A 72,089-nucleotide genomic window follows, 5' to 3' on the forward strand; every position below is an offset into this window, starting at 1 on the left:
TGCGCACCTTCACACCGAAGCAGCGCTGCTGTTTGATCTGGGGTGGATTTCTTTAAATAAAACATGAAAAGTTCATTTGAGGCTTTCAGCTTTATTTTATTCACTTTTTGTATTTAATTTCACTGTGAACAGTACCAGTATTCAGGTCTTGATGTAAAAAAAAAAAAAATACAGTGAATACATTAGAAGATTAAAAAGGAATCTATATATAAATACATATTTATTAAATCCATCCATCCATCCACCCATTCGCTTCCGCTTATCCTGTTCAGGGTCGCGAGGGGGCTGGAGCCTATCCCAGCTGTCATAGGGCGAGAGGCAGGGTACACCCTGAACAGGTCGCCAGCCTGTCACAGGGCCAACACAGAGACAAACAACCTTTCACACTCACATTCATGCTCTCACTCACACCTATGGGCAATTTAGAGTAGCCAATTAACCTAACCCCCGTAAGTGCATGTCTTTGGAATGTGGGAGATTTATTAAATTAATTTTTTTTCTATTTAATAATTTTTTTTAATTTATTAAATTAATAAAAAAAATATTAAATAGAAAAAACAACATAAACAAATAAGAAAAATAAATGTGGACTAAATAAGAGAGAAGTACAACAGCAATAAAAAAATAGAAACATTAAATAAATACGGAAATAAATACACTGGAAAATGACATAGGAATACAGGGGTGAGTTGTTCCACTGTTCTGCTGACACATGTGGCTGAGTGCACAGCTGTCATATTACTGTTACCGTCAGTTTACAGTCTGTTTTACAGCAGAGCTGCTGCAGAAGCTCCCACGGAGAAGACCGGTGTGTGTGTGTGTGTGTGTGTGTGTGTGCGCGCGTGTGTGTGCGTGTGTGTCCCAGACAGATACACTGACCGTCAGTGTGTGTGTGATGTAGGCCTCGGCTATTGGGAAATCACGCTTATTGATGTCGCAACAGTGTGAGAGAGGAGGAGGAGGAGGAGGAGGAGGAGCGTCGACCGGAATCTGCTTAACTTTTACTTCCTCCATGTAAACAGAACCGCCGCTCGCTGCGCCTTTTACGCGCTTTAAAAAGTGTTTGCAAACTGCAGTCCAGCTGTCAGCAGCTGTCCGACCGGCTCCGGCTCACGCTCTCCGTTCCAGCGGTTTTCATGAGTTAATCAGCACGTGACGTTAATTTTGGGCCGTTAATTACCCGGGGGCGCGCCGAGCGTCACTTTGGAGGAGTTCCCGGACCACCGGGGCCTCTTCGGGAGATTTACAGGCGAGATCGAGTCCTGACACACGGCCGTTAATCATCAGAGCCCCGCTGCTCCCGGAGGGCGTGTGTGTGAGAGAGTGAGTGAGTGAGTGAGTGAGTGTGTGTTAGAGTCAGCCGCAGGACTCTGTCGCCTCACACACAAGACGTGGACACTCCGATCCAGTCCTGGTTCTGGCCCCCCCACCGGAACATCCAGCTGGAAAACCCCGACTGATCCGTCCCCACCGGACACACACCTCTCAGACCCGCGAGACCTGCTGCCAATGTAAGTCACCGCCTGCTGGACGGAATTCTCACATTTAGTGGTTTTCTCAATGGACTCTGGCGCTGTGCTTTGTTGTGCTTTATTGTGCTTTATTGTGCTTTATTGTGGTTCTCGTACTGTCGGTTTTCTCAGTGCTCGGGTTATTCTGTGTGTTCATTCACTGAGAGTCGCTGTGAACCAGAGCGTCACCCCAAAGACTGATCGTCTGCAGCGGGCTGTCCGGACGCAGAGCCTCGCTTCTTCTCTTCAGGCGGCTGCGCGCCGAGTTTCATTTAAAAATCTCACAATTTATTGTTTGATCGGGTTTTCTCTGTCGGAACACACAAGCTGAGAGCTGCTGCACGTCAGCTGTTATCATGCTGATGTGTTCGGCGGACACGCACTGCCCCATCCTGCGCTCACTCAAAAACACGCACAACTTCAGTAAATCATTTCCCCATTGTTGTGGTGTCAAACTCAGATATATGTGCCGAATAGTTTTAATACCTTAAAAATGATGAAGAGTTCGTTTAAAGACTGTCCAGAGATGAAGGCAGTCTGAAGTGTACAGTTTTTTAAATGTGAGTCTGGGGTTTGGAGGACAGTCCTCATCGATCTGGTCCTGATAATCAGATTATAGTCAATCAGGTCAGAGTCTGCAGTGATCAGCAGAAACATAACTGCAGTCCACGTGGCTCTTCATCATCACCATTGCCATCATCATCAGATCTAAGCACTGAATTAATGAAGCAGTGCAGTTAAAAAAAAACTAAAATACACAAAAAAAATCTGCAACAAAGAGCAAAAATAATAATGTATGAATATTCACAGTGAACAGATGAGTAAACTGTAAATGAAGTGCAGAGATGAAGATAAAAAAAATGGCCAATCAAGAGCCCCGAATCCTCTGGGCCAAAGCTCCAGGGGCTCATATCTCTGTACCTGTGATGAAGCGCATCACATGCTCGAATAAACACACACACAAGAGCAGTGTTTTCCAGCTTTGGTTTAATTGAGGTGTGTGTGTGTGTGTGTGTGTGTGTGTGTGTGTGTGTGTGTGTGTGTGTGTGTGTGTGTGTGTGTGTGTGTGTGTGTGTGTGTGTGTGATGGATGGTGTTGTTGAGCAGCTCTGGTTCTGTATGTCCCTCCTGGGATCCACTAGTTCTGCCTGATCGTCCACTGTGACACTTTATATCTCTCCGTCTGTCTCTTGCAGCGCCTCTCCATCTTTCTTCCCCTTCTTACTCTCGCTTTCTGCTGTGGCTCATTTTACCATCTCTCACTGGCTGTTAATTCATTATTAAAATATTAAAAACTGTATTAAGAACTGTATAAATCAAACAAAAACAGCCAAAATCTGTGGCCTCCTGCATCTCAAATGTGAGAAATTAGATTAGATTAGATTAGATTAGATTAGATTAGATTAGATTAGATTAGATTAGATTAGATTAGCTAAAACTTTATTAATCCCTTTAGGAAGATTCCATCAGGGAAATTAAAGAAAATTTAATTAGTAAAATTTATTACTTAAATTTATCATCAGATGAACATTTGTGGGTTTTTTAGGTGTTGGTCGGACAGGAAGGGCCATTTCTGTAAGTTTTCTGACATTTTCTCAGAACACATGATTATTCAGATTAATGGGAACTGAAGTGAAAGTAATGGTTTCCTTGCTGGGAAGCTGGTTTGTGTTCATGAGGAGTACGAGGCAGATAAAAGGATAAATCATAACCGTTTGCATCACAGCTACGAGCTTAGTCAGAGACTTGAAGCAGTGGTTACGGTTGATTAGTTGCCCGGAGCTGTGATGCCAACACACACACACACACACACACACACACACACACACACACACACACACACACACACACACACACACGCGCGCGCGTAAGCATCCATACTCACGCTGGCCTCGCTGCAGTCGTTTCCTGAATGAAAGGTGTCACATCCCAGGAAAGAAAAAGTCAGAGAACAGGAATGGAAGAAGTTGAAACAGGATACACTCGTATGCAGCTGACCGTGTTGGCTGCCCCGCACACACCAGGTCAAAATTAGAGGACAAAAAGAAAAACAAGAAGAAATAAACGAAATAATAAAAATATCAATAAACAAACAGACTAATAAATATCTTCCACAAACTCTAAGTTGAGTTGAGCTTTTTGAGCAGCTCTGCTAACAAACAGAAGCAGTCAGAGTGACAGAGCTGCAGAATTCATTTCTTTTTAATTTCAGTTACAATTTTGGCCTTGAGTCACGAGCAGAACAAGATTATTCAGATAAAACTATTATCGCGCTGCATGTAAAGTGCATGCAAGTGTGAGGCTCTTTCAGCACCCCCCCCCCCCCTCCACGCCCCCCCCCAGCTGTGGTGTTTTATTCACAAACATCGGTTCAGGTTTTTCTGGATTACAGTTAAAAGTACAACAAAAATCTGTTTTTCAAAGGAAACTTTGAATCTGTCGTTTTTATTGAAAGTTATTGATAAGTCCTGTCAATATCCCAGTATTCCCCTAAAATATGGGTTATGGGATTTTTGCTGTGATCGAGCAGCCCTGTCACATGACCTCCATGTTGGAGGTTCATTTTTATCAATCAGGATTCCTGCTGTGATCCGGGGAAAAGTTCCATCTACAGTAATTCAGCGTCTGTTCTGGCTCGACTCCGATCAACAGCAGCAGCTCTGACACTGATTTATTGATTCACTGATTTATTTATTTATTTTAAATGGCATGAAAGGCAGGAGCCGGGAACGATATATGCTGCCCAGGCTCTTCAGACGGGATGAACTTCCATGGCAACAGAGAAAACTAAGCCTAGAAAAAAATGGAAATAATTGTATTTTAACCCAAAACTTGATCTTTGTTTAGAGTCATTTTTAGTGCATGAACCAATTTCACAAACTGCTGTGAAACTGTGTCACATTAATGCAACACAACGAGATCACGATCATGGCTGAAACGGACTTTTCAGACTTCCTGATTTAAGCTTATTATCTTCCACCTGCAGGATCAGCTGATTTCTGATGGATGCAGGAAAGACAAACAAGCTGCAAAGCTTCCAGTTTGGGTTACTAAATGAGCGTGCAGACAGTCGGTTACTCGGCGAGCAGACAGCGGCACATTAAGCGTTGCCGGCCTGCAGCTCCGGTTCTGGATGTTTAATTTTTCAGGGACATTGATCAGCATCTCTGTGAATGTGCTCAGGCAGGTGACGCACACTTCCTTTAAGAGGGAACTCTCAGGAGCTGCAGCCGCTGGCTTTTACTTTATCTGTTAGTGACGCGCTCGTTAGGGTGGATTCTGGTTTTAACAGATTATAGATCATAGCTATTTTTTAAAGTGTTTTTGTTATCCTGTGTATTTCCATTTTGTTCTTTAAGCACACAGCTCTTTTATTTAACTACAATAATCTTAGTAAGGAAACGCGATGACCTTTAACCCCCCTTTGCTGTCATGAAACGGGCAGGAGGAGGAGGAGGAGGTGGCACGTATTGATCTGTGAAAATGAATCATGAAAGGCTGCTGTAGAGCAAACACACACTGCCATAAAACAATGAAATGAGATGAAAATAAATAAAATTTCTCATTTCTGTCTGACATGCAAGGTGGTTTTTATTTGAAGTGTATTTGTTAGACTTGGAGGTGAGCAGGGAGCTAAAGAGACGGGAAGGTCATCATCATCCATCTCATCTCACATAATGACTAGATTAATCCCAGCTCCACTGAGTTCACTCTGCTGCTGCTGCACTTTCATGGAGATGAGGCGGAGAGAGGCCAGCCTCTCTGTAGTGTATGTAGTGACACAGCAGGTGTGTGTCAAAGGTTCCTCCTCCTTTCCCGTAACATTGCTGCAGCTGTTAATATTTGCTGGCAATCACGTTTAATTGACAAACAAAAACCACATTTTCAAATCATTCCAAAAATTCCATTAACCCTCTGGGGTCCACGGACGCACCAGTGCATCAAAATGAGATCGAGAGGATGTAGCATCGGGACTCTGCTGCACAGAGTCTCCATTTCAACATGAATCGAAAGTGCAGACTTCAAACAGTTTTTAAATTGTGTTGATAGGTCAAGTAAAACTAGAGTTATGCCTAATAATTTACACCGTACTTTTCCCTGTATATTGTCCTCCCATTCGATGCGTGTTTTTTGCAGGAAGAAATGGCAAAAACGGGAGTTTCATTAACAGGAAGTGCTTCCTAATAAAACAAAACAAACTAAATCCCGACAACCCCTCTCCTAATGGTGGAAAAATGCACCATATCAATCAGAAAATTATATGGTAACATGAAGCATTAGGTTGCATTTGGCTGCTCAGGAACACGTGAAAAAGTAGTAAGAGACAATATTGATGGCAAGTTTTGTCTGTGATGGGCCCCTCAGTGTTGTGGAGGACAGAAACTGTTTTTTGAGGTGGCATAAATAATTTGTGTTGCATCTTAATGTGAGTCCTGATTGCTCTGCAAATAGTTGTACTGAAAAACGTCTGAGGCCTTTCCTGCATTTTAATGTGAATAGTTGTATAAAACTTTATTATTTACTATATTTTTACATAAGTTTTTAAAATTTATAACTTATATTTGCATTTTAAGTTGTAAAAATAATTCGTTAAGCATGTTTGTGCTTTTTACAGTAAAAAAAATTTTTTTTTTCTACTCTGATTTTATGTTTTTATGTGATTTTAAGCCTAATATGTTAATACAGTATGTTAAAATGAAATACACAGTCACATACATGAGTTGGTACTGAAAAAAATTATACCAACCAAGGCAAGGTAAACAGTTTAAGGTCAACTATAACGATAAAAACAAAAGTAGTCAAAAACGGCCAAATATACCCAGGACCCCAGAGGGTTAAATTCACAAGAAGGCAAATGGATATGAGACACAAAGGCTCTCAGTGGTACATTTTGTGCTTTAAAACCTCTGAATAGCTACACATTACTAACATAAAAATATTTTAGGTTACATTTGTCATGTGTGAGTGGTGTGGCGAGCAGGGTGGACCCAAACGCAGAACTCCAGAGGCAAACTGAACTTAAAACGGTGACTTTATTGCAGATAAGTGAAAGTAAGCAGATGAATGGCACTGAAACAAAAACTCTAACAACGGACAACAGGACAAAACCACACCTTCACAAAGGAGGATGCGACAAGGAACAGAGGGAAACGCAGACAACAAATACTCTGGGAATCACGAGGGAAAACAGGAAACAGCTGGGGAGAACAGGTGGACAAAATCATACTAATGAAACGCAGGAAGCAAAACTCCACACAACACACAGGGACCGCAAGACTGTCAAAATAAAACAGGAAAGACCTAACAAGGTACACGCAGACTTAACGCAGGGGTCTGGCACAGAGGAAAACTAAACATGGACCAAGGAACAAGGAAAAAGAGAGAAACAAAGACACAGGGGAGACAGGAACAAAGGGAACTAGAAAACCACAACTGATAAGGCCAGAACTAAGATGAATAAGGAAGACCAAAACAAACCTAGAAAATAACAAAACCCAGTGAAAACAGACCTAAACACAAAATGCTGAGCATACGGCCCAGAACCATGACAACATTAAACAAATGCTCTGTGTTTACCACGAGCCTGTTCATTCTGTTCGCACAGTTAAATCTACTGACAGCCCACTGACCCAAACCCAAATGTCCGGTGGTTGGTAGATATGGATGCAAGTTGGTAGACATATAAATTGGTAGATAGGCAGGCAATAAGAGAGCTGATAGACAGGTGGGCAGAGAAATTTGGAGGTAGGTACGTATGTAGACTGGTAAGAAATCAGGTATTTCAGTTGGTTGGTAGAAAGTTATGGAAGTTTGTAGGTATGTGGATGGTAGGGAGACAGATAGGCTGGTGTGCAAGTTGATGGGTAGGGTAGAATGCAGGTTGGTATATAGGGTGGGGTGGGTAGCTTGAAGGCGTGCATGTTGGTTGGTCGGTCGGTTGATCAGAATTTGTCAGTGTGTTGTTGAATAGACTGTAATTCTAAAGCTGCATGTCAGGCAAACCCAAGTTAACAACCTTTACTGAATAAATGATTTATATGAACTCTACAGTCTATGAATTGATTTTTGTTTATCTAAATAGATCACGACTTTTTTTTTTGTTTTTTTTTTGCTAAAAAAGACAAAAACCACCAAACTTGCAGTTTTGGTTTCTACTGAAATAAAGACGTGCCTGAATGTGTGGGTCGCTTTTTGTGTTTTTGATTTTAACAACAAATGCAGTTTTTCATTTTTCATTTTGAAACAAATAACAGGTTTTTATCATTCTTTGTGCTGCGGTTTATTAAATTATAAAAATGGCTTAAAGTTATTGAAAAATAAAGGAAGATGTTATTCATTAACAGCCCGTGTCTTTGCAGGGCATCCTTCATCTCCATCCTGCTCTTCCTCTTCACCGTGTTGGGCGGGACTTCACCTGCTGTCAGTCAATCCAGCGGTCCAACAGGTGAGTCACAGCTGTGACGGGCGGGATGAGGGAAAAAAAAAAATCAGCATTTTTATCTCTCACCAGCAGCGGAGCAGAAAACATAAAAACCTGAATGCACGTTAGTTTTAAAAGCCTCAGTTCTTTCTCATTTAGATGCACAGAAGCAGCTGTGGCCTTGGATCCGTCGAGCTGAGGAGTTCTTTCTGTGCTGAAGGGAACTGAAAGGGATAAATATGAGTGCTCTGTTTTTACTCGCTGTGAAAGGCTCTCGGGTCTGTTTTCAACTGAAAATCTTTCTTGTTTTTGTAGTGCAACGCTGCAAAAGTGAGGTTAATTAAAAGCCGAAGCTCTCGCCCCGTGGGACGGCGAATGGATGGTTCCTGAGCGGAGAGGCTCATTTGTAACGCTGTCGGAGGGTAGAGGGGAGGTGGGGTGGACAGAGGGAGGTCAGTGTAGAGGAAGGTGAATGGATGTGAAGTGAGTAGATGGGATGTTGCAGGGTGAACCTGCATGAATTATTTGGGAAAACCTGCTGTCTTCATGCACTTTAATCAAAAAAGTTTCAGAAATCAGCTGAAACAAAAAAAACATTTAAATTTTACCATAAAGGTCAGAAACTTCCATCATCCCTGCTGCTGTTCCCTCACAACTGCAGCCTGATTTGATCACCCACACACACACACACACACACACACACACACACACACACACACACACACACACACACACACACACACAGACTAATAAAGGTGATGAGACAGATTTTGCCTCTTGCCTGCTGATTCGCTGTATTCATCCACCAAATCTGTTTATAGTGATTAAATAGGACCTAACACAGAGGCTGCAAGGGGCCAAATTCCTGATTAAAGGTATATGTTGTAAATTCCTGTGTAACAGCAGTTTAAAGTCTTCTAGAACAACTAAAGAATGTGAAGAAATAAATACTATGGCTTTATGTGCAAAATGTCCGTGTGTGTTGAAGAGATATGACCTGAAGCTGAACTAAGGCCGGGCCGTGCTTTTGAATAATATTAACTTGTACCACAAGATGGCGCAGCACGGTGCTGTAACCTTTATTAAAGCAGTCATTAAGAAGTTATTATTCCCAAAAGTGGGAAAATGGAAAGCCCTTTGAGGAAATGAGGGCTGAGGAACAACAATAAATAAAAAGCAGAAGTTTAAAACACGTGTGAAAGTTTTAACGCAGCCACTCATAAAATGCTGCCCCCTGGTGGTGGAAGTGAGAGTTCATTTGTTCATTAAAATGTTTTGTGAAAGATCGGCAGTTTGGCTCAGTGGCTGAGCACGTGTCTCCCCCTCTCTCTGCACTTTCCTGTCTATCGTTACTGTTCGCTATCCAATAAAAGCAAAATGGCCAAAAAATATCTTATATATATAATAAAGTGTTTTCTGAACAGCGCTGCAGACAGTATTTGTTTTTATGTGTTATTAGTATTCCTGATTAGGTAATTAATCATCATTTCTTTAAGATGCAAAAAAGCTTTTTATTGTTACCATGTAGTTCATGTTTAAAGGCTGAAAACAACAAGAGTTTCCAAGTTACCCAAACAAAATGACTCAATCAAATCCTTGATCATTACAGTTGCAGATTCATTTTTTTCAGTGAATTTTAATGAATTCCACTGTTTCTTCATTTATTGCAGCTCTGATGTAAAACTGTGTAGCATTTTCCTGACTGTCTCAACCAGATTATTGATTCCATTTACAGAAGAAACGGAGGCATTAGTGTAGATGGATGGATGGATGGTGAGAGAGGAGGCTGGGAAGAGGCGGACGGATGCAGGAGAAGGTTTTAATAGAAAGACTAATACGCCAGCCAGGAAAAACTGACAGGTCAATTACCAACATGCACACCCGGTCCAACTCGGTACAGAAGGTGCAGAGAGCCTCCATTAATCCAGAGCTCAGTGTTCAGGATCCTGAAAACCAACAGAGCTGAAACTGACCTGCACTAGAGTTTCTCAAAGTGAGGCTTGGGACCCTAAACAGGCCACTGCTCCTCAGTGGAAGTCAGTAGTTCTTCTGAGGCCCCAAAGTTGTTAAAATTACTCTTATCACTAGCAGTTTAATTTTTTTTATATTTGCAATTGCCTGTTGGAAATTAAAAAAAAAAAAAATAGAATTATATTCTATATGGAATACTGCCACCAATCCAAAAAAGCAGAAGTGATAAGCAGCTCTGCTCACCAGTGAGTTTCTGCTTCCACTGAACCCACAGCTTACAGTGGAGCAGTGATTCAGGTGGTGGGTGGCTGGAAAGGTACTTCTCTCATTCAGGGGTTTAGAGGTGTTTGACAGAAGTTGAGTGATTCCTGTGGTTCTTGGGATCTCTGTGGAATTTTAAGTAGATCCTGGAGGATTCAGGGGCTTATGATGTGGTTCTTGTAGTCATTGAAGTATTTTCAGTGGCCCGTTGGCCTCCTTAAGATGTTTTTGCAGTTTCAAGTTTATATTCAAGACATTCTGCTAATCTGGTTTTGGGCACTGCTCACTATTTAAGAGATTTATCTCAGATCTCTAAAAGGTGTTTTAAGAGCTCTTGATGTAGTTTCTGTAATTCCTGTTTCATTAAGATATCGTTCCCACGTCATCCCGGGGTTTTACGGGTTCTTGAAAAATATTACAGAGGTTCCAGTGATCCCTGAAAATGTTTTTTATCTTAGTTTATCTCTAGTGGCTCTTTGCACTTTCAGGGTGTGTTCATGGATGCCTGAGGGGGATTTTAAAGGTAAACTTAAGCAGGAGTACTTTCAGTTGTTGTGATGATCCTTCTTAGGCTTTTGGGTCTCTGGAGGAACTTTAGTGTTTCATTATTGGGGTCGCACACTTCTACAAAAAGGCTGGTCTGATGAGATGATGGTCTGGGATCTCATTTATGTGTATTAGAGGCCTCGTGGTGTTGAAACACTGGAGGAGGTGTGTGTGTGTGTGTGTGTGTGTGTGTGTGTGTGTGTGTGTGTGTGTGTGTGTGTGTGTGTGTGTGTGTGTGTGTGTGTGTTGAAGACATTAGTCATTGCTATTATTATCACATGCTGTATTGAACAGTAATCATCTTTATCCTCAATTTAATTAATTCATTCATTATAGATGAGGTGTTTGAGGACCTGGATGAGAGTGGGGTTTTGTAATTTGAATCAGTGCTGAAACCATTACTCAATTAAATCAATTGGGGGAACATTGGTCTGTGCTAATTTTGAAGATCAATTGGTCATTTAAGTCCTTCTTACAATAAAAAGCCTGGATGAGGGTTTGCAGTTTCTCTGTTTAATTATGGTCATCAGTTAGAGATGCTTTATCTTCAGTCCTGGCAAATTACATTGGCATGTAGAATAGCTGCTATAAATACTACAGCACTAATGGACTTTACAGCTTCACTGACAGCTATGATACCTTCCCTTAGGTAAAACTGTGTTTTTATTTTTATTGTTTTTCATTTCCACCTTTATTTGATTTTTAAAAGCACAGAGAGTGACAGGAATGTGGATTTTAAACAGATGTTGTTAAATCATGTCAATTCTTTGCAGATGATAATTAATTGTGCATTTCTGTAAACCTCAAATGTTTTTTTTATTTTTACTTTTCCTAAGTGTAATTAAAAATGGATGGTTAATCAATTCCGCAGCTACATGCATGCTTTTAAATTTTATTTATTGTGCTTTTACATGTTTTTGTGTCATGCTGTTCTGCTTCTGCAAACTTACAAGTGGTCCACAATTTTTCATTTTCAGTCCAGTCCTTGTACCTGACCATTTTCAGAGGAATGCTTTTTGTTTGTTAAGCCACTTAATTCTGACCTTTGAATCCTTCAAGCGTAAAAGGGATGAACCAGTGTCGTCTATACATAACAAACAACAGCAAAGAACCAACTTTGACTCATATCTTTAGGCTTTTTGTTACCAGCAGCCTGTCACATAAACACAACATTTATTCTCATTTCTTTAGTTGACTCGATGAAAAATGCCAACAATAACACAGTTTGACAGACATTAAAGCATTTTTGCACCAACAGGGTGATTCCTAAAGCGCTATCAGCTGAAAACGTGCCATATGTCAGCATGGTGTGCAGTGTGTCCTTAAAAATTTGTGAGGCCTGAAAAAGTACTGGATCTGAAAGTCATGTTCTTAAGAAACAGGAAAACATGCAGCAAAGCTCTGACACAGGATCTGAGAGATGCATCTGGACCTTCAGCTGATCCCTCTGCTGTTCACTGAAGCCTCATCAGAAATGATCTCAGTGGAAGGGCGGCTGTCAGGAAGCCATTCTTAAGGAAGAGAAACAGGAAGGAAAGGCTGAGTTCTGCCACATTACACAAGAACTAGACTGATCAGTGGCAAGAGGTCTGATGGAGCCAAGTTTTAAATTTGAAAGAATTAAATGATCCCAAGCACACTGCCAGTGCAGTAAAAGCATACCTGGATAGAAAAACACAGTATCAGCCATAGATCGGCTTCCTCAGAGCCCGAACCTCAGCTTTACTGAAGCAGTGTGGGATCATCCTGACAGAGAACAGAACAAAAGGCAGAAACATCCAAAGAAGAGCTCTGAATGCCCTTCAGGAAGCCTGGAAAACTGTTCCTGGAGGCTGCTTAAAGGAATGACAGAGAGCTGCATCAGAGGGTTCAGACTGTGCTGAAGGATAAAGGAAGTCACACCAAATACTTTAAACTTTCAAGCTCGTTAGAACTGTACAAACTCTGATTTTGTCTTCTATTCTGTATTTACATGTATGTTTACACATGTTTTAATAAATTGTTGCATCTCTTTCTCAGCAACACGTAAATAAATGAGGGGTGGCCATAAGGTTCATGCAGAGGCCATTTACAGGCTGTCTTCCCCTGTTCGCTCTCCCCGGCTTCCCCGTCTCCTCTCCTAACATAAGAAAGGCTGACAAACCCAAAAATATTTAAAAAAAAAAAAACTCTTTCCATATTATATAATCAGGTTCCCACATAAATGTCAAAAAGTAAACAAAGTTTCAGATTGATGAGTGAACATGTGGGGAAACAGTCACGATAATCTGTGTGCTGGATGTCAGTTTGTGTGCCCGACGGCTTCAAATCATCAACAACAACAAAAAAAACAGCGGAAAGTTTTGATGTTGATGTCGATGTGGCACCAAATTCTGCTCAGAAGGTTATCCAGCTGGACAAAAATAAATCCGAGTGCTGGGATATTTTCAGCGCGGAGGTCGGGGTCAGAAATCTCTGGATTTGTGCCTCCGGCCCAGAAACATCAGCCATCTGTTTACATGTTTCCCTTTGTCCTTCACTCTGCGCAGCATTTTGCACCAAATTTAATAACCACTGGAAGCAGTTTGAGCTCAGCTGAAGCTGCTTTCATCTCAGCTCTGAGGAGTTTTAATGGTGCAGCTGCCCTCTGTGCTTTAATCCTTTAATGAGATGGAAGTGTAATAACGGCGTTCCTTTAACAAGGCCAGTTAACGAGGACATCCACTAAGCTCTGTTTAATTCACACATAAAAACTCTAAATCAGAGCAGACCAGCATCCTGGACCAGATCCAGACGAGGAGAGGAAGATTTTGATTTGGTGCTGGTAACTGTGCAGTGAGCGTCAGGAGGACACTGAAGGCATCTCACCCATTAAAATGATTTTTTCCCACAGACGGAAACATTTGGTTGAACTGTTCCTTTAATGTTTCCCCCTCTCAGAGCCCATGTGTTATGACTGGGGCGAGTCCAGTGAGGGGTCGGTCTTTGTCGTGGAGGGGGAGGTCGGTTGGCTGTCCTGCCCTCTTTTCTCTCATCCCTCCGTCTACAACTACACCTCCACCCAGAGCGCCGGGCACAACCTCTTCTGGTACCACCTCCCCGAGGGCCAGGACCTGGAGCAGCCAATCACATACAGGTAACCTCCAGCCAGGTGTTGTTTAGTTCACACGTGTCATTGTTGTTCTCAGGGTCAGTTAAGAAGGAACCTGAAGCCAAAGGATCAAAAGCTGTGTTCTGCTTTTGGTTTCGTTTTTCAGCCCCACAGATTTCCAGTGTTCAGCTTCATTTTACAATATTTGAAGATTTATTTGTACATAAACTTCTTTTTTCTGGGTTGTGAGCTGGTGATTCATTAATATGAATCTCACAATGGGGAGGCACTGAGAATAACTGAAGGGAATAAACAGCATCACAGTCAATATCTTTGTGATCAATTACAGCTAAGCCTGGTTGACTTTAAGGCAGAGTGTGGGGGGGCTGAGGTCTAATTGAGACTCTTTGAGAGTAACTGACTGATGAAGCACGCCCCAACGATTTCCCTGCCAGAGAGGATGTATGGTGTTTTGGAGGCGGGTGGCTGGATCAGCCTCGTGGAGTTTGTTCTAATGTTGTTCTAATTGATTCGTATCTGATCTGCGTTCACTCATTCATGCGGCCTAATGTGATCCTGCTCTGCAGCTCGCGGCTCAGCAAAGACCGAGAGAGACTGTGGCTGCAGCCGACCACCGCCAGCGACACCGGACAGTACATCTGCATGCTGCGGTAAGACGCTGAGGCTCCTGGGAAAGTCTGGATTTAGTTATTTTTTAAGCTTTTATCTGAACTTATTCTCCTTTTACAAATATATCAAAAGATTAAAGGCATCAGGCTGCCTGGTGCACACACGTCGAGCAGCTCATCACCTGCTTCACATAATATCATCTCTTTTCCTGGAAATCTTCCCACATTTTCCTTCCTCAGGATGTTTTAACCTTTAAAACACATTATTTCTAATGAAGGGCTGTCAAACATGCAGACAGAAGCTGACCTTGGGCAGGAGATGGGATTAATTTATAAGCTGATGCTCAACGTTTTGAGGTGATTTGTTAAAGAGTTTTTTAAAGTTGATTGTTTGTTACGGGCAGAAAGCAAAGAGCAATCATCCCTCCCGCTGTGACGCTGCTAAACATTTGCTGACCGCCTGTTCTCAGCATCTAGTCTTTGAAACGGTTCCAAAATGAAACTTTTCCCAACGTCGACTCGAACTTCTTCTTGAACGTCATCTGAATGTTCTTGTTGGACTTTCTAGCAAAGGAAAGTTTGGATTCAGGAATGTTTCATGTTCATTTTGTCTGTCAAACTGAAAGGACCGATTCAAACCCCCAAGTAGCCACACTGAGACCAGTTTGTCATCCTGCTGAGTTCACTGACCACACTGTGAACTGCTCCCTTCACAGGTTTCTGATGCTGGCATCAGGTGGATGGCTGTGACACGTTCACCCTGCAGCACATGAGACAGAAATTACACATGAAAGAGTTTAAAAGAGCTGCTTACTGTTACGACCTGGCTCAAAAGCTGCAGCATAAACACCGGAGTTTGTAGAAACATTGGTTTAAATTTTTGATAATCTCGGCTAAAAATGATGAAGACGGGAAGTGTCATCTCCTCAGCACGCCGTTATCCACGTCTTCAGCTGTGAACAATTAGCAATTAAACCTCAGCAGCACCCAGAGACTCACTACAGAGAAGCATAACTCTTATATAAAAAAAAGTCTTGCCATAGTTTCACAGTCATATACTGACGGCGTCAGCATCTGTCCATCTCTGCTTCAGCTTTGACCCAGGACAGTAACCTCGCTGTTTCAGGCATTTTAATCCAATTTTTCAATCTGATAAAGAGGCTTCAGATTTGACTTTTTTTTACAATTAATCTTGATTTTAGCAATTCCAGCTTGCTGATCATCGAACAGCTCGGTAATCAGTCCGTAGATCAGTCAGATAAAACGAGCCAGTTCGATGCTCCATCTTGGCTGCTCCACACTTAATCATCCAAAGTGACTCTTAGAGCATCTTAAAGATCTGCTGCTCAGCTCGGAGGATTACGCAAATACAGCTCCGGAGTCCTGTCAGCTGGACTCGCTCCAAACCTCCATGTAACACTCAGCAAACAGGATCAGGTCCTGGGAGGAGGAGGAGGGCCCAGGCTAGTCTTCATCACTGCAGGACTCCGGCCTGTGCAGGAGCGATGTGATGACATAAACCATGTCCATCCATCCTGACTTAGATCACACCAGCCTCAGTTCATGACTCAAAACTTCCTCTATGAGGGTCAAAATGATGATCATGAACATGTGATACAACATTTGTCTGCATCCTGTCAACTTTAAACCGACCTTCTGTCGTTCACACTCATTCAGCACATCTCTGCTTTCTGAAAGCATGACCTGCCTCAGTTTCCTGCCCTACTCACCTCAGTAAATTAGTAACCACTTCCAGCTTTGACCTTTTAAAAACTCTTGTATTTGCCAGTGGATTCATTTCGAGTTATGGCAACAGGAAAAGCATCAGTAACTTAACCCAAAATACCTGCTGAGGTTGATCCTCATGTCCCTGCACAGCACTGTGAATGTGATCACATGTCCTGACTGTCAGCCGAGTCACCTGACGGGACAAGACGGTGCTTAAAAAACATTTTTTAAATTAGCAAGTAAGGATATTTTCATATTTTCAGTCATTTATTCTGAAATGCAGAAGAATGCAAATGTGAAACTGTTTAACGAATTTAGTCCAGATTTCTCATCACTGCATGTGCAGGGCTTCACTTTTAAGCATAAAACATTGTGAGTAGTGTTCATAACGCACATTGAAATGGAAATTTTAATCAGATTTAATATCTCCAAAATTTTGCTGCAGCAGTAATAACAACAACAAAAGCAGTAACAACAGTAACAACAACAGCAGTAACAACAACAGTAATAACAACAACAGCAGTAATAACAACAACAGTAATAACAACAACAGCGGTAATAACAACAGCAGTAATAACAACAACAGTAATAATAACAACAACAACAACAACAATAAAGCAGCAGTAATAACAACAACAGCAGTAACAGCAGTAACAACAACAGCAGTAACAACAACAACAGCAGTAACAACAACAACAGTAATAACAACAACAGCAGTAATAACAACAACAGTAATAACAACAACAGCAGTAATAACAACAACAGTAATAATAACAACAACAACAACAATAAAGCAGCAGTAATAACAACAACAGCAGTAACAGCAATAACAACAACAGCAGTAACAACAACAACAGCAGTAACAACAACAACAGCAGTAATAATAACAACAGTAATAACAACAACAGTAATAATAACAACAACAACAACAATAAAGCAGCAGTAATAACAACAACAGCAGTAACAACAACAGCAGTAATAATAACAACAGTAATAACAACAACAGTAATAATAACAACAACAACAACAACAACAATAAAGCAGCAGTAATAACAACAGCAGCAGTGCTGTGAGCACCTTTAAACAAAATCTGGTTTGAATTACGACCAGTTGCTGTTTAGCAGCTGCCACAGTTAGCATTAGTGCTGTTTTTCACACACACGCGCGCGTGAGCGCGCACCCACACACCCACACACCCGCACACCCGCACACACACACACATACACACACATACACTTTTCTGATACAGACTCAAATAATTCTGTTTATTTTTGATTCAGTGGAAGATATTTATTTCTATTATTCACTATTTCTGTGTTTTTAAATATAAAAACAATCAATCAGTGAATTATTGCAGGAAATGACCATCAGACTCATTTAAGTAACATCTGGCTGCAGCCTTACAGTAAACTGACTGACTTCAGGGTATATTTCAGTGATCCTGAGGTCTAAAACACAACAGCTTTTCACAGAAATCAACAACCAAAGAGGAAAAATGAGAAACAGCTCAGATTGTGTTGGTCCTACTTTGTGTTGTAGTATTTTCCAAAATGAACCATTTTCTTTTATATTCCTGCTTTTCCTGAAATTTTGATGCCAAGCAGAAGCATTTTCCTAAAATGTCAAAGCTCTTTTTTAATCTTGTTGCTTTGACTGAATTTTTCTGAAATGTTTTTCTTTTATTTTTGTTTTCTAACTTGTTTGGTTTTTCATTCTTGTCGTCTTGACTTGTATCTCAGGGCCAATGCAGAGTGTGTGTGTGTGTGTGTGTGTGTGTGTGTGTGTGTGTGTGTGTGTGTGTGTGTGTGTGTGTGTGTGTGTGTGTGTGTGTGTGTATTTATTGATAAACACAGGCAAGATCAAGTTATGCATCCAAAACAATATTTTTTTTTTGTTTCTAAAGATGTTGAAAGTAGAAAAAAAGCATGAAACGGAGGAAACAGTCTAACTTACAGATAGCCACATGAGCAACACACACACACACACACACACACACACACACACACACACACACACACACACACACACACACACACACACGCGCGTACTTGCACACACACAGGTGGATGGAGATCAGTCTCTGCTAGAGAGTGCATTACAGCTGTGCCTGTACATCATCTGACCCACAACCTGATTAAGATAACAGGATGTTTGTGACCAATGAAGAAGAAAAAATTCTTTGTTTTATTTTTGATGCCTATGAGAATATATTCTTCTGCCTTCAGTGGTTTAGCTGCTGGGCTTATTTTCCTGCAGCTGGTCACATCCATCATACTGCTGTCTGTCATATAAATACCTGCAGTGCTGCTAACAGTGCTAATACTGCAGCAAGGTGATCTAGTTCTATGTTCCTGTGTGGTCAGGTCACTTCCTGTTTCCTTGTTCTTACCAACTTCTGAGAAGTTCTCACATGAACATTTGGCACATGCAGACAGAAAGTCGTGCAGATACAGATGCAGGAAAAACGTCGCTAAGATTTTGCTGCGGCACTTTAACCCGGTCAGTGTTGGTTTAACACTCGGGTTAACACTAGTTTTGTGAGTAACGTGAACTCAAACTGCACAGCTGCGTTAGTGTGTACGTGACTGTTGGTCACCTTCATTAAATGATACAGTAGTTTTGGAGCAGATGAATATGTTAGTAGAGAGTAACTCAGCTTCTTCCTGTTGTGTTGTCATGATGATCTGGAGACCAACAATGACCCAAAATCACATCTGGTGTTCAGGTCTTGTTGGTTTGTGGTTTGCTCTGCTCTGCCATGTGGCTGCTAGCTGCTGTTTTTCAACAGTTCCCGGACACGTGCGGGTTTCCAGAAGAGCTGATGCAGCACTGTGGGAGCATGCCCCTTCCTGAGCTGGAGCCTGGATTTGAATCCACCCCTGAGCATTTCCTGTGCATCACTCACCCTCACTCTCTCCCTGCATATTCTCTGTACTGTCCTATCTGCAAACAAACAAAATCAGCTCGAACTTTAAACCTGAATTTAAACATGTGCAGATGCTCTGATTTCCTCACATCTCCCGTCTCTGACTTGCAGTAACAAGTCATCCTGCAGTAAGATCGGCATTCGCCTCACAGTGTTGCGTCCAGATGACGCTACCCGTGGTGTGAAATGTGCGCTTCCAGTTGCCGTGGCACCGACTGAGAAGATAGTCCCTTTGCAGAAGGGGGCGACACTGGACTGCCCAGACCTGCAGGATGCCATCAAGATGTCAGAGAGCAAGCCAGAAGTCCAGTGGTACTTTGCATCTGCATTAAAAAATGTTGAGGTAGGTTTCCAGCACATGTATGTAGCAGCACTGCTGCTGGTTCATCCCTGTCCCGTTTCTGTGAGAATCACGCCAACAATGCAGTCTCCGTCTAAAAAGCATTCACATACGTGCTTCTTTTTCACAGAATCACATTCAAATGGAGCTCTCCTGCTCATTTCCACCTCCTTGTTTTTATCTGGGGCTCAGCTGGGGTATCTTTGCTCAGCTCAGGTTAAAATCATTGTTAATCTTGTACTGGTCCTCCAGCCTCTGAGTACAAAATCAAAATCTACCCAATCTTTGAATTTTAGAGCCTTTAATGTGGCAACACTGGGTTTGTTGGTTCTTAGTGAGCAGTTTCTGGTGGCTTTGTATATAAAGCTTGAATTTTGAATTATTCTTTTTTTTTATGTTAGTAAATCCACACAAGCTACATGTGGCTGTATAAAGTAACAGTATAATGTACATAACATAGCTTGATGAGGAAGATCTGTAACCACACATTATATAGTGTATGTATATATGTGTGTAGTAGTAGTACTGAAATTCTGTCATGTCAAACTCTTTTCCAGTGGTGTCAAAAAGGGATTACATCTTAAATATTATGAAAAAATGTATATCATCTTCATATAATTTTCTATATTTTGGACCCAACATTGAGTCTTGTAAATCCCACAGAATGTTATTTACCTGTTCTTCAGTTAACTGACTATTTTCTCCAGCATCACACATGGTTGTTTTTTCTAAGAAATAAAATCCCTGGCTAAAGAAAGTGTCATTGCGTTCATTGTGCACTCTGAGATAGTAATATGATTAGTAAACAACAGACATATCAATACCGTTAGAGTCAGTGAACCTTTTCCTCTTAAATTTTTAACAATGTCAGTCATTTTTTTGTCTGTTCCTCTTATGAAAGTGTGTCCGTGCTTTTTGCAATAATAGTTTTGGTTCTGCTTTATTGGACAGAATGTGTTTAGAGTGTATTATTCATGCTTTTGCTCTCCTAATCCTGGCAGACCTGTTCACTAATCCTCCTGTCAGTGAGTCAGTAAAGACAAACACCTTAACAGTGACCTGAAACTGACTGTAAAGCCGAGTGAAGCTAAAGTGCATAAATCTCTCTGCCTCACCTTTCTTCTGGTCTTTTATTTCATCTTGATGCTCTCAGACGTGTGATTTGTATTCGTCCTGGAGGGGCTACAGGGAGCTGAAGGAAAACAGTCTGCTGATCCACGTCATGCAGGAAGAACATCAGGGTATATATTACTGCAGAGTCCAGTACCAGAGGAGGAACCAAACCCTCAACTTCACCAGGAGCATCAACGTCTCTGCCATCTGTGAGACACCGTTTCTACTGACAAATATTCACGTGCAGGCATTAAAGGATGTAACTGTGCAGGTAACCAGTGCTCTGTCTCTTACTCTCTCAGTACCACTTTCACTACCCAAACAACCCAGCATCATGAACCCAACAAATGACCAGATCTTCACTGTCAAAACAGGTACGTGAACAGCAGAGCCGATGCTCACTGAATGAGCTCCGACATGGTTTTTAAGTGTATTCCTGGGAAATGATGTGATAACTATAACTGATACTTAATCCTTAATCCTTTAGCTGAGCTTCAGTATTTAGATTAGATTAGATTAAACTTTATTAATCCCTACAAAAATTGCCCGTTGTTTTTGACATGCCTTTCTTTTGTCATATGGTGAAATCTCGCACTGCTACACAGCGCTGTCGTGTTTTTAATTCCTCCACTGCCGCTAAGTTCTCCACAGCCTTTAATGCTGCGTTCAGCCCTTCTAAGTCTCTTGGCTTTAATTCAGATGTCGAGGAATTTACCTCTCGACCTGCCAGACTGGTAGACCCAGGACACGCTGGAGAGATTGTGTATCTCGGCTGGCCTGGGAACGCCTTGGGGTCCCTCCGGATGGGCTGGAGGAGGTGGCTGGGGAGAGGGAAGCTTGGGCTTCTCTGCTTAGGCTTCTGCCCCCGCGACCCGGCCCCGGATAAGCGGAAGAAAATGGATGGATGGATGGATGGACCTGCCAGACTGTCTTAGATACCGTGGCTCTCCTGAAAACTAGATTTTCCAAACCTCGACGATTGATGCTACGCGCGCTGCCAGGCGCGAGTGCAGGAGAGCTGAGTGAAAGTGGAAGAAGGACAGGTTACAGGTGTCCTTCCAGTTGTTACGTGACAGCTGGCGTTTTTATCTGAAAACTGTGAAAGCTGCTAAATCTAAGGACTCTTCTGATATTATTTCTTCTTATTATTATTTATATATTATTTCTTCTAACTCATCATGACACCCTGGAGGTGTCCCAGTCTGGTTTTAAATCCCATCACAGTACTGAGTCAGCACTGTTGCGGGTTTTTAATGACATTTGACATTTTTTTTATCCACTGACTCTGGTCACTGTGTTGCTTTGGTCCTGTTGGATCTAACAGCTGCCTTCGACACAGTGGACCATCACATCCTCCTGTCTCGTCTGGAAAACTGGGTGGGCATTAAGGGTGTTGTTTTAGATTGGTTCAGGTCCTACCTTTCAGAGAGAAGCTTTTGTGTCCATATTGGAGCTGCTGAATCTTGTGCAGTGCCCCTTACATGTGGGGTGCCTCAAGGCTCTATACTTGGCCCTCTTCTTTCCTCTCTGTACCTACTTCCAATGGGATTAATTTTTAGGAGACATGACATCGCATTCCACTTTTATGCTGATGATTGTCAAATTTATGTGCCACTGAAGCAGCAAAATGCATATTCTGCAAACCATCTTTTAGAGTGCATTGGAGATATTAAGGCACGGCTGTCCACAAATTTTTTGCACCTGAATGATAAAAAGACTGAGGTCATGTTGTTTGGGCCTAGTGACACCTCCAAAATTAATGTTGATCTGGGACCTATGAGTCAACATCTGACAGTGACCGCAACAAATCTGGGTGTAAAACTGGACAGTGATCTTGAATTTGATGCTCAAATTAAGCCAGTAGTCAAGTCCAGCTTTTATCAATTAAAACAACTGGCCAAGGTGGAGGTGGAGCGATTTCTTTCATGGCACCACTTTGAGATTTCAATCCATGCTTTTATCACTACCCGCTTAGATTATTGCAGTGCACTTTATGTTGGGCTGAACCAGACACGACTCACCCGACTACAGATGGTACAAATGCTGCTGCTTGACTTTTAGTTGGTGTCAAAAAATGTGAGCACATTACACCGATTTTAGCCTCACTTCACTGGCTCCCAGTTCACTTTAGGATTGATTTTAAAATTCTTTCATTTGTTTTTAAATGTCTTCATGGCCTTGCCCCACCATATCTGTCTGACCTTCTCCACCTATACATCCCTGCACGCTCCCTCAGGTCAGCTGATCTGTCACTGTTGGTTATCCCAAAGGCAAATGGGAAGATGAGAGGTGACCGTGATTTTTCAGTTGCTATCCCAAAACTGTGGAATGATCTCCCTCTGCACATCAGGCAGGCTGACTCACGCTCTGCTTTTAAATGCTCTCTTAAAACACATTTCTTCTCTTTGGCTTTTAACTCAGTCTGAGATGTTGGTTCTTATTGTTTTAATTGTGGTTTTACTTTTTATATATGTATTTTAAACCTGTTTGCTCTTACTTGTGTACAGCACTTTGGCCAGTGGCATTGGTTTTAAAGTGCTTTATAAATAAAGTTGAGTTGAGTTGAGTTTTGTCGAACGATGACCTCCAGCTCGCACTGGGGCTGTTTGTACAGAAGTGACTGAGGCCATCGTTCCCATTCCTTTGTGACTGAGTTGTTGCCCCTGATGGACGAGTTTAAGTAGTTAAGCATCTTGATTACAAGTTGCTGGAACAGACGATTTGGTGGTTTAGCAAACACGCTGTGACCTGGACTTAACTAAGCAATCAAAAATGGATAAATAGTTTTAAAGGGTTTTCTTTGAGCTTGTTCATGCTGACCTGCTGCACACCGGTGTCCCCCTCATGCATTATGGAGACCCTGTTTGTATGTGTGGCAGTGGACACACTGATCGGTGCCGATGACATCTAGAGGTTGGTGGTCAAGGTCATGTTGATGGAGTGATACTGGAAAACCTTTAATTTATTATTGATCAAACATGATTATTTAAATATTACAGAAAACCTGCAAGATGATACAGACTGTAAAGAAATGAGGAAAAGCAAAACATGTCAAAGTTTATGTATTAAATATGCATAAAAGTTTATCAAAATGCAGAAAACGTCACTTCTTGAAGCCGATTCAGCCAACGTAGTTTTACTTTATTGATTTTCTTTCTAATTGATTCTTTGAAGAGAAATCCTCCAGCTTGAATAAAAGGTGCTGCCTAAACATGTTTGATCCACTGTAAAAACACATGTAATGATGAGGTCTCCTTATCACAGCTGTGTTTCATTATATTAGTTTGTACAGCAGCGTTCACGCCTGGCTGTCAACTCCATTAGTCTGTTATTAACATTCCTTCAAAGGGGAGGAAGTTGTGTCCAATCAGGCTGGTTTGGACAACATCAGCAGGGCGTTCAGGTCAAAGAAGAGTCATTTGGTTTTCTGTGCGAGTTCCTCCACCTGCAGCTGGACACAGAGCGGCAGCACATCGACTGCACGCAGCTTCTTTTAAATTGGCTCTCTGAGATTCAACATTCAGAAAGTTAATCGTCCACATAGAACCAATGGAAGCTGCAGGAGAACGTCTCATAAAACAGACCAAGCAGCTAACGGTGTGTACGGACACACACCCCATGCCATGTACGTGTGAGTGTGTGTTAGTGCTGATGGAGGTGAGCTGGGGAGGGGCAGCAGGACTACAGCCAGCAGATAAATGTTTAAAGGAAATGTGCTTCATGTACCAACTGCTGCAGCACCTTCATTAACCTCACTTTAAGACTTAAATGTCACCATCATCTTCTGTAAAATGAAAGCAAATGCATATCAGTCCAAGCTATTACAATAATACAGAGTTTAATCACTCGTGCTCAGTGACAAAAAGAGAAAAAAGAGCCCACAAAGTCGATATATATTAAAATACACACGGGACCTAAAGTCCTGCATGGATCAGTTAATAAACAGAAATGAAATGAAAATAAAGGGAAAGAAAATCACACAAAAATCACTGTGAACCACCAGGTTTGATTTCACAATCACAACAAACTATTGCATCAAGGCGCTTTATTTTGTAAGGTAAATACATCATGGGAACCCCCCAGCAGCCTAGGCCTATTGCAGCATAACTAAGGGAGGGTTCAGGCTCACCTGATCCACCCCCAACTATAAGCTTGATCAAAAAGGAAAGATTAATCTTAAAAATAGAGAGGGTGTCTGTCTCCTGAATCCAAGCTGGAAGCTGGTTCCACAGAAGAGGGGCCTGAAAGCTGAAGGCTCTGCCTCCCATTCTACTCTTAAGTATCCTAGGAACCACAAGTAAGCCAGCAGTCTGAGAGTGAAGTGCTCTGTTGGGGTGATATGGTACTATGAGGTCTTTGAGATAAGATGGGGCCTGATTATTCAAGACCTTGTATGTGAGGAGAAGGATTTTAAATTCTATTCTAGATTTAACAGGGAGCCAATGAAGAGAAGCCAATATGGGAGAAATCTGCTCTCTCTTTCTAGTCCCTGTCAGTACTCTAGCTGCAGCATTTTGGATCAGCTGAAGGCTTTTCAGGGAGCTTTTAGGACAGCCTGATAATAATGAATTACAATAGTCCAGCCTAGAAGTAATAAATGCATGAGATAGGATGTTTCTAATTTTAGAAATATTGCACAAATGCAAATGCAAAAAAATGTTTTATATTAAGTAAGATTTGTAAAAAACTTTTATTAAAAGTTTTATCTGAATTTAGAAGCAGGAAATTAGAGGTCATCTAGACCTTAATGTCTTTAATACATTCCTGCAGTTTAACTAACTGATGTGCGTCATCTGGCTTCATAGATAGGTAAAGCTGAGTATCATCTGCATAACAATGAAAATGTATGCAATGCTTTCTAATAATACTGCCTAAGAGAAGCATGTATAATGTAAATAAAATTGGTCCTAGCACAGATCCTTGTGGAACTCCATAATTAACCTGAGTGTGTAAAGAAGACTCCCCATTTACATGAATAAATTGGAGTCTTTTAGATAAATATGATTCAAACCACTGCAGCGCAGTACCTTTTAATACCTATAGCATGCTCTAATCGCTGTAATAAAATGTTATGGTCAGCAGATGGTGGGACTTCTATTATATTATATTGAGAGTTAGTGTCTCTATGACATACAGATCCGAGACTGGAAAAAATTGTGATAAACTGAGTGTTTAGAGCCATGAGCTTTTGGCTCACAGGGGTTACTCTACATACACTGAGCTCTTCATTTGGTCATGTTTAATATGAGCATCCATCACTGGAACAGGAGACGTATGACAGGAAATCAGGAGAAGCACTCGGCAGTTATACTTGATGAAATCGCTATTTTTCTGTCCCTTTCAGGCAAGGAGGTGCGTCTGGTGTGCCGAGGTCATCTTCCTTTTGTCCTGAACAACCCCTCAAGGCATATATGGTGGACAGTTGATGGGCAGACACTGGACAAATTTCCTGATCGATTCAGAGAAGAAAACAGGTGCAAAGAAAACACGCTCACTTCCAGTTTCATAAACAGCAGCTCTGCACTGGCTGTTATTAAATTAGATTTACAGAATATTACAGGCTGACTGTGTGGTGGCACGGTTACCTGTCGCTGAAAATCCAAAAGTATTATCTCACTTTTCCACACTGATGAAACTTTGTATCATGGTATCGGCTTAACAAAGATTGGCTTCCAGCTCTCTTGCCTGCACAGAAAGAACCAGCATACTTTGAACTGTAGGTGTAGATATTTCTGATGATAAACTGTCTTTTGCTATTTTTGCTGGATTCATTAATCCAAAAGTTGCTCTCATACAGCTCTTTTCTTCTGTGGTTCCACATCTGTTTACAAAGAGTGTGGTGACTTCAGTTTTAAAAAAAAAGACACAATTTTGCACTAATTTTTGATGAATTGCGGTAATTTTTATACACATCCACCATTTTTAGAGGCTTTAAATTACTTCATTATTTAATTATGAGGATTGCTTTTAAAAAACTGGATGAAAATCCTTTGCCATCAATGACTGCCCAAAGTCTCGAACCCATGGACATCACCAAATGTTGTTTCCTCCTTCGAGATGCTCTGCAGGCCTTTACTGCAGCCACCTTCAGCTGCTGCTTGTCTGTGGGTCACTCTGCCTTCAGTTTTGTATTTACTAAGTGAAAAGCTGTTCTGTGAGATCAGGTGACTGACTCGACCGCTGAAGAATATCCCATAATCATAATGCTGTCTCCACCATGTTAGACAGATGATGTGGTGTGCTTCAGATCATCAGCTCTTTCTCTCCTTCTCCAAACTTTTCTCTTCCCGTCATTCTTCTATAACTTCATCTTGGTTTCATGTCCAAACATTTTTTTCAGACCTGTTCCGGCTCTCATAAGCATCTCTTGCTGCCTTATATTGAGATTTTCAGTAGTAGGAATCATCTCCAGGTCTTTCAGTAAAAAGCTCAATATAATGCAATGAAACTCAATAAAAAACAGCGCAAAGCATGTATAGTTCACCTTTATACTGGACAAGGTGAGAGTGTAAAGTTAATGAAATTAGCCTCACAGCTAATGTTAAGGTAGGCGATTTTTTTTTTTTTTAAGTTTAAGAAATCTGAAACATTGGAAGGAGAATTAATGAGGATGCAAATCCAGCAGCAGCAGCATCACACAGCAGGATAAAATATAGGATAAAAACTGAAATATGAGACAAAAGCAAAGGAGAGTAACTTTAAACATGAAGTAATCCTCAGCTGCTTCCTTCAGTTTCTGCAGAGAAAGTGTTTTTATTTTGAAATGTCGTTTATTCCTGTGCTTTAAGGACGGTGACAGAGCACTTCAGGGACTGGACTCTAGAGAGCGTCCTTGTGATCCAGAACTTCCAGTCTAAAGACCTGAAGCGAGAGTTTAACTGCTCCGTGAGGAACGAGAAAGGCTTCGATACCCGCAGAGCTCAGCTGGAGGAGGAAGGTGAGGAACCTTCAGCCACCACAGCAGCTGCTTCACATCGAAGCTTCTGCTGGGCTTTAACGTCTAATCATCAGTTGTTCATTGAGGACAACCTCACAGGCTGAACTGCAGCCAGTTTCTGTGGACTCACTCTGATTGGCTCCCCGGGAGACCACCAAACAATCTTTGTCCAGCTGTAGATGGTACCGTTGTTACTGCAGCTGTCAGAGGCACAAAGAGCTGCAGACTTCATAAAACTTATTTTTATTTAAAACAACGAAGAGTCAACTTTATGTACTGAACTAGAAAGTGATGAAAGTGTCCCAACAGAAGTATCTTTCAAAGCCGTCTTTAAAGCTTTGAGTGTGTTTGTGTCGTAGTGACGCTGCCGTCCGTGGAGCTGGGCTGCGGTCTCGGTGTGACTCTGCTCCTCATGCTGCTCCTCTTTGTGGTCTATCACGTCTTCTGGTTGGAGCTCCTGCTGCTCTATCGCTCCTGGTTCGGCACCGACGAGCGGCACACAGGTGAGACCTCCGCCCCCAACAGCTCACTCTCCGCCTGCTCAGCCCATCTTTGTTTTATGATCTGCAGTCAGATAAACACTCAGATGCAGCAGTTTTACAAGTTTTCAGCAGCTTTTTGTATGATTATGAAGCTGCATATACGGGGTGTAAAACATTAGGTAATAAAGCTGCAGGCTTGTTTTTGCCAGGTAAATGAAATATCTGCAGTGTCACCTCCATCACTTCACGTTTTATTTCTTCTGGTTATGAGTTGTGCTGCCTGGCTGCACTCAGAGCATTTAGTTTATTAAAGGAGAAAGTTTCTGAATTGTGTTGCAGGTTTTAAAGAATTCTGACTCTAAAATCACCCAAAATCAAAATGTTTGCATTTAAGGACACTCAGATATCTTAAATGCCACAGTCAGCATTACACAGGAAAATCCCCTCACTTTATCTTTGTCAAACAGAGCGAGAAATTTGACGTCATGTGGTAGTAAGATTTCATCTTACTGCAAAAGTAGCGTCAAGAGTTGTGTGTACAAGATCAGGAGATCTGTTAGTGTGTGCAGGGCATTTTTTTAATGTCATATAGTGGGAAATTACAAGTAGTAGCGTCACGGCTGCTGCCGCAGGCAAGGCAGAGAGGACCTCAATGCAGGACACGAAGGCAAGAGCGGTACTTGTACTTCACTTTATTGTAAGCACTTAACTCAACTAGGCTGGTTGGGGGCCAGCTACACGAGGAAACTCGAAATACAACACACAGCTGGCAAGCCAACATGGATGGCTACACGGACGAGGAAAACTGAACACAAAGCACAAGGAACACAGGAAGTGACCAACACTAACACACACGCAGACTTAACACATGGAAACCTGACACAGAGGGAATCTAAACATATGACTAAACACCTACTTTGAAGCAGGCTGACAACACGGGGAAGACAGACACAAGACAAGCGAGGGATACTAAAGGAAAACACAGGGACAACTAAACTCTAGAGCCAAGGGCCAAGACACAGGAACAAAACAGACACAGGAACACAAATGAAGGGAAACCTGAATAACATACAAATAACTCAATGACAGAACACCCAAACAACAAACTGAGAAACTAAACTGTAAGAAGAACTAAGAAACACAACCCGAAAAGTAAAACAAAACAAAGCAAAACTACACAAAAAGGAACTAAACACACCAGCCCAGAACCACGACAGGGACAGTACATCTGTAGTACTCTGTACTACAGAGGACCAAAACTGCCAACAATATAGAACCCAAAATATTAATATATCTATTATTGTTACTGTTATTTAAAAGTGTTATTATTATTAATCTCCTCAAACATATTTACAGTATTGTGAATCACACCTTTTTGAATCATGCCTCATTTAAAGGTGCAGCAATTTTTGAAACATGTGTTCATCCTTGATGTGCAGTTTGAAAGTGCCGATTTTGTAGAAATTGATAGTTTGTGAACATAAGATACTAAATCAGATAAGTTTCCTCTGACTTTAATCTCTACGAAGCCACACGTGTGGGTGTCATGACTTCCTGATGATTTAAGTTGAAATGTTTCCCTTTGTAATACATCACGCATGTGTGTGTGTGTGTGTGTTCAGATGATAAGGAGTACGATGTGTATATTTCGTATGCGAGGAACAGCGAGGAAGAGCAGTTTGTTCTGTCGACATTGCGCAGAGTTCTGGAGAACGAGCTCGGGTACTCGGTGTGCATCTTTGACCGGGACAGCCTGCCTGGAGGGAGTGAGTACTTACATATACTGCAGTGTACACACACACACACACACACACACACACACATGCTCTCGTACTGGACAGGTGAACCAAAACACACATCATCCATCCTTTCATCCATCCTTCATTAACCCTCTCTCCCTGCAGCAATCACAGATGAGACTCTGAGTTTCGTGGCTCGCAGCCGGCGCCTCCTGGTGGTCGTCAGCCCCGGCTACGCCTCCCAGGGCTCCCAGGCTCTGCTGGAGCTGAAGGCTGGCATTGACAACATGGCGCTAGGAGGGCACCTGCGGGTGATCCTGGTCCAGTACAAGCCAGTCCGGAGGCAGGGCTGGGTCAGGGAGCTGAGGAGGGCTCGGGTGGCTCTGGCACTGGTCCGATGGCAGGGGGACAAGTCCAGAGAGCTGTCGTCCCGTTTCTGGAAGAGGCTGAGGGTGGAGTTACCTGTAAGGAGGGTTAGCAGCAGAGGGGAGGATGAGGAGGAGAGCAGTAAGGAGGTGGGTCTGATGAGGCTTTACAGTCAGAACAGTACAAACTCCCAAACAGGCCTCATCAGCAACACCGTCAAAGACCCACAGCAGGTCCTGAACTCTGCAGCGTAGCAGCATTTCTTTCAGAACAGTTACATGTGCTTTATTAACAGGTGCCTTTAAAATTATAGCTGAAGGGAGCTCATGTTTTCTCTTAATGAGTCAGTAGCTTTTTAAACATTTATGTAATGATGATTTTTGAACAGAACCAAGTCAGATTTAGTAATTATACAAAACAAAGTCTAATTTTTCATTACCGGTGCAGCGAAAAGGCTGCAGCCATGCTAGCAGCTCTATCAGAGTGAACGTATTTACACCAGGAAACATTTCCCCATCAACATTTCACTAGTGCTGATTTTTCATGTAAAATGGCACATTTCAGGGTCTGGGTTTATTAGATGGTGAACAGGTGTCCAGTTTTCCAGCCTGATCTCCTTTCCAGGGCGTCAAATACTGACGTTTTGCCAAAAGCACTAGCTTCTGTGCAGTGACGTGTGGGGCTTGTGCCTGTAAAGGACCCTTTGACTTTTCATTTAATCGCTGGCTAACTGTCATTTATAAATGTGCAGGGTTACATTTTAATGCAAAGTGCAATCTTTTACTAAACATAACCACTTTCTTTCGCACCTAATCATAGCTGAGTAGTTCTTGGTACCTTAATCTAACCAAGCAGCTTTTTGGTGCTTAAATATAACAAAGTAATCTTGATTGTGATTTTGTACCTGACAAAGGCCACCCTGTGCATGCCAGCAGTGGGATGTACCAACAATATTCCAGTTACTTTATTTATATAGCAAATAAATGAAGTAGCTCAGTTTGGTCGTTGTGCTGCCAGATGGAAGATTGTGTATGTATGAATCATATTTCACAGTAATGATCTGACAGTTGTTGAGAGATTTCAATCAAAAATGAAAATGTGACTCTCATAATGGTGCTTTAGGAAAGGTCAGGGGTTCACTGACATTTGGCACTGTCTGGAAACCATGATTATTGGAACCACTTTCCAAAAGTAGATGTTGAGACATTTACTGTCCTTACAGCAAAGCTGCTGGCATGGCTAAACATGGGCCATATTTAACAGTTTAGACTAATATTGGCTAGCTTTTTTAAACGTGTTGTTTAAACATTCGCTAGTTAAAATGCTGATAGCATCCTCTAGAGGTGGGAGTATAAATTACAACAACAGTTGTAGTGCTAAAAAAAAATCATGGTGCTGCTCACTTTCCATTAACTTTAGTATCGGTTGCCATTTCATCACCTGCAGTGCCAACTCATTATCACTATGTATTTTGTGTATTTTTATGTTCCTTGTTTGTCCAAAGTTTAGAACTTTTAAGTTGTTTGTGCTTTCTAAGCTGATGCTTTATACAAGAGGTTTGGTTCAACTTCAACATTTTTTTTTACAAATATGCACAAAATAGTCTTAAAAAGATGTAGATCAAATCAATACATAATTAACACACTAAGAGAGTGTAGAAGTGGATTCAAATCTACTTCTGACATCTTAAATCTGTAACACGTTTAATATTAGGTTCAAAGGGGTTCAGTTATTTTTTTCTGGATATCATAGCCAGTGTCTGAAGACAGGACATTTGGGCCTGTTGGTGACACTAGAGGAGAAATGTCATGACAACTCAAAGCTGGTAAGATTCATACTTGGGACCATGAGCATCTATACAAAGTTCAACCAAGTCCATGCAGTAGATGCCAAGACAGACTGGTAGCATTTCCATCCCTAAAGCTGTTTGTCCTCTGTAGCTTAAAGTATCAGTAACTTTTAGACAAAAGTTGCTCCAGAATACAGTGTTAAAAAAATACATTTATAGAACTAATTGGAGGAAAGCTGTATTAAATATCATTTCTGGAGAGAAATTAGGGTTTGTTTCTTTTTGTTTTGTTTTTTTCACTTCAACAGTCGAATGTTTTTCATAGCAATATCTAATAGCTGAAGAACTGCAGTTTAATACACGCAATACAGTCTTGGTCTATACTTCCTCACTGAATCTACCCACAGCTGTCTGCATTAAGGTCTCAGTCACACAGGCCTAGAGACCAGTTGGCAACCTCCTACAATAGGTTGGTGAATCATACCTGGAGGTTGATGGTTGTCACTTGGTGAAATTGGTCACAAAGAGGATGCTGCAACAAAAACCTCATGAGTGCTTTGGTCACTAGCAGACTGCTGCAGTAACCTGTACTGCATCTGCATCTGAGATACTGACTTGTCTGAAAACGCAAAGGCACCATCTGCTTGCCAAGTGGTTTCATTACCACTTGGACAATAGTTGGCAATTGTTTGCAGACAAATTGGTGTCTTCCGAGCAAGCTATATGTGATCTGTTTGTAACCAAAGCAATCACAAAGAGGCTTTTGGTGCAGCACTGTGTACATCTTTGCGACCAATTTCACCTAGTGACCACATACATTTCTGGGCACCTGTATGGCAGGTGACATCTAACGTAAACAAACCCTGTAACACAAAGTGTATCATCACCGACATGTTTGCACAAGTGCAATTTGAGGAGAAAGAAGCACTTATCAGGTCTCAGCTCAGATATTTGTGAAGTTTGGGTGTTTTGGCACAGACATCTTGGGGCGTCCACTGAAGCTGATGGAGAGATAAAGCTGGGTGTCATCTGCATAGCGGAGGAGTTGCCATATCACTCACCTGTAGTGCTAAATACATTATAGAAGAAAGCCAAGTATGGATTCATGCACTGCAGATTTTATATATCAGAGAGAATGTATTGAGTAAAAGTAATTTGATATGGTTTAATTACTGTGCACTTTCTTTATTTTGCACTTTTAACATATTTCATATATCAACAATAAATCAACTGTGTCATGGTATATTTTTCTTGCTAAAATGTGCTGTGTTGTTTATCTTTAACCCTGGAAAATCAGTATTGTAATGGGAGAATGCATCCTGCACTTTGTCACGCTCTGAATTGTGTACTTTTACAGAATTTAATGTTACATATTTGGGGTTTTTTTTTGTTGTTTTTGTCATAAAAAGCTTTTCATTTAATGGCATCTCACCATCATTATTCATTTCAGTGCATTTTATTTGATGTCTTCCATTTTCAGAATCTCTCTCACACACACACTAAATGTAATTTTTGAAAGAATCTTATAATAAAGGTACTGATTAACAGTTTAGAAATCTGTACTTGCAAATGCTCAGCTTGCTTGGTTTTAATTGAGCTTCTTACTCGGGATTGGTGAATCAATCTCAATCTTCTAATTGCAAAACATGCAAGACAACACAAGCTTTTTAAAAAAGAAGGAAAGAAAGAGATTGATGTATCATCAGTTACCAGTATGTTCATTTTAAATAACAATTGAATTTGACCAGTGATGCCTGAAAGGCACAATCCTAACTGAAAAGTTAGGATTGTGGAGCAGGGGTTCCCCACAGAGAGCCTGTTTCACTTGGGCAAACGCTGCCTGGCTCTGCTCCGTCCACTGGACCAGATCTGGGGCACCCTTTTGGGTTAGGTCGGTTGAGGGGCTGGTCAGCTGTGCAAAGTTTGGAACAAACCTGCGGCAGTAACCAGCCAGCCCCCAAAACCACCTCACCTTATTATTGGTCTTGGGATGTGGGCAGGATGCGTTGGCTGCCGTCTTCTCTACCTGAGGATGCCCCTGCTCACCTCCCATGTGGTACCCCAGATACTGTGTCTACCTCCATCCAACTGCACGCTTCCTCAGGTTTGCCGTGAGCCCCGCCTTTCTCAGGGACTCCAGCACTGTGGCCACCCACTGCATATGCTCCATCCAGATGTCACTGTGGATGATGACATCAGCCAGGTAGGTGGTGGCATATGCAGCACCCTGTCCATGAGACAGTGCCGAACAAGCCAATAGGAAGAATGACGGATTGGTACAAACTGTACGGAGTGGAGAACAACACCTTTTCCTTAGACTCTGGAGACAAGGGAATCTGCTAGTAGTCCTTGGTTAAATCCAGAGTGGTGCAACCGGGCAAGGGGGAGAACACATCTACAAAACGCTGTTGCAGTGCAACAACATCCACTCTCTGGGCTGGTGTGAGATGGTCGTCACAATGAAGTGTGATTCAGTTTGGCACCTCAGGCCCCAACTCATCTCTTTCACCAGGCTCACCAGAGAAACAGATTCTGCCTCTCTCCATGTTTTCAGGAGGTTGATGTGGTATATCTGTGTGGCTCAACCCCTGTCTGACCGTACTACTTCATAATTGATATTCCACACTTGTCATGTGACTGCAAAGGGCCCTTGCCAATTGGTGAGTAGCTTTGAGCTGGATGGAGGAAGTAATATAAGCACTTTGTCTCCCGGTGTGCATTGTCTGAGTCTAGCCTCTCTGTTATATAGTCATTGCTGATGTTCCTGGGGGCACTTCCTGCACTACAAACAATGCACTCAAATGGGGACCTCCATTGATGGTAGTGGGCACAGAGGAGCACCGTACAAATACCACAGGTTCCTATCTGTTGTGAGCGCCCCCCCAAACATTGCTGTACATTCCCTTCACACCATGACTGAATGAAATGATTGAAACATTATGACCACCTGCTCAATATTGTGTTGGTCCCCCTTTTGCGGACAAAACAGCCCTGATCCATTGAGGCATGGATTCCACTAGACCCCTGAAGGTACTAAGATGTTAGCAACAGATCCTTTAAGTCCTGTAAGTTGCAAGGCGGGGCCTCCACAGCATCCCACAGATGCTCGATTGAATTGAGAGCTGGGGAATTTAGAGGCCAAGTCGACACCTCAAACTCGTTTGTGCTCCTAAAACCATTCCTGAACCAGTTTTGCTTTGTGGCAGGGTGCATTATCCTGCTGAAAGAGGCCATGGTCTGCAACAATGCTTATGTAGGTGTTACGTGTCAAAGTAACATCCACATTGATGGCAGGACCCAAGGGTTCCCAGCAGTTGTCCAAAGCATCACACTGCCTCCCTGGCTTGCCTTTTTCCCATAGTTTATCCTGGTGCCAGGTGTTCACCAGGTAAGCGATGCACACACACCCGGCCCTCCATGTGATGTAAAAGAAAACAGACCAGGCCACGTTCTTCCATTGCTCCGTGGTCCAATTCTGATGTTCACGTGCCCACTGTTGGTGCTTTCGGTGGTGGACGGGTCAGCAGAGGTGCGAAGTAACGAATTGCAAATACTGTACTTAAGTAGAATTTTCAGGTATTTGTACTTTGAGTATTTATTTTTCTGATGACTTTTTTACTTTTTCTCCCCACATTTTTACACAAATATCTCTACTTTTTGCTTCTTATATTTTCAAAACAGACTCGTTACTTTAGGTCTAATGCATTTGAGGGAAGTTATTATTTCACATCACTGTGCACCTTCAAACATCAAACTGATCTAAATGGAGCCTAAATGGAGGAACAATAACTCATAAAAGACAATCCTATTGGTGTAGCTATCACCAGGGCTATTACATACAAAGAGATGAAAGAGCAACACCATATAATTTATGCATCATTTATAGTGCTGTGCTCGGGGGTTAAAGTGGGCCAGACATCAGCTGTTCATAAGTTGTGGTCGTGGTATTTCAGCATCTAGCTAGCACTACAGAGCTACCACAGCGGGAGTAACGTGTTGTGGCAGGTAATTTCAAATGCAACATTTCTAACAGATGAATAAATATCACCAAACATACAAATTGTTTGTGTGCAGTTTGTCACACAATGTGTCTGTGAGTTAAAGGCACAGCTACTGATGTGATGTGATGATGTGAAGTGATGTGTTTTCATATTGTGAAATGTGCTGCAAAACAATCTAACTTTGTGTTATTCAAAGGTTGTAGTTTAGTGCAGGATGAACAGGTTAGTTTGCTGTACTGTGGTGATTTTGCAGTAAAGCCTTTGCTGGAGTGATGCGCAGTGACTATGGCGGTCATGGTCAGAATTACAGGTTACATCAAGTGTAGGAGCGATTAGCTTAAATTTAAGCTGATGATGCTTAGATTCATTCACTGAATTCCACCTTTATGCTGTCAGTTCAGGGGATGGAAATCAGACGCAACAGCTTCATCAAACATCCGCTTACATCTTGTTGAATTCAATTCAATTTTATTTATATAGCGCCAAATCACAACAAACAGTCGCCTCAAGGCGCTTTGTATTGCAGGTAAAGACCCTACAATAATACAGAGAAAACCCAACAGTCAAAACGACCCCCTATGAGCAGCACTTGGCGACAGTGGGAAGGAAAAACTCCCTTTAACAGGAAGAAACCTCCAGCAGAACCAGGCTCAGGGAGGGGGGGGTCATCTGCTGTGACTGGTTGGGCCGAGGGGAGAGAAAAGACATGCTGTGGAAGAGAGCCAGAGATTAATATCAATTAATGATTAAATGCAGAGTGGAGTATAAACAAAGTAAATGAGGTGAATGAAAAGAAACAGTCTATTGTGTGAACCCCCCAGCAGCCTAGGCCTATAGCAGCATAACTAAGGGAGGGTTCAGGGTCACCTGATCCAGCCCTAACTATAAGTTGATCATAAAGGAAATTTTTAAGCCTAATCTTAAAAATAGAGAGGGTGTCTGTCTCCTGAATCCAAGCTGGGAGCTGGTTCCACAGAAGAGGGGCCTGAAAGCTGAAGGCTCTGCCTCCCATTCTACTCTTAAGTATCCGAGGAACCACAAGTAAGCCAGCAGTCTGAGAGTGAAGTGCTCTGTTGGGGTGATATGGTACTATGAGGTCTTTGAGATAAGATGGGGCCTGATTATTCAAGACCTTGTAGGTGAGGTGAAGGATTTTAAATTCTATTCTAGATTTAACAGGGAGCCAATGAAGAGAAGCCAATATGGGAGAAATCTGCTCTCTCTTTCTAGTCCCTGTCAGTACTCTAGCTGCAGCATTTTGGATCAGCTGAAGACTTTTCAGGAAGCTTTTAGGATTCAGGATTCAGTTGTGTAAATCCAACATTAGACCTCACAGCCTGCACAAAATGAAAAATCAACTTAAGCCCACTGAGCCACTACAACTGATCTCTGTCCACCTGCCGAATCCCACAGTAACCCCTGACTGTTCTCATTTTTCTGTTTAGGTGATGAGGCAGAGTCACCCTCTATAATGTAGGCAACAGAAAAAAGAGCATTTTTTTCTCTGCTCATGTTCTTCTTTAGTGTTCAAGCTGAGTGCATTTATTAGAATTTAGATTGAAATAAAGTCTGCTTTCCCGTGTACTAATATTGGTTTATTCTTTTTCATATAGTGTGAGGTTCAGTTAGCTTTGCACAAAAATAGCTGATAGAAACATCCTTCAAAGAGCTACTTTTTACTTTCTTATTCTGGGTACATTTCGGAGCCTGTACTTTTCACTTTTACTTGAGTAAACAAGGTGAATCAGTACTTCACATTTTAGTTAGTTAGGAGTATTTTTTGACACAAGCATCTGTACTTCTACTGAAGTACAGAATGTCTGTACTTTTCCCACCTCTGGGGGGTCAACATGGACAACCTGCTTAGTCTGGATGAATGCAGCCCCATACAGAACAAACTCTGTACTCTGTATTGTGACACCTTTCTATCAGAACCAGCATTAACATTTTCAGTAGTTTGAGTTACAGTAGCTCATCTGTTCACTCCCCATGTGCATCAGTGAGCTTTGACTCCCTGGGACCCTGTTGCTGGTTCACCACTGTTTCTTCTTTGCGCCAGTTTTGATAGATACTGACCACTGCAGACCAGGAACAGATGCTCTGACTCAGTCGTCCAGCTATCATAATTTGGCCCTTGTCAAACTTGCTTAAATCGTTATGTGTATTTTTCCTGTTTCGAACACAGCAACAATTCGCTTCACCTGTCAGTGGTCGTAATGTTATGCCTGATCTGACCACCAAAGTGGTGAAGAATCCTTCCAAACATTTCTAGGTCTGGATCTGGATTTTAGTTCTGCCAAATTCCTTGGCAGAACTAAAAGTACCCGTGTATGTGTGGATGCAGCCTGAAGCTATTGGTATTCGACTTCATGAGTTTTCCTGTGTGTCCTCTGTTAGACCTATCGGAGGCCATCCTGCAGTCGATGCAGCGGAGCCGCCGCCTCCTCTTTGTCCTCAGTCCAAACTTCTTGGCAGAAAAGAGCTTCAGCCTCCTGGAGTGTCGCCTGGGTCTGTACCTCGAGAATAGCCTTCGAGCCTCCATTGTTGCTGTGATTTACCGCTCAGTCAGCAAACTGCCCTGTGTGGAGGTCCCTCAGCTCCGTCAGGCCACCATCACCACCGTCACGTGGCGAGGAAGCAGATCTGAACCGCAACGCTCTCGCTTCTGGCTGAGGCTGAGGCTGGCGCTGCCTGTCCGCCCACTCGCTCTAGGCAGGAGGCTGATCGACAGCACATCATCTCACTCAGACCTAGCTGCCATGGCCCTGCAGAGGGCTCAGCGGATCCAGAACCAGAGCCAGCACGACAGAGCCAATCAGGGCCACAGAAACAGGCCGACCAATCTGAGTGGTAGAGACAGACGGACCCGGTATGTGAAGAGAGGGGTCATAAAGAGGGAGGAGGGGCCACAGCACAGCAGGAGCTTCTCAGGGTGCACTGGGTTTATGGGCCATGTAGGGGACACCGGGGTGGAGCTTACAGTAGAGCCACAGACACAGCAGAAGTCATGTGACAGGCCAGAGGTTCGTTCAGACCCGGTCCCAGAAACAGACCCCAGCCCAATTCCTGACTCCACCCATGATGCTCACTGCTCTCCTAACCCCACCCCCATACCTGAGCTAGACTCTGACCCCACCCTCAACACCGGTCAGGACAACAGCACGGGGAAACACAACCAACAGCTGCAGGTGACCAGTTTGAGGACTTCTGAGGAAATACTTACATCGTAGAAGAAGCATGTGGTGAAAATGGCACTAACTCCACCCTTTGTTACAGACTTTTTATACAAATTATAGTGATGCTGCATTCAGGTCACATCAGGAAAATACAAGCAGTTGGAAGGTCAGAATAAACATTCTGATGAGTTTGTCCTGAGGGTGGTGCCAGAGGGGAAAGGTCAAGAGGTGTTCAGATCACATGGGTTCATCCTCTGGAGAGTAGGAGATCCGTACATTTCAGGACAATCTTTCAGTTTGAATACATTTTTATTTGTATAGCGCCAAATTGCAACAGTCACCTGAAGGCACCTCAATCTGAATTGGACTAACATACTGGCATTTTAATTATTGAATTCAGGTGTTCCCAGTCCCATTGCAGCATGTGCACTCTGCCTTTACAGATGGTGGATTTGGAGGGTGGTGGAGGCGTGGAAAAGGCCGCACTTTTTCAAACCTGTTGATGACAATGCACTCATTGTTAAAGGGTTCATATACCTGAGTATTGTTTCCCTACTTTGGTCCCTAGGCATGTATCCTAGTAAAACTGCTTCAAGTCCATGGAGAAACGCTGCCTTAAGGACAAACTCAGGGACAAAAATCACTTCTCCTTCCATAATTCACAAGCTTCACGGCTCACAGTGATTTAAAAAATTTTTTGAAACCAACACATCAAAACACTTTGAAGATTTATGGCTTTTTTATACAAGCATCAACCTCTAAAAATATGAAGTGCCAAAAGCTGCAGTTCCATTAATGTCCACTTGAGGCTCTAGCACAGTGTCAGTCTCCATAGATGTTAAAATGTCCAAATTTCCATCAGAAATAAACGTCTTTATAAAATGTTTTGGTCTCTATAGCTAAATCCATCCTTCATAAATGTACAGGGGGGCATTTTATAAATAACTCATCTGTTTACATTGTATTGGTTTAATAATTGGGGGTGTGGCCTCTTTGACTGGTGAATGGTGACAGGTGGCTGCAGCAGCTACATCCACAGAACATGAATGATAATAACATGAGAAAAATGCAGAGTTAAATGTGATGGATCAAAGGGGCTCATCAGCCCACAACCACACTCCCACATGAGCTGAACGCTGCTGTGGACCCTCCATTAGCAGGTGAGGAAATTAGCTGCTACTGTTAACTCATTCTTGTCTACGGCAGAAACTGAATCAGCCTGATTAATAAAACACCATAAGTGGAAATGCCTTAATTTATGTACCTGATTATAATTTGAATCACCTGGTTTAGTCTCTATGTTTGCTAATAGAAAATGGGTTCATTTATTAATGTTTTACCTGGATGTCATCTGTTTCCAAAGCTCTGTCTGTAACTGTGTGATCTCCTCTCATAGCTTCTGCTGTTTTTGCATGTCAGCTGCTGTTTTCAGCTCAAACAGTGCTTCTTCTTTCTGTTTTCATATTTGTGATGACTAATAAAGAAACTGTTAATCTTTATTTAAAGTGCCTGAAAGTGACCTTTTTAGTTTTGGAGCTCTGACTGTTTTCACATCATGGACTCCTGCATGAATCTGATGAGGTTATCCATTTTCCAAAATTTATTAAACTCTGCTGAGTTAAAGAAATAAATAAAAAGACCAGGGTGGCTGTTTTCCCTGAGGTTAGAATAAAGATGAACATCCAGGCGTCCATGAAACAGAGGATTTGTGCAGTTTAGCTGAGTTAGAAGTCAGCAGGAAGAAGGATGATGATGGCTAATTGACCTACAATGATGTGTACCTGGTGGTTGGCGACAGAGCTGTGGTTAGGCTAATATAAAGCACAGAGAGAATGAGGATTTATTGTTCTCAGTAAAAGTCCGTGTTGAGGGCTGAGACAGGCCGAGACAGACGCCATCATATGGGAGGAAGAAGATGCTGAAAAAGGACCAATCTTGAACCTTCTTGGACTCGGACATGGACAGCTGGAGACACGACAGCCAAATAGTGGCTCCTGTGATACTTGATTGATGTCTGCGGCCTGTGACGCGTGCACTGTGGGTGGACTGTCAGTAAAGTGTCTGTGGATGAGTCCATGCAGTCACAAAAACAATGGCAGGCACGTGGACATCCACACAGACTGTCGTGCTCTCAGTCTGAGCACAAGCAGATTTGTGGACGAGGGAGGTTTAACGAAGGTCTCTGTCGGCCTGAGAGTGATGCTTCTCTGTATTTGGTGTCTGGGGCACCGTGATCCCATGGCTGTCATTACACTGTGAGTTTTTAAAAATCTGAGTGCACGGCTGAAGGACAAACTATTAAACACTAACAAACCTGAGAGTGTTGCCTCTGATCTGTGACACACAGATTGTGTCGCTCTCGCTCACTGAAAGCTTTGAGAACAGATTTTTAACCTGTGCAGGAATTCTGGTTAAACCTGTTTATGAGGATTATTATTCATTGGCTTAAATCTTTCTTTGTTTTTGTTTTGTTTTTTGGAGGGAGTGGATTTTGGAAAACGTGTTGAAATAGTTGAGGTGAAGTGTTTTAAGGAGGAGCCTCTAACGGACTGTGATGTGAACGTCTTGTGTGGGGACAGTGATTTAAAGTCTTCATTCCTACATTTCTGCTCTTTTCCAGCAACAACATAAACTCCGGCTTCCAGCACGACAAGTTCAGGTTTACATGTTTGAAAATCAGAATATGACCATTTTATAAACGCAAAGATTATTGTGAGTCAGTTAGTAGTTGTTGTGTTGAGCTTCATTTTTGTTTTCCTGACTGAGGCTCAGAAAGTGTCGCTAACATGTAGTTGCAGGACCTTTATTTTGAGACTCTCATCATACATGAGCTGGAGCTAAATAGTCCCAAAGAACTGCTTCCTATGTATTCTCCTGCATTAATTGTGGGATGTCATTGCCTCCTTCCCTTCATAAAGGATGCTCCGGTGTATCCTTTGCTGGTGGGAGTAGGAAAGAGAGAAAGCTAAAGAAAGCACTTTTCCTCAGTATTTAGAGAATTGCAGCAGCTCTCATTACAGCTGCAGACACCTCTGGCTAACTTAGAAACCTCCCTCTACAGGTTTGTAGAGGGAGCCACTCGGCTGTAGCCCAGGTCACAAATGGCTTCAGGTGGGAAAGTGCAGCAGAAATGTAAACCAGCAGGTGTCGCTGTTTGACCACCCAACCTGAGTGTGTAGGAGTTCAGCGTTCAGACGTCCTACTGCTCATCACCTCTGTATTCAAGGGTTCATACCTGGCTTTTCAGTGATGGTTTCATTATTGTACTCGGTTTACATATTTATCAGGGGCAGCACGCATGGATTAATAGAAAACCTGAATGCTCACTGTTAACTGTCCCCCCAAAAATGCTTTCTGCTCATCACGTCCTGCATAACCAAAAACAGTTAAGTGCTGCCAAGAATTCTATCATTTATTAACAACCAAGAAGAAGCTAAATAAATTAGCTATATAACCAACAGAAGGCCTAAAGTTAACAAGGAGAAGGGAAGCCACTCAGCCCACACAGGGCTGGAAGGTCTGTGACATAAGCCAACCTCGAGCCACTATCCATGAGAGACAAAGGAAATAACAGGAATCTGAAGGATGTGAACACGGAAAGGTGGACAAGAGCGAGGGAGGGAATCAACTTCCTGCTCCATTTTATTGGCTGAGACCAGAGACACCTGAAGCAGGAGCTATGAATCATAACCAGATATGTAAATCATAACCAAGGAGAGGATGGGTAACATTAATACAGTAACACCAGTCTTACTGAACCCTGAAAGACCAGTGCACAATAAGAAGGATAAGTAGTAAAAGCAGTAGAAGGAAGTAGAAGTACAAGAAAGAAGGATTAATTAGTAGTAGCAGAAGCTGCTTTAGAGGACACAGTAGCTAAAGAAGATGACCTTGTTGAAGTGCAGTACTAGAAGAATAAGAAGAAAGTGTCATGGCCCTAACCTGATAGACCCACAAAACAACCAGGATCAGATGCTCAGGGTTTTTATTAATACAAATCTGGGAGTAGATGAATTGCTAAGGGAGGAGGAAAACCAGTCTGATCAAGCACTGGAAACAGGAGCGATGTCTATGAAGAGAAAGAATGACTGTAACTGCGGAGCCAGGTGAGATAACTGGGAACTAATGATGAAAACTTAGATCTTTACATTATGTGCAGATGACCTATGTAGTGAGACAAGTCCAAAAACAGGAAACAGATCCAGAATGAGCTGCTGGGTACAGGTGGAGAGTGGGCAGGCAGGGGACGGCAGCAGTATGACAGACAGGTTAAGGCCAGTAGATGAAAGATGGTAATCTCCTCTAGCGAACTCCTAGAATGAACAAAAACTCATGTCAGAAATACAGAAAAAGACGTGAGCACAGAATAAAATGAGCCCGCGCTTCACCGTGGAGGACGAACGAACTGGTGGAGAATGACTGCCCCAGCCGGTCCTTAAATACCTCGCTGTTAATAAGCCGATCACCCCCAGCTGTGTAGAAGGTGAACAGACCGATGAAAAACCCCCATACCAGCCCGGCACCATGACAGAAAGAAGTAGTGGTATAAATAAGTAGATGCAGGAGATATTATATAAGTAAGAGTACTCAAAAAAGTAACAAGAAGTAGTGAAAAAAGAAAAATAGTTGTAGTAGAGGAATAAGTTGACTACTATACTTGTAGTGGCGTATTAGTAGTATAATAAAATAGATATAGTAGTGGTAGATATATTAGAAGTAGTAGAAAAGATAGTATAAATGAGCAGACACAGTAGATGGTGTAGAATTATTATCGCACTGGTGAAAATGGGAAAAGGAGTATTATTAGTTTAGCAGACTATTACACTTAACAAAGCGTTTCAGTAGTAGTTGTTTATTAAAAGTATTAGAAGTATAATTAGTAGATGAATTATTTGATTTGTGTATTGTTTTAAATATTTTTGTGTGGGGAAAACTTAAAGTTGTCAAGTTTCGAACACAAATGTGAAAACGAGAGTTCGCCGTCCGATCGCTGGGCGGCCGATGCTCTTTCAGGAGACCTTCTGGATGATTCTGCCTGCAAGGTTCAAACTGTGAATCTGGACTGATCCAGGACCACCTGCAGCAGAAGGTCTTTGAGAGCCACCACACAGGGTCTCTGAAGCTGTCACCTTTTTATGTTGTTAGGAACACGTGACCCTCCATCAGACTCCGTCTACTCTTGTTTAAAAACCTATTGTGATGTTTCTTTACGCCTTAATAGGACGCTGAGCCTTTTTTTTTTTTTCTTCCTAATCCTGCTGCTGATTCCTGGAAAGTGTGAAAGATGATCATCTGGTTTCACTGAGGTAGATTACATGATGACAGAGCACAGCCAGTTCACATGCCACAGAGCAGAAATACACCTGTACACTCAGATGGCAACATCTGCAGGGTGGAAATAATGCACAAACTGTCTGACTTTTACATTTCAAGCTTTATTTTTATCTCATTGTGGTGAACAGATCCCAGCAGCTCCACAGGGCAGAGGTTTAAACACATGAAAGACCTCAGTTTTGGAGGCTGCGTCAGGAAGGGCATCCGGTGTAAAAAGCTGTCAAATCAAATATGCAGAGCTGCCTGCTGAGGTGACCTCTTGTGAATAAAGGAGTCACTGAAAGAAGTCTGGTGTAACAGGTGCTGATCTAATGCATCAGCCTTATTTGGCATTAACTCCTTCTGGAGTTTTCCAGGATCCACCGTGTGCTCATCATTTCTCAGCAACTTATCATTCTTAATCACTTTATTAATATTTTTTCCATTATTAGGAAATTTTTGATTTCAAATTGGGTGAATTTAACACCCTTAAATACTTTATTTAAATCAACAGAAGAATGCTATTTCTGTTTGCAGTCATTTATATTTGGCATATTTCCTCATCTTCCTTTGTTTGTCCACCCCTACGATGTCCGGTTGGTTTCCATCACCAGTTTGTTCGTCTGTATCTGGAAGTCCCACAGGATCTTAGTTCGGTCATTCTCAACCACCCTTGGGGGCGTTTCCCATTTTGACCTCAGGACTTCCAGGTCATACTCGACACAGATGTTCCTGTATACTATGCCAGCCACTTGGTTATGGTGTTCCATGTTTGCCCTGCCTGCTAGCATCTTACACCCTGCTGTTATGTGCTGGATTGTCTCAGGGGCATCTCTGCACAGCCTGCAGCTGGGGTCTTGCCTGGTGTGGTAGACCCCAGCCTCTATCAATCTTGTGCTCAGAGCTTGTTCCTGTGCTGCCATGATTAGTGCCTCTGTGCTGTCTGTCAGTCCAGCTTTGTCCAGCCATTGGTAGGATTTTTCTGTATCAGCCAGGGCCCCTCTCCACATGAGTAATTCCAGGTGAGCTTTACCTTTATCTAGCAGATATCTCTCAAATTGCACAAACTCAGACTCCTTTACCGCCTGCAGAGGTGATGCTTTGGCTGTCTAAATCTCCACCTTCAACTGAGCCACAAAGCACCAAACCCTCTTAGAAACATATAAGCGAGAGATTACTGAAATTAGCAGTTTGTAATTGCTGCACTTGTTTTGGAATTAATAAATGTTTTCAATTTAAGTGGCGTCTTCAGCTGAAGCCCTGAAAAATGACTGTGATGTTTACTGAAGAAAACCCTGAGCCTTACATTAAAGCTCTGCACAGAGTATCATCCATCATTTCCATTCACATTTCCCACTGTGTGCACGTCTGTGCGTGTGTGTGTGTGTGTGCATGTGTGTGTGTGTGTGTGTGTGTGTTTGTGTGTCCATGTCTGTGTTTGTGTGTGTAGGTGTCTATGTGTGTGTAAGAGTGTGTGAGTGTGTGCGCATGCACGCAGAATTGATAAAAGCACTTAGTGTGTGTATGTGCAGCAACACAAGATCAATAACAGTTCATTGTACTGCTTATTGAGTTGTGTGTGTTTACAAAACCTGAAAAGTACACAGAGTACACAGAGGTTGTACACTTTGCTGTTAATACTTCTTTATGTTTGCTGTGATTTGGGATATTTGAGGTGTAACTGCTTTGAGTTTGCACTCGTTTGCAGCTTAAATGATTCGGCACAGATGAAGTGAAAATTATTTCACACCAACAAACAATTTGTTCAGTAAAATTCAGAGAAAATCAACAGAAAGGGCGATGACCAGTGGACTATTCCTGGTCAGACACACGATCAGTTTGTTTCCTTGTGACTAAACCTCCATAATATCTCAGCAGTCTGCTTATCTCAGCAGCTGTTAAACCAATCCACATCAAACTTGGTGGGTGCATTTTGGGGTGGGGGTTTGATTAAGTGTCCTGCTCAGTTTGAGGTACTTTGGATAAGTGGTTCTCATGTTTTGGCTGCTTCGTGCTCCAGTCAGTGTGCAGGGGAAGGAGCAGCCGTGTTTCTTTGGCTATCTTTTACATTAATGCATTTACAAGCCTCTTATCCCTAACTTTAATCATCACAACAAAGTGCCAAAGCCTAACTCTTACCTAAACCTGTGCACTCAAACAGGGAGACTGATCTGGTCTAAACGTGTGGTAATGGGAATCTCTGCTGCAGCCTCCAAAGAGTAAAATCCTGAGCGAGATTCTCTCCTGACCTGCAGTTTTTTGATTGTCTGGTTGTATTAACAGAGGCAGTAGTTGGAATATATGCTCTATTAGCATCGCTGAGCATCACGTTCACCGTGACCTTTACCTGCTCCTCCCATCTGTCTCTACCTGTCGCTCTTTATTCTGCTCGCACTAATAAAGCAGAAACGGCTTTTAAAGAAAAACAGGCTCATCAGCGTTTATTAATGTGCGCTGCGACTCAGCCAGACCCTCTCAAACTATCTGTCATCTGTTAGCGCTGCCGAGGATCCCTGCCAGCAGGACATCGATTAAAAGTTTAGTTAGAGGAGTTTTCTCTGGCAGCGTCACAGATCATCTGCATACATGTTGGATTCATAAAAGATGAGCACGACATCTGGTCTCCTTGGGACACTTTAAACAGAGCAGTCTTCACATTTTATTTATAACTGTATCTTAGCCGGCAAAAATATGTAACAGAGCTCCTGACTGAGCTGAAAGAGGAGCGTTTTTACAGGGAATTTACTGCTGAAGCTGCGTTGAGTCTGCTAACTAAACGCACAAACTGTGGCATTTTCACGTCGTTTCAACACACCACTGTGACGGCACTCACCAGTTTGTCGACTTCCCATTTTGAAGCATCAGTTTTTATACTGTTTGGCCGCCAGCATGTTGGTTTTTGGGAGCCAGAATTGACCATATTTGGATGACAGGTTGGCGTGCTAAGTTACTAGCTAACTCTAGCTAGCTTGATTATCAAGCTGTATCCATAGATTTTTGTGCATGATGTACATCTCAAAAACAGACCTGCACAACCTGTTCATCGGTGAGCTTTGAAGCTTTGATCAAGTCTAAATGTACACCTCATTTTTCAGTTTTTATGCTAAGCTAGGCTAAATAGGCAGCAGAATATACAAATCACAACACAAGTGATAATTACAGAATTTTGCAAAAGGCTCCATTGAAATAAGGAGAGATCGTTAGGAAGAACTGAACATGATTTATTGATATACAGATTCTTATTTATCTTAAAATGTGCCTGTGTCCAGAAGGTCAAATGAATAAAGACACCTTTCTAGCTAATTAAACACCCCAAACCAGCAGATATGACAGATCTGCTGATCTTGCCTTTAATTTGTTGTTAGGGAATCCGGGGCCTGAGTGCAGTCTGAGTCAGATTTAACAGCTTTGAGACTTATGTGTAATCCAGTCTGGTGTTCCCTGTGTGGACTGGTTCAACTGGTTATTAATTACAGTTGTTGGGTTAAGTGAGATATGGCTTGTGTGTGTGTGTGTGTGTGTGTGTGTGTGTGTGTGTGTGTGTGTGTGTGTGTGTGTGTGTGTGTGTGTGTGTGTGTGTGTGTGTGTGTGTTCCCTGCTGTACCAAAGGTCGTCTCTGTTGGTAAATTTACATTCAGTGCACACTTATAGCACGCGACCGCCGTTATTTGATCCACCATAGGCTCAAAATTCCATCGCCCGCCACTCCTTTCTGATTAGTTTAGATTTTCTCTGAGAGACAAGACTATAAAACTAAAGGACCTGAATATACAGTTGTGTGAGAAAATATATTTGGATTTGAGAAGCTTGACTCCTTTACTGGAGGTAACTTAATTTTGCACTGATGTCAGTTTGATTAAAATTCCTTCCGTTCCAAGAAGTCTGCAGTCATTTTAAATCCTGCAGCTGAGCTTTGAGGAGGCCACCCTCAGTCTCTCCTTTCTGAGCCATTCATTAGTGTTTTTATTAGTGTGATGGTTCAGCTTCAGCTTTCAGACACATGATCTCACATCAGCTTCCAGCTCTCTTTGATATGAAGCGGAATTCAGAGCTGAGCCAATGACAGCCTCAAACCAGACAGCATGTTTTGCTCTAACATTTTATCTTTTGATCTATTTAACGTTTCTCTGTTGGGTTTATTTTTCACCATCTTTATATCTTTATACGGCGCACTCACACAAGTGCTAGTAAATGAGTTGATGTAATGTTCTCTGAAGTTAATGAAGCACACAACAGTTTTATCTGGTGAAGCCTTCCAGCTAAATGTAGATGTGACCACTATAAGCTAACAGACTCATGAAGTGTAGCTAACTCACAGCTAGCTGGCTAATAGTAATATAATATCTTCCTTGTAACACTATCAGTAGAAAAAACTAAATCTGACTAGAAATGCTGGCTGGATAACTTCAGTTATCACAAATGCTGTCCAGCAGAGCACATCGATGAGTCCAGCTGACTGATGGATGGAAAGATAACATTTCCTTTCTACAGTATCAGCCAACATGGAGGCAGTTAGCCAGTTAGCAGTAGCTTAGCTTCAGAGCATGTATCTGACATCAGTAGCTTCATGGATGCTGGTTCATGGCGCACCTTCAATCTTTTGTCCAAATATGATTCATTGATGGTTGCACTCCATTGCCACACATTGTTGCAACTGTGCGTGTGTTTATGTGTGTGTCACTGAGTTAATTGGTGAGCAGAAAACTGCTGGTGTGTAGTTACTTATCTTCACACAGAATGCTACTAGGACTCATCAACCATTAAACTGAGAATCTCTCTCTCTCACACACACACACACACACACACACTGGTATACAGTATAAATAACACAGTCTCACAGCACTTTGTGAAATATATTTAATGCACTGATTCATGTTCATTGACACAAATCTTCCCATTTCCTTTTTTTTAATCAACCTGGTATCAATTCATATCCATCTACACATTTTCATTCATTATGTGGTTAGGAAATAAAATAATCTGATTGGGGTTAGAAAAACATCATCATTTAAAAAAAATGTTTCTGCCACTTTTTCATTTTCTTGGTTGCCAGAATAATGAAGATCCCGACTCAGGACTCAAAAACAAGGGGACTCAGTGCCATGATCACACTCAGTCTGACAGGGGGTGAACTATTTAAGATATCTCCACCATATTTTTTGGGAATAATGTATACACAACAATAAATCACTACAATTACTTTGGGGTTGTTAAAATGAATTACATAAATTTGGTTTTATTGGTTGAAACTGTCATAATGCAGTATTCCCATATATTCAGAGGTGTACAAGAAAACTTGAATAGACTGAATGTCTGATGAAGTGTTGTCTTCTAAGATGTTTGTTGTTATTAGCATCTATGGCAAAATGAGGTAATAACAATTACATCATATATAATGAAAAATGGCTTGGGTCGCAGGGAGGCTGGAGCCTATTGCCATGGGTCAAGAGGTGGGGCACACCTGGACAGGATGCCAGCCTGTGGCAGGGCCAAAACAGAGAGACAGCCAGCCATTCACACCTATGGTCAATTTAGAAACACCAGTTAACCTAACCCCACTGACTGCACATCTTTGGACTGTGGGAGGAAAAACATGCAAACTCCACACAGAGAGGTCCCGGCCAAGGTGGATTCGAACCCAGGACCTCAATTACTTTAATCAATTATTTAATTAATAACTTTAATTAATAAAGGTTGCATAAAATGATGTCAAATGTTAATGTAATAAAAAAGCAGATTTAAAAATCTGGAAACCAGTAAATTTGTAAAACATGCCTGTCAAGAAGCTGTTACCATGGAAACATGAAAAGTGGTGAAGTTGACAGAATTGTTACATTTTAGGAAAAGTCACCAAGTTCAATGGTTGTAGCTTAACCACCACCAGGTACAGATTACAAACCCGTAATCAACCAATAAAAGCGATAACTGTGCCACATGTAGAGTTTCATACTGAGGAAACTGCAAAAACCAAAAATATTAAATCCTGTAAAATCTGCTCACTAATATGAGATAATAATACTTCTTTTTTAGATCTGTTTTCTCTTCCTCGGCTGTTTGATCTTTAGCGTGTCCACTCAGGCCTTCACTTCCTCATTGCTCTCTAAACGCACATTAACTCGATGCACCGGCGGGACTGTCATCACGTCTCATCAGACTGCTGCAGGTTTTCTCTCTCACTGATCACTCCATCCAGAGGTCAGAGGTCAGCACCATCCATACTTATACATGACGCATTACCTGAAAGCAATTAGTGTGACAACACGGCAGGCGCACGGTCAATCTGTAACTGTGTGTGTTTGTGATTGTGGGTAAATGTATGCACACTTTTGTCTGCAGTCCTAACTGTGAAGCTCCCTCATCAATCAGCTAATTACTGTTAGAGAACGATCAATAAAGTTCAAACACACACACAGAGCAGTGTGTGTAGGCAGAAAACAATCACGGCTGCTACCAAGTTGTTTATCTCCCCACTATTTCTTCATTAAATGTTTGTATTTGAACAGGAGTTTAAAGATTTAAAGCCCCATGCAGACAGATGAATATTAAATGGGAATATGGGGGAAATTCAATGGTTTAAATGACGAGATTTCAAACTAAAAGGCTCAATATTATTATTAATTGCACCCATAAATTATAAGTGAATGCGATCAGCAGCCTGTTGTTTTCGTTTAAAATTAAGTAAATAAAATCTAATTACAATAATGACATATTACACCATGTTATTATTTATTTAATAAATATTGAGCTAAAATGCAAAAGCAGCGTGTGAAAAACAAGGTCCGCCCTCACTCGTTCCACAGGATCTAAGAAGGTAAGAAGCTGCTAATCGAATACACTTAAACCAGAAGGCCGCTCAGCAGCGCACACACCTCCCCCACGCCAAATTTACTATCTGCCGATACTACGCTAGAAGTATTTTAATTTGAAAAAGAATGAACAGTAATTGTTTATCCATAAAGCTAGGACAAATATGTGAATATCGTCCCTGTTTCACAATGGTAAAGAATCCTTTTAAAAGTTCTTGGATCCTGATGGTGATCCAGATCACCACCAAAATTTGATCAGTTGTTCCTTGGACCACCGCCAACAACTCCAGAGTTATTCTGCTAACAAAGAGACAGAAAAACACAACTGAAAACACAGGTAATTATCAGTGAGTGTGATCACCTGTATGAATGCAGAACTTTGGGCAGCCTTCAGCTGCTGCAGCATTCAGTAATAATCAGCAGTGATCTTAGAGAAGCAGCGGTCGCTGCCCATCAGTCTGGGAAGGCTCATAAGGCCATTTCCAAACAATTTCATTCTACAGTGAGGAAGATCATCCGCAAGTTGAAAATATTCACAATATCATCCCAGGAGTGTATGTCCCAGCAAATCCACCCCAATGTCAGACTGTGCAATGCTCGGAGAAACTGCAAAAAAAACCCAAGAGCTCCATCTCAGACTCTACAGGCCTCAGTTAGCATGTTAGATGCTAAAGCTAGCCACCTAGCATTTCCACTCAGATATGAATTTGTGATCAATAATGTTAGCAAAAAAGTTATCAGTGCTTAGCCAACTAGCTGTATCTTAGGTGACATGCATGTATCTGACATCAGTCCCTTCATCACGTTTGGTTTTGGGATTGAAAACTGAGCTGAGCTGGCTTTCGGTGGTCAGTGTGTAGTTGTGGTTGCTGCAGCCTGGCTTTTAAATGGCTCAAATCATTTTATTCAAAGCACTGACGTGTGCGGTGTAAGTTTTTGAATGCAGCTGGTTCTGAAACCTCAGTAAAAATGTGGAATATCCTGATGAGGTGATGAAAACTAACAGTGAGCTTTGCTGTGGAGAGCAGGTGGAGATTTACACACTGGATGCAGGAGACGAAAAACATCTGAAACCTGAGTCCAGAAACTGTTGAGGAGAAGCTGAAACAAGTGGCGAGGTGAGAAGGCTTACCTGGGTGAAATGTGTCGACTCATTAGCTGCAGGATTTTGAGGTGAGCCAAGCTGTCAGGTTGTGCGAGAACGTGGCGGTGAGGCTGTTCTCCCGATAAGCCGGGGTGGATCGTGTTTCAGCCGGCCGCCCTTTTTAATGACCCCTCTCCCTGGCCAACACTCTGAGCCTGTGATCCAGTGCAACCCTCCTTTCACATTCCTGCCAGATTCCGGGTCCCTCCAGCCCTGAAAGAGACTCCAATCTGTCGGACATCTGCAGCCAGTCTTAACCTTCTCATTAGAGAGAGACTATTCGGTCGGCCTGCCACGGACACGGCTCGCTCCCAACTTTCCCTCGGCCCTGGATCACTCTCAGGGGACCCGTGGCAGGGCCAGGACCCTATGTTGAGAACCCCCAGGGAGAAAGTAAAACCCATCATCTTTACCTGTGGAGGCGGATCAGGGTGGAGGAGGATGTGTGTATGGCGGGGGGGTGTCTCCAGGGAGCTGCGGGCCTCCTTTTGTTCCTGAGAAGAGAGGGAGCTGAGGGCGAGGAGGAGGATGGTCAGACTGGTTTAACTAGTAACAGAGCTAAAGATGAAGAGCACACTTTAACACTCACCATGAATCAGAGAACCTCCTGAAAGCTCATCAGACTTATTAGATTTGAACAAAAAGGTCACTAAAATGTTTTCTTTGTGTCTCCAGGAGTGCAGGAAACCAACTCTACAGGAACAAAAGTATGTGGACACTGATGTCCCCTCCAGTATGCATGTGATGTTGCCACATAAGGAGCATGAAAGTGAGGTGTCGGGATAAAACAGTGGGAAAAGGCTGTTTTATTTTAATAAGCCTGTGGATGTGAACAGATTACAGTTTCAGTGGTTGGACAGATAATCTCTAATAAGCTTTTTAATCTCTAATTTTTCCAATACTTTGGTTTGTGACCAAACACCTGCAAAAAAATGAGCTTTCAGGCAATTTCAGCTGGACTTCAACAAAATGACTTGCTGATAGTGCACTTCTGAAGTCAGCTAGTGTTGGGTTTGGACCACACTGTTAACCCGATTGCTATTCTTACTGCCTAAATCTAACTAACCAGTGTTTAGTGCACATATGGGCAAAATTTCCTAAAGGGAAAACTATAAAACTCCCTTAAAAAAAATCATAAAGTGACACATTCAGTCATACATAGACAGTGTGATACTGAAGAGCTAGTTCATGCAATTATTGCTTTTAAGCTGGACTATTGTAATTCATTATTATCAGACTGTCCTAAAAGCTCCCTGAAAAGCCTTCAGCTGATCCAAAATGCTGCAGAATAGAATTTAAAATCCTTCTCCTCACATACAAGAATAATCAGGCCCCATCTTATCTCAAAGACCTCATAGTACCATATCACCCCAACAGAGCACTTCGCTCTCAGACTGCTGGCTTACTTGTGGTTCCTAGGATACTTAAGAGTAGAATGGGAGGCAGAGCCTTCAGCTTTCAGGCCCCTCTTCTGTGGAACCAGCTCCCAGCTTGGATTCAGGAGACAGACACCCTCTCTATTTTTAAGATTAGGCTTAAAACTTTCCTTTTTGATCAAGCTTATAGTTAGGGCTGGATCAGGTGACCCTGAACCCTCCCTTAGTTGTGCTGCAATAGGCCTCGGCTGCTGGGGGTTTCCCATGATGCACTGAGTCTTTACCTTATTATATAAAGCATCTTGAGGTGATTGTTTGTTGTGATTTGGCGCTATCTAAATAAAATTGAATTGAATTGTTAAAATAAACATTCTCTTTATGAAGGGCAGCCAATTTGCCTTTATTTCCATTTCATTTCTGTTTATTAACTGATCCGTGCAGAACATTAGTTCTTTTTGACCTTTTTGACAAAGCTTATAGTTAGGGTTGGATCAGGTGACCCTGAATGCTGAATGAATGAGTGTTTCTTCTTCATTCACCTCTTTTCACTCTGTTTATACCCCCCCCCCCCCCCCTTGCATTTAATCATTAGTTATTATTAAGTCTGTCTTTTGTCCTGCTTCTCTCTCCCCTCAGCCCCAACCTGCCGCGGCAGATGACTGCCCCTCCCTCAGCCTGGTTCTGCTGGAGGTTTCTTCTTCCTGTTAAAAGTTTTTCCCTCCTGCTGTCGCCAAGTGCTGCTCATAGAGGGTCACTTTGATTTTTCTCTGTAATTATTTTAGGGTCTTTACCTTACAATATAAAGCACCTTGAGGCGACTGTTTTTTGTGATTTGGTGCTGTATAAATACAGTTGAATTGAATTGAATTCAAGTTTTCTAATAAATAATACTACATATTTTGTGATTATAAATAACAGAGCAAAAATCAGATGAATTTCACTGAGTTTCTCATCCCGTGGACAGACTCAATCTCCACTGTCAGTGAGAAAGGAAGGCCAGAGCTAGCAGGTTAGCAGTGACTGAACTTTTAAAATAAGAGCGTAGGGATTGTCCACTTGTAAATTGATCACATCATAATTTGTATCTTTGAGTGTTTATATTTGATTCATTCATTGATGCAAGCACATACATATGCAGGGTTTGAATTAAAGCTGTCGATCTACGTCCCTACCTCACCTATGCTCACGAGCTCTGCATAGTGACCAAAAAAATAAGATCAACAATACAAGTGGTGGAAATTAGTCTTCTTCATATGTCTATTAAAAATAGGGTGAAGAGTTTGGTCATTCGGGAGGGGCTCTTGGGTGAGGTGTTCCGGGCATGTTCTAGTGGGAGGAGGCCCTAGGGCAGACCCAGGACTTGCTGGAAAGATTACACGTCTTGGCTGGCCTGGGAACACCTCGGTGTTGGGGGGACTTTTGTACATAGGCTGCTTGTCCTGGATAAGTGACAGAAAGGGGGAGGATGGATTGGATCTTAGAAACATGGTGTCAAACCAGATACTTACTCTGGATGGCATTACTTTGGCCTCCAGTAACACTGTGAGAAATCTTGGTGTCATTTTTGACCAGGATATGTCCTTCAATGCACATATTAAACAAATATGTAGGACCGCTTTTTTGCATTTGCGCAATATTTCTAAAATTAGAAACATCCTTTCTCAGAGTGATGCTGAAAAGCTAATTCATGCATTTATTACTTCTAGGCTGGACTATTGTAATTCATTATTATCAGGCTGTCCTAAAAGCTCCCTGAAAAGCCTTCAGCTGATCCAAAATGCTGCAGCTAGAGTACTGACAGGGACTAGAAAGAGAGAGCAGATTTCTCCCATATTGGCTTCTCTTCATTGGCTCCCTGTTAAATCTAGAATAGAATTTAAAATCCTTCTCTTCACATACAAGGTCTTGAATAATCAGGCCCCATCTTATCTCAAAGACCTCATAGTACCATATCACCCCAACAGAGCACTTTGCTCTCAGACTGCTGGCTTACTTGTGGTTCCTAGGATACTTAAGAGTAGAATGGGAGGCAGAGCCTTCAGCTTTCAGGCCCCTCTTCTGTGGAACCAGCTCCCAGTTTGGATTCAGGAGACAGACACCCTCTCTATTTTTAAGATTAGGCTTAAAACTTTCCTTTATGATCAAGCTTATAGTTAGAGCTGGATCAGGTGACCCTGAACCCGCCCTCAGTTATGCTGCAATAGGCCTAGGCTGCTGGGGGGGGGGTTCCCATAATACACTGTTTCTTTTCATTCACCTTATTTACTTTGTTTATACTCCACTATGCATTTAATCATTAACTGTTATTAATCTCTGGCTCTCTTCCACAGCATGTCTTTTCTCTCCCCTCAGCCCAACCGGTCACAGCAGATGACCCCCCCCTCCCTGAGCCTGGTTCTGCTGGAGGTTTCTTCCTGTTAAAAGGGAGTTTTTCCTTCCCACTGTCACCAAGTGCTGCTCATAGGGGGTTGTTTTGACTGTTGGGTTTTCTCTGTATTATTTTAGGGTCTTTACCCACAATACAAAGGGCCTTGAGGCGACTGTTTGTTGTGATTTGGCGCTATATAAATAAAACTGAATTGAATTGAATTGATTTGAATTGAATTGAATTGAATTGATAGGGAGGACATGAAGGAAAACTGAGGGCTTAAATACTCAAAAGAGGTAATTAGGGAAACAGGACAGATATGAACAGAATCTAACTAACGAGACAAGGGAAGCAAAACTGAACACCATGCATACGAGACCACCAAAATAGAAGAGGAAGTAACTAAACACAAATAGAGATGGAGACTTGACAACAAGACGGGGGGTAACTCAAGGACCAAAATAACCTATCGAGAAACTATAAACTCCAGGACATAATTCAAAATATAATTACAAGAACATAGGAACTCATAAATAAGAGAAACTCTTAACTAAGGACCAACAATATACTCAAAACACTGGGTCACAGACCTGAGACCATTACAGAAATACAGGGGACGTCTAACAGAGTGCGATATGAACATGTGGCAGTCACATGAAGGTCGGGGAAAAACGAACATGCACTCGATCTGCTCCCAAAATTACCCTCTGACTCCTTCAGGCTGGAACACCGAGGACTTCCACGCTGACCAACAGCGGAACAGTTTCACACTGAAGTTTAATCTCAGATGTGCAAATGCACAATCTCAGAAATTTAAATCAAATATATTTTTGTTTTTTTCATGGGCAGAATTCAGGAATTTCTTTCTACCATCTCATAAATTTCTCAAAAACACATTTTTCAGGAAACATTGTTCAGCCCTCACACACAAATTTCTGAGTAACAGCCATCTTCATCCATGTTCACAGAATAAAGTCCAACTCTTAGAAATGAAGCAGAAATGTGAATTTATTAAATAGGATGACGCAGATAACACTTTCACATGTAAACATTTCATCTATGGCCATGTCTGATATTTTATATTTTAAGCCTCATGTTAAAAAAAAAAAAAATTTCCACATAATATGAAAATATTTCATGTTAATCATGCTCACATGTAGGCAGACAAAGTTATCAAAGATATTTTTATAGAAGCTACAGTAGAAAATGTGATTTTAAAGTTAAACTTAACACAGCTACATGAAGACATGAAAAAAAAAACATTAGCTTTGGGCTCATTTGAATCACTTGTAATTTTAGCTACCACTGAAAAACTAAAGAAAATTTAAAAACTTTCCTTTACAGTCATGTTAATAATAATTTTACTTCATTTATTGGTATAAAGATCCCACAGACTTCACATCAGCATAACAAACATCTGAAATATGTTTTCTACCATCCAGTGTAAACCATAAAAAGCGGCATCAGCTCGTGAGATTTTTTTTTTTTAATTGTTCACGTTTTCTGTTGTCTGAGTTCATGAAAAGTTAATATTTCTGAACTCAAGGATGACATGGAAACTGTATTCCCATGTTTTTGTAAGTTTCTGCTGCTATGTGCTACCTGAATGTAAATAATAATAATAATAATAATTGTGGTTACATTTGCAAATTCAGTCCACGTTCAAACTGCTGTCTGTTCAGTTAGTATGTCAACAGATTAGTTTACGTGCTCGCAGTTGCTGCGATACCAGATTATTGCTGTAGACTGGACCCACTGTTTATATACTAGTAATTTCTGGTACTGAGAAATGAAGCTAAAGTTACTGCAGTTTTTTTCTTGTGGTCATTTGAAACTCTGAAAGTGAATCAGTCCCTGTAGTCAGTCCCACTGTGTGAGAAGGCTGGAGGGGTGATGCTGATTTATCAGCCATGGTTTATGTTTGAACTTGGTTTTGCTTTTTTCCACTTAATTTGCTTTTACTGGCTTTTTACATTCATCTTCACCCACTGGTTAGGTTTAGGCACTAAAAGCTACAAAAAGATGGTGGTTTGGGGTAAAATACGCTCCTTCACAACAGTAGCCCTCATGAATTATAAGTTATGACCAGTTGACATGTTTGTACACGGCTGTAAATATGTTGCAAAGACTGCAGTTTTTGGCATTTCTGAGTTGGTGGTGGGCTTCGACACATTCCCCAACACGTTGACCTATTTCACGGTCTCTCTTGAACCATAGTCAGTAGGTCCTCAGCACTGCTAACTTGGAGCATCTATCAGAAATGATCTGAACTAGTCGTGGGGTCATAATGACCGTCGTCACTCAGGTCTTTACACTGATGACGAAAAGAGACAGTTCTTTTATATATCCCAGATCTTCTCGAGCACACTTTCTACAAGAGATTTGGTTCACATTATATGGCCACAAAGTGGCAAAAATTTCATTACTAATATTTTTTATGTGGCAGTTTCACATACATATCAAACCAATATGTCAGCATACAGGTGTTATTTTAGGCAGTTTTGTTCATTTTAATATTTTGTTCATATTATCTGTTCTTATACACTGCTCAAAAAAAGAAAAAGAAAATAATCAAATTAACATTTTCAAAACATATCAGTTCTCAATGGGGGAAAAAATCCTGCTGCACATCTGTACTGATATGGACTGGCTAATGTGTTAGGAATGAAAGGATGTCACATTATGTGATGGAAATGAAAATTAAATGAAATCCAAAGACACCCCAAAAATGCCAAAAGTGAAAAACAATGATGCGGCAGGTCAGAACATTTTGCTGAAATTTCACTACAGCAACTCAGAATGGCACTAAGTAATTTGTATACCCCCCCCCCCTCCCCCCCCCGCCCCAACATGCTTGTATGTATGTCAACACATGACAATGAAAGCTCCTAATGAGATGATGGATGGTGTCCTTGAGGATCTCCTCCCAGATATGGACCAGGGCATCACTGAGCTCTTGGACAGCCTGAGATGCAACCTGGTGGTGTCAAATGGACCGAAACATAATGTCCCAGAGGTGTTCTATTGGATTTAGGTCAGGTGAGCGTGGGGGGCAGTCAGTTGTATCAATTGCTTCATCCTTCAGGACCTGCCTGGATACTCTCACCTCATGGAGCCTAGCATTACCATGTACCAGGAAGAACTCGGTATCCACTGCACCATCACCGGGTCCAAGTATTTCATCCCGATACCTAATGGCAGTCAAGGTGCCGTTGCCTAGCCTGGTCTGTGGAGTCTGTGCATCCCTCCATGGATGTGCCTCCCCAGACATCATTGACCCACCACCAAACTGGACAATGTTACAGGCAGCATAACGTTCTTCAAGGCTTCTCCAGACCCTTTTGCATCTGTCACATGCATACAAAGTCAACCTGCTCTCATCTGTGAAAAGCACAGGACGCCTGTGGTGGACCTGCCAATTCTGGTATTCTATGGCAAATGCCAATTAGGGTCCACACCAGTGGACTGCTGGAGGTCATATTGTCATTCTGGCAGTGCTAGTGCACCTGTTGTTAATTTCATTAACACCAAAGCAGCTGAAATTTATTAACAACCCCTTCTGCTACTTACTGACCAGATCAATAGCCCAGAAGTTTAACTGACTTGATGCTATACTAAAGTGTTACTTTATTATTTTTTTAGCAGTCTATTTTACAGTTATTGCTGTACTCTCAACTTTTGGATTATTGAGTAAACGAGTGATCATCATTAATATGAGCATCATAAAAGTCGAGAGGAATAAGTATTTCCATCAAACTATGACATCAAAAGTCTCTGAGAAAACCTTAAGAGCTTCAAAAGTAATCTAAGGGTCGGGGCGCCTGGGTGGCTCAGTGGTGGAGCAGGCAACCACGTGCATATGCCGTGCTGTGGTGAGGGTGGTGCGGGCTCAAGCCCCGGCCTGTCGCCAGCCTGCCCCCCCCCCCCCCCCCCCCCCCGATAAAAGCCACTGTGGCCAAAAAAGGAAAAAAAAGTAATCTGAGGGTCTTTCAAGGCCTTTTTGCTACTCAGTCCTGAACATCATCTAACAACCTAGTAGTGAGTTCCACTTGGACATAATGTTCTAAAACACTGGCCTGAGATGTTTGTGCAGTAGGCAACGTGGGGATTTTAAGTGCCCTTCAGACTGAAGACTATCTGGTTTCCTATGGTCCTTGTCTAGGCACCCAGGTGAAGTTCCACCGGCCCTCCAAGTCCTTTCTGACAAAGGCCTGTCCCTGGGGGAAGCTGTGGGTCTTGACACTACTGGATGGACTGAGGGACATGCTGAATGCCAAATCCGTCCGGCTGTGAGGCGTATGCGTCATTGCAGAAGGCTGAGATGGGCTTGTTGGAATGCAGCCACTCGCGGGCGTCCAAAGTTGGTTTGGACCTGAAGACAACATGGGGGAGAAAAACACTTTTTCTGCTGGTGGACTGAACTGGACTGTGTCATGTGATAGTGCCTGGCTTTCTTGCAGTGACGACCGGTACATGTGATGTTCAGGAGGATTTCCCTCCAGCGTTTGGACTTGATTCAAGGCTGTGAGAGAACAGAGCTCAGCTCTGTCTAACTGAGAGGTAGATGGGATGCTATAGGTCCCGGTCACAGTTTCAGGAACCTCGTAAGGGGTGGTCACTCCAGTGGCAGCAAAGTCAACTGGGCAGTTTGGAGCTGACTCAGAATTATTTTCACAGTTTGCTTCTTGGCATTCAGCAGCACTGTACCGGCAGCTGGTTTCATGTGTTGCTCTTTGGCGGCAACTGTGAACAGAAGGATGTGTGGACGGGGTGACTGGAGGGCTGAAAGTGGAGTTGAGATTGCATTGAGGGGATGAGGAAGGGTTGACGGCAGTATTGTAAACTAAACTCCTGAGGCTGTACTCAGATGAGGATTCACTGGATGTATCAATGGTGTCTCGATCCTTCAGTCCCAGTGTTCGAAGGACCCAGAGGTCCAGGTTTGGTTCTGAGTAGGCAGATGTCTCAGAAGACTCAGAGCAGAACTCGGCAGTGAGGTTCCTGCAAACTCTCTTGCTGATCTGTTGGGAGGCTACTCGCTGAGTGCCACAGAAATCATCAAGGTATGCCAGGTTTCTCTTCAGCTTCCTCTTCCCATCAGCAGTTAGTTTCTGTAAGAAATGAGGACAAAATGAGATGCAATAACGGCAACATGCCTTTGTTGACCTGAAATGTGTCCAAGATTAATAATCCGTGGTTCATCAACTGTAACAACTGTTTAAGGGTGTCTAAATGTTTCAGTTGACACCATTTATCTACTTACAGTATGTACCGAAACAGTTACAGTTAATGGTGAAGATGGCTGGATGGTCTTAAAATGCAGACCTTCTGGTTTAGTTTAAGTGACTGAGCAAAAATATTACATTATCCCATTACAACTATTTTTATTTGCAGTCCCTTATTCTTAGCAGTGATTAGATTAGTCTGAAGCCTGAGCTTCTGGCTCACAGGGAGACTGGCAGATGGACTGGTACGATGTCTGCAGTGATATGAACCCAGTTTTTGTGGTGAAGAGATGGAAAATACAAGCAGTTCAACCTTAAGGTAAGGATAAGGTGAGGAAGTCAGTCATTCGAGAGGGACTCAGAGTAGTGCCACTACTGAACCATAGCAAAAGGAGCCACATAAGGTGGTTCAGGCATCTAACTAGGATGCCTCCTGTCCTGGATGGTGAGATTATTTTTGTTGTTGTTGTTGTTTGGTTGCTTTGTTTCTGAACTGGGTTTTTTTTGGCCATGACCAATCAGGAGAAGACCAGATCCAGGACATGTGAAATATTTTGTCTCTCAGTCGGCTTGGGGACACCTCAGTAGAAGGATGTCTGACCCTGACTCAGAAATGAGGTAGAAAATGAATGAATGGATTGATGGGTGGGTTTAAGCAACATTAGATATTATATTTTACTTGCTTTTAAGCATTCAAAGAGCTCCACCTGCTTTTGTAAATAACATGAAGGATGAAATTTAAATGGGCAGCTTTATTGGACTCTCTTTATTTTTACTTCATTTTCTTTGTTTTGATTCAGACTCTTTTTTTTATTTTTTAAATATCTGAGTGTACTGTTAGTGCTTCTCATAGTGCACAGACCTTTGCCTTTTGTTCCAGGTTCCTCACAAAGGAGGAGTTGAGGAACTCTCTGAGTTTATTGTTCTCCTCCTGCAGTCTGGCCAGCTCCTCCTCCCTCTGCAGCAGAGTGTCCTGGAGCTGGAAGCATTTAAAAACACACCAGAGCAAAGCTGAATATTCCCCCGCAGTCTGGAGGTTCAGTCATGCACATCGACTCGATTATGAAGATAGACAATGTAGCACCATTTCCTCCTACTGTTAAATATGGTCACAAACCTCTTGAACTTCATGCAAACTAACAAATGTCCCTGCTGAATTACAGTTAACAGTACAAGTACTGGCTGCTAGATTTGCCGTATTATTTTTTTTTTTATTGTTTACTGTTATTTTGCTTACTTAAATTTAGACAAACAGCTTCTTCTTAACAAAACCAGTACACTACTTTACAAAATTTACTGTATTTTTGCAGCAGTCTTACATCATTATGTTACTTCACATACTCTACATAATCTTCTTTTCCCCTTTGGGGGTCTCCACAGCGGATCATCTGCCTCCATCTCATCCTATCCATGCATCCTCCTCTGTCACACCAACCTCTGCATGTCCTTCGCTGCATTCATGAATCTTGTCTGTGGTCTTTTCCTCCCAATGTCAGCGCCATCCTTTCTCCAATATATCCACTATCCCTCCTTTTTTTTTAAAGCACGTCTTTGTTAAGTGTGTGTAATTGTATATTTGGTGTGTCCCCTTGTGCTTCAGGTTGTGTCTCTTTCCACCCATATTTAACCCCACTGATCTTTTCTCATCCCGTTTCTGTGCTAGCTGTAGTTATGGTGCAGTAAAAAAATAATAAATGAAAGATGAGAAAATGTTGGTACCTGTTTGTTTCTCTGAAGGTGAGGAGAGAGCTGGTCTGTCCACATCAGACCAGCCGGAGGAGTCGTGTTAAAGACACAGTGAGACTCTAAGAGGAAGACACACACACACACACGTTAAACGGGGGCAGCGGTGGAACATCGAATCCGAGTATTCACTCAGCTTAAGTTCTGCATTCGAAAGGGTACGATCAAAGTCTAACTCGCCTTCTTATAAAATTTTAACACGGGAGTGTAGGGGACTGACTCGATATTGGAGCAAACCTCAAGTGGACATTAGAGGATCTGCAGTTTTTGGTCATTTCAAAACTTGGCTCCATATCACCAAAAACGCTGAGGATTTTAGCTGCTGCTATCTTAGCATTCTTAAACCAGATGTGAGAGGTAATGGGCGGATCTGCCTGGATAGGAACTTTTCATTCACGTGGTAAACCATACCTCGCTTTGAGGTCCTTTTTGACTCTGATGGCACTGTAATTTACAACATTTTGAATTCAGAAAGACTTGAAGCTACTTTTAACTTTTATATAAAGTCTTAAAAAAAAATAAAAAGGGTGGATGGATGGTTATAAAGTTGGGCGTGACCAAAAACCTCTCGAGGACTGGATTTCACATTGGCTGCATCTAGTGGTCATTACAGGAACTGCAACATGGAAAAACCAGGACAGTTCAGACTGACAAATTGGACCCTCGGAGAAAGGAGATGCTGAGAAAATTAAAAGATGAATCTTAATATAAACTGCTCCGGATGTTTCCATCCGCAGCACAGAGAGCTGAGACAGATCGCTCATGTTGAACCTGCCGAGAACCTCTTCTGTTTGATAAATGATCCCCCGGCGCGCGGAGTCCCACTCTGCTGAATGTGGCATTTAGAGAAATGTAGAATAATACGCCACAGTCAGCATAGTACAGCTGCGTTCTGATTGGCTGGGTGACAGTCTTGCATCTGCTGCTTTTCCACATCACAGTACATCCTCAACATCTGACTAAACGTTAGAATTTGCTGCAGTCGGTTGGACTCACCCCACTCGGGTGATGGCTCGTGTCGCTTCTCCCCGAGGTCACTGAGGTCACTGGGGTCATGGGCCCAAGTGGAGGCCAGGGTTTCCATGGAATAGTCAACAGTGTCTGGGCCGAGAGCCAGGTCCTGGAGCATGAGATGGTGATGGTGATGGTGAAGAGGAGGAGGACAGGGAATCCCTACAGAGAAAGAAATCGAGGGAGGGAGGGAGTGTGTTTTTGTACTTGTGTATCTGTCTTTGTGGGGACCATTTTGAGTTTTAATGCTTGTGAGGACACATTAGCTGATCCTCACTTTGGCACACGGTTTCAAAGAGCTGTTTGAGCTTCAGACTGGTCAGCTGGTGCCAGCTGGTTGTGTGTTGATATGGTGATGATCAACACTTCAGAAAAACTACATAGCCAAAAGTATGTGGACACCTGAACACTGCGATATAGATACAACATTCATTCAGTAATGATGTATGCCCCCTACAGGCAAAAATAGGGACTGTAGAACCCTCAGTCTGCTTTTCCTCTGCAGGAACAGGATCAAATCACCTCTGTTGGACCTCTTCAAGGCTGGTTTCTAGGATGAAAAACGTACCTGGAGAAGTTTGACTTCTCCTGAAAAACTGCTGTTTTTAAACACCAACCTATCAGAAGAAGAACTGAGAAGAAATCTTTTCATCAAAAATATAAAATTCAAGAAACAAAGTAAAAATAACAAATGCCAAGACGGCAGCCATTTTGAGTCTTCGTTTTGGCGCATTTGGACCAAAATCGCTGATGAAGCTGTTGTAAGATTATTCTGTAAGATTATCCCTGCACTGCAGTGAAAACAGAAACGCTTAAGGGGTTATTAAACATTTCTATGAGAGTGCGCTCCTACAGGTCACAGATTACCAAACATGCAGAAAAAGTACTGCCTGCAGCAATACTAGGACACCATGAAAAAGTACACGCTCTCCAATTAGTCATCATATTTTATTTGAAAACGTATTTTTAAATTAAAGGTAACTGCAAAATGGAGCTAAGTTTCTGATCATATCGAAAAATGATCTATACGCTGTCTGATCATTTTTCTGCAGCAAAACACACACCAGAAAAGGAGACGGAGCCTCACTCTAATATTTCTGTAGTATCTCTGTTGCATTAAAGGGTCATTCCAGCATTTATAGTTTATTATTTACAGTTCAGTGTAAACGCAGTTATGGGTGCAAAACTTTGGAAACATTGTAAATATAACTCTGTACAGTTAAAAAGTATAACTGTGCTTTTCAAACATGTGAATTGTAGATGAAGAAGAATCCATTTTGAAATATTACAGTAATATTTTAATATAATGAATATATCAGATTAACCTCCCTCACACAGCTCTGTTCTCAGTATGTTCTTTTTTTAAGTACATGTAAATTGGCTTCCATGATATTCAGTCTGAAAATACAAGAAGATTAGATTAATTTAAAAAAAAGACTTAAATATAACAAACCCTGGTAAAATATTAAGTTTCTGGCATGCATCATAGAGCTCTGGTATTTTACACAGTGACAGCAAACCCTCAAATAAATCTGCTTTTTATGGAAAACTCATCCTAATGAGGTTTAATGTTTTGCATGCAAAACTGTTGATTAACAGACTGTTGCTTAACAAATCCCACCAGTTTGGTTTTTGTGCCACCCCATTTAAAAACTCCTGGAAACACCCGTGCCCTTTGGAATGGCTTAATTCAAACAATTCAGGGGAAAAAAAATGGACTCCAACCAGGGGGGGGTGCACAGACGGGTGGGGGTGGCATTTTAGTCTAAATACTTCTTTCACTGCTTTGTAAAAGTACCATATATTTAAATTCTTGTGCATCCCTTTTTTATATATAATCCATCCGTATGAGGGCACACACAGATGGATTACATGAAAATGAAATCTTCTGCATTTATTTCTGATCAAACATTCTCGTTTCTTGAGGGCTCCCCATTCAAAAAGTCCTGGAAACGCGCCTGACTTTAACTATTATTTAATTTATGCCAATATTTTATGGAAAATAATGGCGTACGAATGGATTCTTCAAAAGAATGAATACTGGGTTAAGATAACTTCATCTTTATAAAACGTTTTTGATCTTAGATTTATTTATTTATTTGATTATTATTATAATTCAAACTCTATTCCAGCTCTGCGCCTCTCTGGACTCTGTTACACTCTTGAAATTCCGTTAAAAAAATGTAAAAAGACAGAAAAAGCAGCTGCACGCAGAGCCTGACTGCATCTCTGCCAACAACAAACACCAAACAACCTGCATGTTACTCATCTTTTACACCTGTAGAAACTCACTGAGGATGAGAGCGGAGAGCAGCCGGTTGTTCGTTGTGCGTGTCGCGCCAGGCTGCGCGTAAAGCTCAGCGGACTCTCCAGAAAGAAACCGGCCACTTTTTTTTTTCTGCGCTCGGGTCCAGGAAGGGTCGCATTAAAAGAAATCCCGACGGAGGCGCTGACAGGCCGAAATGTCGTGATGCGCGACTGCCAGACTGGAGCGGACTGAAGCTCACACACAGACAGGTGTGTGTGCGTGTGTGTGTGTGTGTGTAGATCCGTCTGTCCAATCAGCTGGCAGGACGAAGCTGATGACGCTGAGGGTCCCCCCTGCAGTCGCAGCGGGTTAAAACGCTTCAAAGGTGAGTTCATTCAGCCTGGAGGGGAAAAGCGCGCTGAATGTACTTTGTGGGATATGCAGAAAAACTCACATATGACAGGATACTGTTGGACAGAGGCCGGGCAGACCCATGCTGGACAGATGACATCTTTCATCTGACCTCACTCTAAAAAAAAAAAATCTGATGGTTCGACATTAAAAAAAATGAAGTTTGTTAGTTTGTTGCAGTTGTTGGTCCCACTCTGTGTTCTTCTCCCACAGCAAGTTGGCCTCCAATCTCACAATAAAGGCATTCTATTCTATTCTATTCTATTCTATTCTATTCTAACATATTACTGAGTGGTTATTCCAAGCAATAAATACACAAGCATTTCTTTTTAAAAACAAACAAACAAACTTTATTTTAAACAAATTTGCAAAACACAAAGAAAAAAAAACACTTTAACAACAGACAGGATTTCATAAACTGATGGCAGCAAACATCTCTGGATACCAACCATACAACAGCAGCACACACCATAAAGTTCAATTCAGTTTAATTTATATTGCACCAAATCACAACAAACACTCACCTCAAGGGGCTTTATACTAAAGACCCTACAATAATTACACTCAAGGGGAGCAACAGCAAACATGTGGAATGATGGCGGCAGCTGCAGCCAAAGCTCCATAAAACTGAACTGTGTCTTCTTCCTTTATATATTCCATATTTCATTCTGATCATTGATTTTTTAATGACTAAACACTAAATAATGTTGTTCTAGGAGAGCCACTGAAACTGACCAATCACAGCTTTGTGACATCACGTGATGCTCCGAAACTCAGGGAAACAGAGTGGAGAAATGCTAAATGCGGAACCTAAAGCTGACCTGAGATCAGCCAAACTGCTGATGGTTCACACAGAGTGGGGGTGTCCAGTATTAATGAGTCAGGGAGGACTGAGGGTTCACAGGTGGGAGAGGCTGGCCCTTATGTAGGTTTGATGTGTAAGAAATGTGTCTTTAGGAGATTGTGCTTAAAAAGAAAACTGCACTAACATGGTTTCCATCTGGGAAAGAGTGTTTTAACCCAAAACTTTAATAAACTAACCTAAATCCAGGGGGTAAAGTAAGTCGGTACAGTCAGGTACTGCGTACCACTGAAAGATTCTGCGTCAGTACGCAGTACCTGGAAGAGGGGGGGCAGCTGTCTGCTGTAAAGCCATCATTCAGAACCAGTTACGGCTGCACTTTGGGTCCGAATAGATCTGCTAGCAATAAGCAGTCTAAAACACGACTTAATCAGTTAATAAATAGCTTTTTTTTTTTTTTTTCTCATTTCAAATTGTTTCTGAACTGTTCATGTTCAGTTCTCTAGCTTCTCTGCCCTCTGAACTCGGGGCTTTCGTCAGCGGCCAGCCTTTAAATCGTTAAACAGTACATGTAGCAGTTAACTGGCCACGTCCCATCCCGCCCAGGACGTATGCAGCGCATTTTCCATGGCAGGATAGACCCTTCCATTTTGATTGACACTTCATTCGGCCAATCATGTAACTGGCCGCACCAAAATCACCGGCAAAAGCTACGTGATGCCCTCTGGCTCTGGAAAACCAATTTCTTAACATGATTGGCCGAAAGAGATGTCAGTCAAAGTGGGAGGGTCTAGCCTGCCATACAAAACGCCCTACATATGTCCCCGGACAGGAGGTGGCCAGTTTACAGGCTACAAAAGTTACTGTAGTTACTGCAGCATCACTGTTACATCACACTGATCTGGATAAAGCTTTAGACACAGAACACACTGATCAATGATCAACGATCGATCATTGGTCGTGTTGGAAAAGCTCACTGATGGAAAAATGTCTGGATCTTAGAGATGATGGGAATGTTTGAGTGAAGATGAGGCTGAAATGATTTGAAGACTTCAAAACTGAACTAAATGGATTTAAAGTGACTGAAATCAACATTTTCAAAGTTCAACTGTCTGAAATGTATGAATTTCCACATATTTTCACTGAAAATCACCTAAATCGGTGATCAGAGGCTCTATAACCGTGTCCGAGTCCACCCGCGCAGCAGGAGGATCCAAACGGATCAGAATCACGGATTCAGACCAGATAAGGTCCAGATCCAGTTCAGGCTCCAGTTACTTTGCAGCTCATCCAGTCTGGATCTGTTCATAATGGATTCATTTTCCCGATATGATCTGCATTCTTTAATTAAAATGTCTCATCTTCCCAAAATGTACTGGAATATTTAAAACGTATAAAGCTGAGACATTTATCATAACATGTTTGACTTTAGTAAAACTTTACATTCATCACTGGAAAGCTGCTCTGAATGTTTCCAGCTAAATATGAAACTATGACTGACCTCTGACCTTTAACGGTAACTCAGTGAAACATCTCTGCTGTGGCTGTCAGAGCCGTCATCTATCAGTGCAGCTGATCTTAGATCAGATTAGGAACATTAAAGCAGAAACATTTTTATCCAGTAATGGCAGAAATAATCAAATTCTCCATTAAGAATTAATAAAGTGAGGTTCCTGTTCCATCAACAGATTCCATTTTTATTGTATAATTATTTAAAAAATTAAATGGCCATAAACTGAACTGTCATAAACTGAACTGTCATAAACTGCAGCAAAACTAGTTTTTATTAAATACAAACTGGCCTGAGGTCAGCTCTCTCACACACAGGTCGGTCAGTAAACTCTGAGCTGTTTCTCCACAGTTTTATCTTCACTTTCTGTCTCCTGCAGTTTGTCCGTCAGGCTGAATAATTAGATTTTATAAATCAAATGTAAAATTAGGATTCAGCTTCATCTGATGGAGATTCAGGTTGTGTAAATGATGACAGCAGATATTATAAAAGAAATGATATATTTTATAACAAACTTTATTCTGTCTATGATGATGACAGAGTGATTACAGTGACTCATCATGCTCCACACTGACACGTGCGATCCTCCATCCATCGGATTAAAATGGAGGCTCCGCCCTTTATTTACCCGTTTCCATGGTGAATCCTGGTATCAGAGCTCCATTGATGACGGCTTTCTTTCCTTACTCACGGACGCGCTAAATCAGAGTGAACATACTCAGAGCTGATTGGACCAACTCTGATCTGCTGTTCTGGAACAGGAAACTCAGGGTTGCCGATCTCAGAGTTGATCAACTCTGAGTCTGCGTTTAGACTCCGAGTTTGTTGAACCTGCTTCCTGGAATAGGCCCCTGGCCTTTGCCACTATTCACAACTCACAGAGTGAGAAAACACAACTCAGCCCAGTCTTGGCTTAAACTGGGAGACACAGTGGGAAACATGGGAGAAGGACGCACACAGCATGAGGGAGGATGTAATATAGAACAGAGGAGAGACAGACAATAAATATGCATGTGGTAACGAGGAGAGAGTGGGGACAGCTGGGGAGAACAGGTGAACAATATCTAACTATTGAGAAAAGGGGAAGCAAAACTGAAAACAAAGCTCATGATACAAGGGGCTGTCAAAGTAAAACAGAAAGTAACTGAACATGGAAACAAAAATGCAGACGTAACACAGGGAGTCAGGTACACGGAGCATGAGAACCCATACGAATGAATGAACAAAACGAGAGAGACAAGACACCAAAGGGAGGGAACATCATGCTGGAGAAGACACAGAGGGAGGCAGGAAAACAAACTCCAGGAATTAGCCAAACTACAACATACAAGAACCAGGACTGAGAATGAAACCATGAAGCCTTAGAGCTAAAATTATTTAGCAGAAAAAACTCAAAATGGCTATTTTCTTATTACTCACAGCATGGCATCACTGGAAGCCACGCCAGGCTGAAGCCCATGAAAACTCAATGCATTCAATAGTAATATGCATTAAACGCACAGTAAAATGCATTAACCTGCCTATCAGAATTAATTAACCATTAATGTGTAACACGTGTAACTGCATTTTGCATTCATTACTGTAATTACATAACAGTCTGTCCTATCAGAAAAATTCAAATGGTTTCTGAAAGCTGAGAAATTGCACTTCACAGCCAACATGTGATGATTGTGGGAATTTCACTCATGCTACTGCAGGAAAATTCATGTGTCTAGAATGGTGTTGACGTTTTGTGGTTTTGGAAAGTTGAAAAACATGCGTCTTTTTCTGGGGTGAACTTATAGTTCCAAAATGCATCCAGTGATAACTTCCATGCATTCAGGGATGCATGGACGCATCTTAGCACTACCCCTGGGAGTGTGATCCCCCAATAGTTGAAGCACATCCTCCAATCCCTCCTCTTCAAAATGGGAACCACCACCCCAGTCTGCCAATTCAGAGGTACCTTCCCAGATCTCTGTGCAACACTGCGGAGACGTGTCAACCGAGACAGCTCTACAACGTGCAGACCCTTCAGGAACTCAGGGCGAATCTCATGCACCCCAGGGGCCCTGCCACCAAGGAGCAGTTTAACTACCTCAGTGATCTCACCCCAGTGATAGACGAGTCGTCCCCCTTGTCCCCAGACTCTGCTTCCATTACAGAAAGCATGACAGTGAGATTGAGGAGATCCTCAGTGTTCTTTCCATAGCCCGACTATATCCTCAGCTGAGGTCATCAGCATCCCACTATCACCGCATACAGTGTCACCAGCCTCCCTCAGAATACAGTCAAAGCTCTGCCAGAGGTGCCTGCAACCGAGGGTGTCCTGGTGCCACGAGCACTGTGAACATGCTCAAACCTGATGTTCGTTATGGACAAACTGTGGTTAGCAGAGAAGTCCAAAACAGAACACCACTTGGGTTCAGATCAAGCAGATTCTTCCTCCCAGTCCGGTCCTCCAGGTCACACTGTCACAATGGAGTTCCTAGATGAAGCACTCTCCAGCACCCCACCCAGTGATTCCAAGAAGGCTGGGTACTCTGAACAGTCAGGACTGTCAGGGAAGCTCAGGGAAGCAGCCCTTTGATCCACTGAGGAAAACCCCAACAGACTGGGAGGGAATTGGAGGGATACAAGTATTACACACGCACACACACACACACACACTCCTTTGGGTGGTAGGCCCACAGGAGGACAGACCTATGGAGCTTCTTCATGGAGCTTCTATGTCCAGTGGGCTAAGGCCTGACCACCAGATGCTTAGTTTTTAGATGACCCGACAGTGTAAACATCACCTCTCAACTTGGTTTTTAATTAATTTAGCTCGTTAGAGCTAAGATTTTTCACTGACTCACTTCATACTACACTGCACACACACATACGCACGCACTCCTGAACCCTCTGCTGGGTTAACCTGCAGTGTGACAGCAGGTCTGTTAAACTACAGCAACAATTAGGAATCTAATTCACAAACTGGCATACCAATGAGGTGACACATTAACGGAGGAGGAGGAAAGACAAAGAAAGGGAGGAGAAAAGGAGAATCAAGAGAAAAGGGTAAAAAGGAGGTCGAGGGAGAAACTCAAATAATATATTTTTAACGTGGAAGATGCAACAGTCTTCCCCTCGGGCTCAAAGGTCACAG

The 72,089-nt window shown here is 42.1% G+C and overlaps 2 protein-coding genes across 2 annotated transcripts; one reads left to right on the plus strand and one right to left on the minus strand.

The window, feature by feature from the left end:
- Nucleotides 1-1,007: 1,007 nt before the first annotated feature.
- il1rap (interleukin 1 receptor accessory protein) lies at nt 1,008-33,322 on the plus strand. Its single transcript, XM_030744700.1, has 12 exons — nt 1,008-1,511; nt 7,870-7,955; nt 13,629-13,824; nt 14,367-14,450; nt 19,174-19,405; nt 20,556-20,724; nt 20,818-20,889; nt 25,860-25,989; nt 27,304-27,452; nt 27,812-27,955; nt 29,557-29,700; nt 29,839-33,322. Coding segments are annotated over exons 1-12 (1,863 nt in total). The 5' UTR covers nt 1,008-1,509; the 3' UTR covers nt 30,294-33,322.
- A 26,835-nt stretch (nt 33,323-60,157) lies between these two features.
- gmnc (geminin coiled-coil domain containing) lies at nt 60,158-64,064 on the minus strand. Its single transcript, XM_030743757.1, has 4 exons — nt 63,977-64,064; nt 62,957-63,042; nt 62,100-62,216; nt 60,158-61,123 (listed from the first exon to the last, which is right to left on the minus strand). Exons 1-4 carry the CDS (start codon nt 64,062-64,064, stop codon nt 60,158-60,160), a joined length of 1,257 nt encoding a protein of 418 aa, XP_030599617.1.
- Between the last annotated feature and the right edge of the window lie 8,025 nt (nt 64,065-72,089).

Source organism: Archocentrus centrarchus, chromosome 13, assembly GCF_007364275.1.
Source record: "Archocentrus centrarchus isolate MPI-CPG fArcCen1 chromosome 13, fArcCen1, whole genome shotgun sequence".
NCBI classification, from domain to species: Eukaryota; Metazoa; Chordata; class Actinopteri; order Cichliformes; family Cichlidae; genus Archocentrus; species Archocentrus centrarchus.

Coding starts and splice junctions, on each gene's coding strand:
- il1rap (XM_030744700.1), top strand. Junction 7,956..13,628: donor TCAATCCAGCGGTCCAACAG/GTGAGTCACAGC, acceptor TCCCCCTCTCAG/AGCCCATGTGTTATGACTGG. Junction 13,825..14,366: donor GAGCAGCCAATCACATACAG/GTAACCTCCAGC, acceptor CCTGCTCTGCAG/CTCGCGGCTCAGCAAAGACC.
- gmnc (XM_030743757.1), bottom strand. CDS start 64,064: ATGGAAACCCTGGCCTCCACTTGGGCCCATGACCCCAGTGACCTCAGT. Junction 63,043..63,976: donor CGAGCCATCACCCGAGTGGG/GTGAGTCCAACC, acceptor TCTTCCTCTTAG/AGTCTCACTGTGTCTTTAAC. Junction 61,124..62,099: donor ACCTGGAACAAAAGGCAAAG/GTCTGTGCACTA, acceptor CATTTCTTACAG/AAACTAACTGCTGATGGGAA.